Source organism: Tiliqua scincoides, chromosome 2 (assembly GCF_035046505.1).
Source record: "Tiliqua scincoides isolate rTilSci1 chromosome 2, rTilSci1.hap2, whole genome shotgun sequence".
In the NCBI taxonomy this organism is placed as follows: domain Eukaryota; kingdom Metazoa; phylum Chordata; class Lepidosauria; order Squamata; family Scincidae; genus Tiliqua; species Tiliqua scincoides.
The window spans coordinates 249915091-249966909 of NC_089822.1; the positions used below are offsets into that span (position 1 = coordinate 249915091).

The 51819-nt window shown below is 44.6% G+C and overlaps 3 protein-coding genes across 6 annotated transcripts; all 3 read left to right on the forward strand.

The window, feature by feature from the left end:
* Positions 1 to 363: 363 nt before the first annotated feature.
* LOC136641879 (zinc finger protein RFP-like) lies at positions 364 to 14758 on the forward strand. 3 transcript variants are annotated; one of them, XM_066617969.1, is made up of 8 exons: positions 364 to 788; positions 5539 to 5634; positions 6550 to 6768; positions 7890 to 7912; positions 8563 to 8675; positions 9305 to 9337; positions 10120 to 10198; positions 11004 to 14758. In XM_066617969.1, exons 1-8 carry the CDS (start codon positions 378 to 380, stop codon positions 11023 to 11025), a joined length of 996 nt encoding a protein of 331 aa, XP_066474066.1. In that variant the 5' UTR covers positions 364 to 377; the 3' UTR covers positions 11026 to 14758. The 3 variants fall into 3 exon arrangements, with proteins under 3 accessions (XP_066474066.1, XP_066474065.1, XP_066474067.1); XM_066617968.1 differs by having other exon boundaries at positions 10120 to 14758; XM_066617970.1 differs by lacking the exon at positions 11004 to 14758 and having other exon boundaries at positions 9305 to 9418; positions 10120 to 10195.
* A 5699-nt stretch (positions 14759 to 20457) lies between these two features.
* Positions 20458 to 31736, forward strand: LOC136641886 (zinc finger protein RFP-like). 2 transcript variants are annotated; one of them, XM_066617980.1, is made up of 9 exons: positions 20458 to 20494; positions 20615 to 21214; positions 22359 to 22454; positions 22868 to 23098; positions 25459 to 25481; positions 26012 to 26127; positions 28424 to 28498; positions 29191 to 29400; positions 29847 to 31736. In XM_066617980.1, exons 2-9 carry the CDS (start codon positions 20765 to 20767, stop codon positions 29900 to 29902), a joined length of 1257 nt encoding a protein of 418 aa, XP_066474077.1. In that variant the 5' UTR covers positions 20458 to 20494; positions 20615 to 20764; the 3' UTR covers positions 29903 to 31736. The 2 variants fall into 2 exon arrangements, with proteins under 2 accessions (XP_066474077.1, XP_066474078.1); XM_066617981.1 differs by having other exon boundaries at positions 29850 to 31736.
* Positions 31737 to 35120: 3384 nt separating this feature from the next.
* Positions 35121 to 49655, forward strand: LOC136641873 (zinc finger protein RFP-like). Its single transcript, XM_066617961.1, has 7 exons — positions 35121 to 35537; positions 39635 to 39730; positions 42221 to 42451; positions 43222 to 43244; positions 45080 to 45195; positions 46858 to 46974; positions 48705 to 49655. The coding sequence occupies exons 1-7, from the start codon at positions 35121 to 35123 to the stop codon at positions 49217 to 49219; spliced, it is 1515 nt and encodes a 504-aa protein (XP_066474058.1). The 3' UTR covers positions 49220 to 49655.
* The last annotated feature ends 2164 nt before the right edge of the window (positions 49656 to 51819 follow it).

The window sequence follows — 51819 nt, forward strand, 5'->3', positions numbered from 1 at the left end:
GGGACTTACTTATGAGCAGGCACAGTGCACTGTGCAGTATGCAAAACTGGCTTCAACATACAGAGTTGTCAAGCAAGAGACAGAAATGTTAAGCTGATGATTTCTGAAGGAAAATGCACTTCAGGACACTTTCTGAGTCAGCTTGGGAAAGTGAAAGGCCCCCTCTTCCCCCCCCCCAACAGACATGGATTGATTATCCCTGCAGACAAGAGTACTGAACTGCCTGGTTTTGGTGATGCTGTGTTGCTGTGATCTCAAAGCTGGCACTGGCAGACAGGGTAGCCAAGCCCCACCCTCCCAACAGCCACTTCCTGGTATATCAGAACAGCCTGAGCCAGGAAAACGAAACTTAGCTGTACAGCAGAGCAGACTCAGGGATGGCTGCAGCCAGCTCTGCAAGGAGTCTCCTGGAGGGACTTTCTTGTTCCCTCTGCCACAATTATTTCACTGAGCCGGTGTCCATAGACTGTGGCCACAGTTTCTGCCATGCCTGCATTGTTCAGCACTGGGAAAAATGGGAGACAGAGTTCTCTTGTCCTCAGTGTGGGGAAATATCCCTGAAAAGAAAGCTCACTCCCAACAGGGAACTGGGGAACGTGGCAGAAATAGCCAAGCGGATGAAGACAGAGAATGCAGGGCTGGAGAAAGTGTGTGGCCTGCACCAGGAGCCTCTGCAGCACTTCTGCCAAGATGAACAAAAGCTGCTGTGTGGCACCTGCGTGGAATCCAAGGACCACGACGCCACTCACGTCCTGGTAGCTGTTGAGCAAGCGGTCCAGGATTACAAGGTAAGAAGTGCACAAAGTCAAAACGCTTGGCAGCATCACTTGGGATGTCAACATTTGGAGAAACTTGTTCTAGGGCTGCTGTCGGCTTTAAACTGTACTTGGGTGCAATAATTTCTAGTCTGTATCTGAGTGCAGCTATTCACCTGTTTGTTTACACATTATACATGGCAGGTTCACGCGGTGTACGGTGCCCATGGATTGTTGATCTGTAAAGGTTAACTCAGGCACACACTGCTGAACAAAGGGCTAGTTCAGACAATACATTTTCCATCCTAGCCAGCCTGGTGCAGTTTCTGATGGGTATTCTCTCAGTAGTATTTGCATGCTCCCGACCCCATCCTTTGCTCTCAGAGGACCCCATCCTTTGCACATGTCCTGGGAGAAGCCAGGATACATGTGCACCATGAGCGTGTACAGCTGTAGGACAGGTTCACATAGAACAGTATTATCCCAGTGGGCCAAATATTGTGCATGAACCTGGGTACAGCATAATGTATGACTAGCTGTATGACTTCTCATGGAGAGTAAACAGGCAGCTTCCGTAGGGTTCGGTGGTGGCTGTAACACTCCACTAACAAACTCTGGATTCAAGGATTGAAGCCAAAGAAGTGGGTGGCGCTCCTTTTTGTGGATTCGAGGAACACCAGGTGTTGCCATTGAGAAGAAAATTAGTGGGGGCGGAGTTAACACTCAGTGCAGTAGCAGGGAACCTTGGAGGACTCTGGGGGGGGAACTGCTAAATAGAAGTGTTTTCCAGAGGACCTCAACAGACCTCTTTGTAGCCTAGGAAGGAAGGAAGGCTGAGAGCTTGAACTGGGGGAGTCTCTTGAGACGTCGGTTTCAGAGATAACCCCCAATATCGCTGTACGCTCGATCACATCGTATCCCCGCCACCATCTTTGGACAGGATTCAGACAGCAGGGGACTCCCCCCCCCCACGTCCTAGATAAAACATGAAAGGGAACACAGGCTTTAAACTGTGAGTAACCAGTTCATTAAAAGGCTGTATAAAGAACTGCAATCAAGAGGTTGGAAGGAGGGAAAGATAACTTTAAGATTATTTACGTTGGCTCATAGCCACCCAGAGGGGAAAAGAGCAAACTTGGAATTTAAAGAAGCCCCTGCTGGAATAGTTTTTTTTCTTTTTTGTAATAAGGGTGACTGGAAGAAAAGGCAAGAGACAAGACAAAATAAATAAGGGAAGATAAACTATCACCCTGCTGTAACGGTATACATGGAAAAGGAATAAACAACTAACCCTTAATGGCTGGAATAATTTTTACTTAATTGCTTAAACTTAATTGCAGCAAGACATTTGAATCAGGCTTGATTCAGGCCTGAGCATTTAAAGATATACTAACTTAATTTGACAATGTTATTGACTTGAATTGGATTACTGACCCACTCCTTTTGAATATTAAAACTTAAGGATTACCCTTGACAAGAAAGGACGCAAGATAATAAGACTTGGATGACTCTTTAACTGTTGGAACGACTTGACATTGGTATTGACTTGAAGTAGACTACTGACCTACCCCTTTTGGATATAAAACTTGGGAATTAGCCTTACAAGAAGGTGAAGCAAGATAATGAGACTTGGTTGATTCTTTAATTGCTGGACTATTTTATTTTTATTTTTTACAACCCGAGGTATATTGGCTTGATTTGATAATGATAAGAATGACATTTAAAAATTTAAAGGATGTTAGCCAGACTTAATTAATGGATATGTTGAGGGATTTCAGAAATGAAATGAAAGAAGAGGTCGGAAAATTATCTGAACAAATGAAGCAAATAAACTCCTCCCTGACAAGCATGCAAACAAAGAAAAGTATGGAGGGGATGGAAAAAAGAATGGATCAAATATCAGATGAAACTAAAGAATTTGAGATTTTTGGAAAGGAGATGGAAAAAGCAGCATTTATTATCAGAATTTTAAGGAAGAAAAAAAGGGAACTCTCAGAGAAAGAGAGAACGTCGTTTCAGGAAGAAGAAGAACCTTTGGATTAAAGCCAAAAAGAACAGAATGGAGAAAAAGAAAGAAGAAAAGAGAAAGATTAAGAAATACAAGAAAGTCAAGAAGAAAAAGAAGAAGTGGAAGGAGCAGTGGGAAGAGCAAGAAGGAAAATACCAATAAGACAGAGAACAAAGAAAGTACTAAGACAGAAAGTGAAAATGGCTGAACAACAAGTGGAAATTTTCTTTGATATTAATGGACTGAATTCTCCTTAGAAGTGAAGAAGTGAAGATTAATTATATCAAACCAAAGCAGATGTAAATGAAAACAAATTTGGAACACAAATATTAAGATAATTAAAGTGGTATTAAGATAACTAAAGCGTATCTTTTAAAGAGAATTTATATAACATGTTTTATAGATGGTATTTAATTTCAGAGAAAATAGCAAAAATGTACCCTGGGTCATCAAATAACTGCTGGATATGTAAAGAGACTGAGGGAACTTTTTATTATATGTGGTGGACATGTGAAAAAGCAAAGAATTATTGGAAAATGATATATAAACTATTACAAGAGATATTGAATTGTGTATTACCATTCAAACTGGAAATATTCCTCTTAAATGTGACATCAGAAATTAAAGACCAATATAAGAAATATTTTATTGTACATATGAGTATAGTGGCAAGAATACTGTGTGTGCAAAATTTGAAGCTTTTTTATGACTGGATAGATAATTTTAGTTAAACAATATTGTCTGTTTAGTTAAATCATTAATTAGTATAACAACAAATATGATAACTTTTGTATTGATGAGTATTTTTCTTTCAGTCGTTGTTGATTTCCTTTTTGGGTTAAGGCATGTTGTAATCTATGGCCAATACCCTCATGTGTAACCTGTGTAGTTCCAGCCCTAAGTCTAACCCATTTTCCTCACCTGTATCTGTAATAAATAAATAAACTTTGTACAGAAAAAAAGAGAAGAAAATTAGTGCACCTCTCATTGGCAGTTTCACTGTTGATTTTTGTAGCTTAGCTCATGATGTGATGCACCAGTCAAGCTCCTCAATGCACCATCATTTTGAGAATGTTGAAAGCAGGCGACTGTAATCTGTAGATCATCCTATCCCAAATTTCCGAAAGGTGGCAGTATTGTACCATACTAACATAGTGTAGCTTGCAGTGCAGAGGCAGCGGTTCCGAAAAGCAGGCAAGCCACACTGTGTGTCCGATCTCTCTGCACATCTGTGAATTGTTGCTGCTGAGCCAAATCAGACCATTTTTAGTCTTCATTTTCCTTTTGTTAAGTTCAGCTTTTGTATCCATGTGCTGAAGCAAGATAAAGTACAGCAGAAAGGCAGGTTCCCTGGGAAGGCATGGCCTCCCAACATATGCCCAATTAGGCCAGCCCTCTGATGCTGGCACTGTTTTTAAATTGGACCTCTGTTTTAAGTATACATGCAAGATGTACACATTACTTTGCTTTAAAGAGGGGTTGGCAACTTTTTTAGCAAAGGGGCCAGATGTCCAGTGCTGATGACATCACTTCATTGCTGAACTTCCAGGTTGCCAAGCTCCCGGAAGTGGCTGTGCAGAGCTCTGCTTGGGAGGCAAGCTTCCTGCCCAATTCGTTGTATGCCAGACACGGAATGGTAGAGCCGCCCGTCAAGGCTTGTGGCGCACAGCTGCTTCTGCAGACCTTGGATGGTGGGCTGTAGGTTGCTGACTTCTGCTTTAAAGTGTTTGTGTGTGAGACAGAGAGAGAGATTTGAACTCATGTTGATAACATTGCTGTTCTTAAGAACAAGTGTGCCTTCCAAACTCTGCTGAATCTTGTCCTCCTTTCCCATCAAAATCTCTTCTGCCTCCTCACAATTGGAATCTGATATGGCACCCACGGCCCTGCAAGCACCATCTGGAAGGTGAAATGTTGGGGCTGTTTACAAGATCACTCCCATCTGATAATAAATCCCATAAGACTATAATGGAAGTGAATCCACTGGCAAGATTTTAAAGTACAGGTTGTCCCTTGTTATCCGCTGGAGTTCTGTTCCGGAACGCCTAGTGGAAACAGTGGAAAAATAGATTTAAAGACAAACTTCCAGATTTCTTGCCCCTCCATTGTTCCTAATGGAATAAGGTCGAGCCTCGATACCCACAGGAGTTTGATTCTGGGACTCCCTGCTGATACCATAAAATATGTTAAATAAAAGCAGTGTAAAAAAATTAAAAAGTGCATCCCTTTTTAATTGCGGTTTAAGCTTTTCTTACTGTTGTAGAGAGGCAGTCAGCAATTAGAAACGCAAAGGACCCCCTGCCTTTTCCTGGCTCAGCTGAAGAATGGAATGATCGTTTGCATGACCTGCTCTCTACAACAGTAATAAAAGCAGTTTTTTAAACTGATTTTAAAGATATGCGTTTTTCCCCTTCTCCAGGGACCAGCACTTTCCTTCTCATTTGCAGTGGCCATTCTTGTTGAGTCAAATCTGTGTATAAAAAAATCCATGTATAACAAGGTTGGACCTGTATGTCAGTTTATCCAAACAGACTGCCATTTTTCTACAGTTCAGAATCCCCCTCCCTAATGAAAATGCTGGGTGTACAAGGACACATGCATCTTTGCACATGTTTACTTTCCTATTGGGAGCCTGTCCAGTTGTAGATTTGCAGGATCCTCAGGGGAGGTCATAAAATGGAGTATTGCCATGATATTTGTATTCGTAGTAGCAGGTCCTGTACTCAGGTGAGGTCATATAACCGGATCTCACTGCCATGTATATATTTTTCGCAGGAAGAACTAGAGACCCAGTTGCAAGCTTGGAGGGAAAAAAGAGCAACAGCTATCGCCTTTCATGCAAAAGAAAAGGATAAATGCCAAAACTTTTTGGTGAGTATAATGGATATTTAATATGAAACATTATATACAGGTAGCTCTTATACTGGGCAGTTGGAATTTTTATCTGGGGTACTGGACCTATTGGGTCATTGTGTGGAGGGGGCTATAGCTCAAGTTTTTGCATGCAGAAGGCCCCAATTTTAGTCTTTCCAGGTACAGCAGAGAAAATGTCCTGTATAAAACCTTGGAGAGGTGCCGACAGTAATGTTGCCAACTCTTCAGGATTGGCCTAGAGTCTACAGGAATCTGTAAGGTGATTCCTGAAAGCAATACTGGAAATTTTTCTCTAGAAATGTCCAACATCACATCAGATTTGGGGGGGGGGATCTCCAAGAGTAGCTGGAGTTAGATTTGACAACCTCAACTGCCAGTCAGCATTGATAAAGGTGATCTAGATGGACCATCAGCTTCACCCTTTGTTGTACCTTCCAGACTATTATGTTGATTCTAGGTAGAAGGAAGATGGAAACTTGTGCTTGATGTACTCTCTAATCAATGTACAGGGTGGGGTGTGTTTGCTGGTTGCTAGACAATGAGCCAGACCTATTAGCCAGATATGTTGTGCTATGGAGACCTGAAATTTTGACCTTCAAAAGATTTCAATGATTTTGAAACTGATTTTTAAAAAAAGAAAGAAATTGGCAATGTACTAAACATATATTTTAAAGATGCAAAAATGGGGCCGCTCATTGAAGCATAGGGGGAAGAGGTAAGACAATCAACTAGAATCGGCAATCAGTGTGCTTATTGGTATGACTGCCACTTGTATTCTAGATGTGGGTACGAGCTGGGCTACCCTACTGGGGAAAAAGCTCATGGTTTATTTGAGGGTGGAGGAGGGGCTGTTTCTGAATGCATGTATCTCTGAATGTATCTCTTACTTGCCTTTGGGTCTTCTCATTACAGAGTAAGGTGGTTGCTGAGAAGCAGAAGTTTATGGCCAAATTTGAGGAAGTGCAACAATTTCTGAAACAACAAGAGAAAATCATGTTGGATCAGTTGGAAGAGTTTGTGAAGGAGGAGGAGAAATGTATTGCCAGGCTCTCTGGTGAAATCTCTCTTACGGATACCATGATCTGTGAGTTGGAAGAGAAGAGCCGGCATCCAGAAAAGGCATTTCTGCAGGTGAGCCTTGTGAGTCTGAAAATGACAGCTGGAAAATACATATGGCTGCTATTTTGTACTAGCACACTGCTACCAAGAGGCCTGTGGTGGGATAAACACCTGCATTTTACTTGAGAGAAGAAATGCAGGAATGTGAAGGGCTGTCAGGACCAGATGGGATTGTGCCAGTAATGATGTCAGTGTATAAAATTTACTATCAGTGCTTCAAGGAATTATGTCTGTGTTTACTGTTTGTCTGTTGTGCAGTGCTTTGTGTGCTTCTTTTTGTGTATCAATACCCTGTTTCCCCGAAAATAAGACCTACCCCGAAAATAAGACCTAGTTGTGATCAGGGCCGCGACGGGGGGGGGCAGAAGGGGTCCTTGGGCGGACAACTTGACCAGGAACGCTGCACTCCCATGCGTGCCACCTAGAAAGTGCCTGCTGTGCTACCTTGAGGAGGAGCTGAGGTGGGAAGCAGCAAGCGAGGCAATCCTGCATACCGGGCTCTGAAGCTCTCCACCCTTTCCAGGGAGTAAGTCCCATTAACTATAAAGGGACTGACTTCTGAGTAGACAGGCAGGCAGGCATGATGCTCCTCCAGCATCCTCCTGGGTGCTGAGGGGACACCTTCTCCACACCTTCCAGGGAGTAAGTCCCATTAACTATAAAGGGACTGAAAAAATAAGACCTACCCTGAAAAGAAGGCCTAGTGTGTTTTTTTGAGCCAAAAAAAAAATAATAATAAGACAGTGTCTTATTTTCAGGGAAACACGGTATGTACTACTGGGAACTTGCTATGGAGGCTGGTGCATGCATGCTACCTTTATGGTTATCCTACATGGCTGAGGAGAGGATTGGCTGAGACGCTGGCTCTGGGCTGGCGTTTTGGTGGATCTCAGTGGGGAGTTACTTAGAACTTGTGCTATGTTAATTTTTGGTAACTTATAGGCAAATAACAGACCAAAAATTCAAAGCATGGAGTCATTTAAGAGGCCTAAATAGCTTCTGACCATCTTATGCATGGGGGATGATCAAGGATCACTCCCAAATGTCCCTGACCAAAACCGTAGTCATGGAAATAAAAATGCTGTTTCATCAGTGGAACTCATATGTAACTTCATTTTTTCTCTTCTTTCTAGGATCTTGAGAAAAGCTTCAGCAGGTAAGTAACTTCTTTTGCTACACCTTCATTCATCATTTGGAAAACTCTTAGCAGGACCAGGTGTCTCTTTTGCATCTATGTTTTTGTCTTTTCTCAGAGCTAGCCACACAAAGCAACAAACCCGTCTCCACAGAATGGAATGGGGGGGAGAGAGGCTGATGTGGTTTTAAAATATGTGTATAAGGTGTGGACTGAAATATTAGAGAGGGTGATCACCCAAAATGGATGACAGTATGGGTTGGGCATTTGAAATAGCATGGGAAGGACTTACAACATGCTTGATGCCATTGGCATGAGCGTATACATGGAAAGACCAGAAGTCTGAATTTTTTTTTTTAATGCAAAAGTGTATTAATCAGCAAAAACTGAGTAAGAACAATAAACCAACTTCAGACTTATCTGGCACCAACAGCTTTTTGATCACTAGAAAGATGTTTCAGAAATAGAGGATGAAGGTGCTCTGCCACCACCCTGAGATCTTTTTTTTGTTCAAAGGCACATAACTGCAGGGCCAAGACTTGCAAGATTTCTGTTGGAATTTATAAGACCTCACTTTCCACATGTATTGAATACAAAGTGAATGCCTTATGTCTTTTTATTAGCTAATACAATAGCTACAGGAAACTGAAAAATGCTATTTTTTTTTTTAGATGTGAAGTGTGGGAATCCCAGCAGCCTGATGTTTGCTCTGAACTAGAAGAGAAGCTTCATGCCTTCTCTAAAAAATACATTATCCTGAAGGAGGCTCTGCGTGTGTTCACAGGTACTGAGATGACATCAAAATATTAAATTATATTTGTACTTGTGAAAAGTAATGGGTCTTATGAGTCTAGAATTCCATCTCTAGCTTCTCAAAAGTCTGTGACCAGAAAACCAGTCATAGTGTTAGAGTATGAGAGATGGACAAACCTCGCCCTGATTCTCAAACCATTTGAGATTTTCTAAGCTGTTCCTGTGAGTCCTTGAAAAACTGGGCCAGGAGTAATCAGTAGAAAGGCCAATGGTCCTTACCACCAACTCCCTCTGGGTTGTGCACAAGCAGGAGAAAAAGGCATACATCTCTCCCAACATTGCTTGCTTGTATTCAGAGGCATAGTGCTGCTGAACCTGAAAGTCCTACATAGCCATCATGCCTGGTAACCATTGAGACTCAAATGAACAAACATACGATGTGAACTGAGTTGCCGCAGTTACAGCCAAGAGCTCCTTCCATGAAGATCCAGTGACATGTGACCATGAGAACAGCTATGTAAGGATGGATGGAACTACTTGCTTGTGCATGAAAGAATCTGCAGCTTTGTGACCTGCAGACACAGCAGGGTTTTGCTGAATATACACACACCTCTGTGTCGTCATCTCATCTCATATATTCTCCTCTTTTGTTTTCTCTAGAAAATTTTCCAGAACAATTGAAGGTGGAATGGGGTAAGTCTGCAGGAAAGGATGCAACGGGACTGTAGAGCCGTTAGTATGGCTCTTCTGGGTTTCTCTGCTGCTGCTGCACAAGTAAGTGTTTTTTTTTAACCCTTTTACATGTGTTCGGTGGTAGCGGTGGCAGCAAAAACTGGAAGTGTCATACTAACAGTTCTATGGGTCTCTGGTTGGGTTGCTACCCTCCTTAAGGGGAGGGTAGCGTCCCCAATGAAGATTGGAAACCACTATTCTAGAGATAGGCAGTTTATTACAAGTACAAAGTGTTTCCCTAAACTTACATAATGAAGCCATTCTGCTTGATTTTGCCCCCTCCCCTTTTAAAGCCAAACAGGCTAGGCAGTATCTTTAGCTTCATAACATGGCCATTCAGTTAATGTCAGTTTTTCTCATCAATGAACTGTAATATGCAGTAGCATAGCTAATCCGGGACTGGGGGGGTCAATTCCCTCCCACGGTGAAGTGGCTGTTTTCTGCTGTGTACTGAAGGGGAGGGGGTGAGAGCCCTTACCGGTGCTGCACCTGCCTTTATCCTTGTACGGCTCCAAATGGAGCCATTTACAGGGCCAGGGCCGTACATGTGTAGAGGAGGGGGTGACTGCACAGACACAGAGGGGTAACACAGTGGGGAGTCATTGCATCACCTGGTCCTGGATACCTGCCCCCCAGCTATGCTACTGGTAATATTCTGTTGATGGAGATGCTGTACATTTTTGAGTTGCAGAATAAAAATCACATGATAATTTATCTCCTCTCTCTCCTTCTTCCATCTGTAGTAAAAGTGTCTCTGGATCCAGACACTGCTCATTGCCAGCTCCAAGTATCTGATGATCAGAAATGTCTGAAGTGGACACGGTATAATTCTGTTGTGACTGACTATCCACAGAGATTTAGTTCTTCTTGCTGTGTTCTGGGCTGTGAGGCATTTACTTCAGGGAGACATTACTGGGAGTTGAATGCTGGGTATCAGGGAGACTGGGCTGTGGGGGTGGCCAGAGAGTCTGTGAAAAGAAAGGAAAGGAACTGCACAACACCAGAAGAGGGCATATGGGCTGTGAAAAAGACATTTAATCTCAGAATGGGGAACGTTGAATTAAAATGTGATGTCCCCAAGAAAGTTGGAGTTTATCTAGACTATGAAGGCAACAGGGTGACATATTTTGATGCAGAAAAGGAGATTGCGATAGGCTCTTGTCCAGCTTCTTTCGAGGCAGAGAAAATTCGTCCTTTTTTCTCATTAGAAGCCTTTAATAAATATAAGGATGAACCTTGGATTTCATTATGTTCCTGAAAACATGAAATGAAAATGCAAAGAAGATGATTAAAAAAAAGATTTGAGAAGGTATAATGTGTTCCTACAACTTTAGAAAGAAGTAGCAGGGTGCTACCAAAGTCTGACACAGGGCAAAACTACATATTACCATGAAAAAATTCATGTTCCCAGAACATAAGAGCCCTGCTTGATCAGGCCAGAGGCCCATCTAGTCCAGCTTTCTGTATCTCACAGTGGCCCACTAGATGCCTCAGGGAACATACAAGACAAAGAGATACCTGCACCCTGGTGCCACTCCCTTGTATCTGGCATTCTGAAGTAGTTCTAAAATCAGGAAGTTGCACATACATATCATGACTTGTAACCTGTGATGGACTTTTTCTCCAGAAATTTGTCAATCCCCTTTTAAAGGCATCTAGGCCAGACGTCAACAACACATCCTGTGGCAAGGAGTTCCACGGACTAATTACACACTGGGTAAATAAATGTTTTCTTTTGTTGGGTCTAATTCCCCCCTCAATTTTAGTGGATGTCTCCTAGTTCTGGTGTTGAGTGAGAGGGAAAAGAACATCCCTCTATCTTTCTTGAGATGTTGTAACCAGATCGGGACACAGTACGCCAGGTGCAGCCTTTCCATAGATTTGTATAATGACGTTATAATTTTGGCCATTTTATTCTCAATACTTTTTCTAATGATCCAAAGCATGGAATTGACCTTCTTCACTGCCACCGCACATTGGGTCGGCACATTCATTGAGCTGTCCACCAGTACCCCAAGATCTCTCTCCTGATCTGTCACGGACAGCTCAGAACCCATTAGCCAATGTATGAAGTTTGGATTTTTTTGCCCCAACGTACATTACTTTACACTTACTTGTATTGAAACGCACCTGCCATTTTTCTGCCCATTCTTCCAGTTTGGAGATCCTTCTGGAGCTTTTCACAATCCCTTCTGCTCTTCACTACTTGGAAAAGTTTGGTGTCATCCACAAACTTGGACACCTTGCTGGTGCTTAACACTGTCTCCAGGTCATTTATGAGCAAGTTGAAAAGCACTGGCCCCAGGATAGATCCTTGGGGCATACCGCTTTTCATCTCTCTCCATTGTGAAAATTGTCCACTGTCACCCATTCTCCATTTCCTGGTCCTCAAACAGTTCCAAATCTATGAGAGGACCTGCTCTCTAATTCCCTGACTGAAAATTTCTCAGCAGCCTTTGGTGAGGGACCATGTCAAACAACTTCTGAAAATTCAGATATATAATATCCAAAGGTTCTCCTGCATCCACATGCCTGTTGACCTTTTCAAAGAATTCTAAAAGGTCTGTGTTGCAAGACTTACCGTTACAGAAGTCATGCTGATTCTCCTTCAGCAAAGCTTATTTGTGTAATACTAACCACACTTTCCTAAGAGTAAGCCCCATTGAACAAAACAGGACTTACTTCTGAGTAGACCCGGTTTGGATTGTGCCCTATGTGTTTTAAGGTTTTATCTTTGTGGCATTTCACAATCTTACCTGGAAGAGATATTAGGCTGACTGACCTGTAGTCCTCTCTCCTTTTTTTAAAGATCAGTGTGACATTTACTGTCCTCCAATCTTCTGGCACCGTGGCCGTTTTGAGGGACAAGTTGCATATTTTATTCAAGAGATCAGCAACTTCATTCTTCAGTTCCTTAATAACTCTTCAGTGAATGCCATCTGAGCAGTGACTTATTGATCATTAATTTGACAATTAGATCTGAAATGTCTTCTCTTTTAACCTCTATTTGACTTGGGTTCCAGTCCTATCCAACTTTCCAGCACCGATGCAGCCATAATGCAGCCCTGAGGTAAGGGGAGAAATGTTCCATTACATTGAGGAGGCCTCCATGACTGTCCCCCCACCTCAGGATTTAGCACACACCCCATTGGCATGGCTGCATGAGCACTGGAAAGTTGGATAGGATTGGGCCCTTAGTCAGGAAGGGCCGTTCAGGCAGTGTGTTATCTGCTCAAGGTCTTCTGCCATGAAGACAAATGCAAGAACTCATTTAATTTCTCTGCCATCTCCAAGTCTCCTTTTATCTCCCTCACCATCCAGTGGACCAACTGCTTCTCTGGCAGGTTTCCTGCTTCTAACATATTTGATGCAAGCTTTTATTATTCTTGTTAATATTGCTGGCCATGCGTTCCTCAAAGTCTTTCTTGCCCTCGTGTATCATCTTCTGACACTTCTTTTGCCACTGTTTCCTTTTTATTCTCATTTTGGCAAGACTTGTAGAAGGAAGATTCCTTGCCCTTTATAGCCTCAATGCTTGTTAGCCATGCTGGTACCCTCCTGAACTTAGTCGAGCCCTTCTTCCTTTGCAGGATACACGTCTGCTGGGCCTCTATTACTATTGGTTTAAAAAGCCTCCATGCACACTGGAGAGACTGAACTCTTTCTAACTAGCCTCCTCATTTGAGGGAAGCCCATCCTTTGGAAGTCAATGGTTTTTGTGTCAGGTTTGCTTGGCAGTCTTCTCCCAACATGCATGGTGAAACAGATCACAGCATTGTCACTGTCCCCCAACGTGCCAGTATCCCCATTGGATGAGAGAATATGCATGTGGGAGCAGGGGGAGCACCTGCAGGGGAGAATGGGTCAGCAGGAAGGTGTTGAACACCACCCCATGGGGATTGCCCCTCCTCCCTCAATTTCCATACAATGGTATTTTTTTTCCTAGCCAACCATCTGGTTTAACTGGCATCAATTCTTTTTTATTTTTCTTCATTCAAACACCAGGTAAAAACCTTTTTTGAGCAAGGTTTTTAGAGGGCCATTGATGATGTCTGTTTCTAATGTTGTTTAATGTTGTTTTCCTGCTGTTGTCTGTTTTGGGGGAAAAATAGATTTTATGACTGCTGTACTGCTGCTTTGTTAATGGCATTCTTAGTGGGCAGTGTTTTCAGATGGTTGTTTTATTGCTAATACTATGAACTGCTTTGGATAGGCTAATATGAAAAACGTACAGAAATTTATTTAATATAAATAAATGTTCTCTTCCTTAAATGAAGTTTTGTTGTTTAACAGTTTTTCCTTTCTGAACTTTGCCTTGGATTCATTGGTATAAGTAGCAACTTTTGAAGTTCAGGATCTTGTCTTGATACCTCCCCCTAACCATTGATAACACACAGAAAAATCAAATGTTAAGTCATGGTGAGAGTGTTATTCCTTATTCCTACTTTGAAGCTTGCTGTGCTTCATTTCAAGAACTAGCTAATTTCTTCCTACCCTCTTGGAATGGTTCGTAATAGTTTTAAAACAAATGTATAAAAACTGAAAAAATTGGATTTAAAATATCCCAAATTATAACAGTTATAACACAGTCCTATGCACATCTACTCAGAAATAAGCCTCACTGAGTCCAGTGGGTTTTACTCCTGGTAAGTGTGTGTAGAATGTAGTGTAAGAGGGCAGCTTGTCTACTCAGAAGTAAATCTCATTTTAGTCAGTGGGACTTACTCCCACAGTGCTGCTACACTGTGCATGTTACCTCTACCATATTTCCCATTCTTCTGGAATAAAATTGTACTCATGGTCATAAAAAAAGTGAAGGATTTGTTATTTTGGCACAGAAAATGGCTTGATTAGTTAATGCATGGTTTTTAAAATTATTGTTATTGTAAACTGGGCAGGAGGTCTGGTCTAGAGGGTAGAGCCTCCATTTGCCTGAAGATTAACATCCACAAGGTCGCCAGTTCGAGGCCACCGGCACCGTGTGACCTTGAAGCAGCTGGCAAGCTGCAGCTGAGCTGTTCCATCTGCTCGGAGCGTGGGAGGATGGAGGCCAGAATGTTAAACCAGATCGGAGTGTAACACCTTGAATGTAGTGGTTCTTGAAAGAAAGAACCTTCTTTCAATTTGTAAAAATCCCTGCGTGGATTTAATAAGCCTGCCTATGTAAACCGCCTTGAATAAAGTCTTGAATAAAGACCAAGAAAGGCGGTATATAAATACTGTATATTATATTATTACTGTATATTAAACTGCAATGCTATACTATAAGTTATCTGTATTGGTGCACCTGCCATTTGAAGTGCAGTTCCTTCATTACTGTAGTAAGCACTAACCTCCTTAACAATTGTTTTAAATAAATAGTACTGCAACCACTCAGTGGTGAGCCCATACACCTGCCTGCTCTATGCTCTTTTCTCATGGAAGGTGAAGATATGTTCTTGATGCAGAGGATCTTTTGAGAGGGAAGTACCAGCAGCCTGGGTGGCTAATCTGGCACAATTGTGTATGTTCTGTGCCCACCAATAAGCTGTGAGCCATGTTAGCCAATCAGATGCAGGGAATGATAAACAATGGAATTTTCTACCTTTACAGAAGTATCCTGAGAAATACATGTTCCACTGTGCTCAAAACACATCACAGTGTGTGGGCTCAGGAATCTCAACTACAGTCCTGTAAGGTAGACCAGTATCATTATCCCCACACTACAGAATTAAAGGAAGGGCTAGGATCAAGAAAATAATGGATAATCTAAGGCCACAGAGTGAGTACAGGGCAGATTTGAGAACCGCTTATTCAGTGTAGCAATTGCTGTGTTTTGCTATTCAACCACTGAGTGCCCTCCATGCACTAGCGCAGCATTTCTGAAACTATGGGTGGGGATCCGATTTCTGATGGGTCCCATAGACCTTCCAGTGAAAACAAGAGTGATGGAAAGCTTAGATAAATAATTACCTCAAGCCCTGAGACCATTCAAAAATTGGGTAGCTGCTAACTGCCCTGCAAACAGATGAGCTTCTGCATTTTGCAAGCTTGTGTAAATATAGGCAGATAAATGTTTGAGTGTCTTTTTTTCTGGTATGATTTTTCCAAGTCCATCAATGACAGGTAGTGGGGGAAAGTGAAAGCTGGGTCACATAACTAAGCCCCTCAAACCTTCAGGCTATTCATTAGGGCTGCCTCATTATGAGAAATGGATAGTGTTTTTTGCAAATAAATAAATATTACTTGTAAATTAATAAATAAAAATTATTTCTTTCCAGATCACCTTTTTTTAAAAAAAGTCTTGTAAATCTAGGTGAGTCCTGATAGAGTGTCATTTTAAAAAATGGGTCCGGATGCTAAAAAGTTTGAGAACCACTGCACTAGGGATTAAGCAGGATATAAATTTGTAAATAAATCAATATAGCAGGACTATCGCAACTTAATTCTGAACCATGAGAAAGAGGATGCGGGTGCCTCTGAGAATGTGCAGAGTTCCATTCCATCACTACCAAGGAGCACAGCCACATAGCTGGAATTAGGTATAGTCCTTTGTGATAGTCGAAGGTGATCCAATACGCTGAGTGTAACTATTTTAAGAAAATTTCCAATACCCCCCCCCCCCGGCAGTCTTCTTAAAGCCCAAACTCACCAGGCTATAGACCTGAAATTCATTGACAAGGACCAAGAGTCAGCCCTGGAACCTGGGAAGTAGTAATGAAAGATGCCTCTGAGTTTGTGCATAGAGATTTCCCCTTGTGTTTGAAGATCCAGAACCAGACTTGTATGTCTGGGACTAGTGTTAGTGGTGGCTTCTGGGTGAGAGAGAACAGCTTTTCTGGCAGGCTTGAGCCGTCTCAGCTCTATTGTTAGACATGAATCATGGCTCCCAGCCCCGCTGGAATCTTCTATTTTCGATTCCCAACCCAAATGAGGCCCGGCACTGGGCTTTTCTTTCCCCCTTTAAACCCTAAAGGGCCCTAAACAGTTCAGATTCTGATTTGTTGCCAGTTTAAGAAATCAGAAACTCCTGAAATGATCTCACAACACAAGCTGGTTTCTGGCATGGGACCACCCACCTTGTGTTTAGTGCCAAGCATTCGGTCCCTGTATGCAGTTGTAGCGGGCGAAGAAGAAGGAGACACTCTCAAGTGCCAGGAAGGAGCCATGGCCGCTGTCTTCCTACCTGGGAACCTCCAAGGTGAAGCCACTTGCTCAGTCTGCCTCGAGTATTTCAAAGAGCCCGTCTCCATTGAGTGTGGCCACAACTTTTGCCAAGTTTGCATCACCAAGAGCTGGAAGAACCTGGAAGCAGATTTTCCCTGTCCTCAGTGCAGGGAAATTGTCCAGGACAAGAACTTCAGGCCCAACAGCAGCTGTAGGCTTGCAGCTGTGTCCCTGAGCTCCTACACACTCCTTCATGCTAAGCAGATACACAAACCAAAGAGCTATTGTAGCAAGCCAGTTTCCTCCCAGATTTGACACTGTGTTAAGGAGTGTCATGTATGCATTCCTTGGCCCAGCATATATGGCTTGCCAACAACTGCAGTAGCTGCCGCTGCAAGTTCATGGTAGTATCCCCAGCATTCCGTGCTTGCAACAAGTCTAAGTAGATAGGAAAATGTCAGATCCCAGGAAATTTCAGGGCCCCCTCCTTTAGCTTCTGGGCCCCCTTTTTGACCCTGGGCCTGGGTACAAATTACCCCCTTTACCCCCCTCTCCTAGGCCCTGATCCTGGGACTGGAAGTGTTCAGATTGTTGAACCAAAGACTCCTTGATATTGAGTTCCAAACCCTTCACTTTACTGCTTCCAAGGTCTGCTCCCCTTTATATTTCCTTATCCCATTGTCCTTTGGTCAGCTATCTCCCTATTTGTCCTTCCTAACAGGCCCAAGGGAGCACTGAGTGGTTCCTGCACCAGATTTAATGTCACCCCCTAGTTTCTTTGGGAAGATATTGCAAGACTCCATTCCCTGACCGATGGTGCCCTTTTAACTCCGGCGCTGTGGAGACCTTAACCCATATCTGCTTTTATTGTGTAATCCATGCAGATTCTTGGGCCACCTATTTGGATTCAGCCCTAGACAGCAAACCAGGGCTCTCAGACACAGAGAAACTGCTTTTTCTCCTCAGCGATGGCCCCCCAGAAGTCATTAAGTGAGTGGCAAAATTCCTTTTGATAGTGAACCAGAAGTTCCAGGCCAGACTTCAGTAAATTGTCTGTTTGTATGATTAATGCCTCCCTGGAGGGGGTAGCTTGTTACTGTGCCAATAAAGGTTTATTTGATTTGATCTGAAAAAAAATTCCTACCTGGCCCTCATGATGAGTGACCAGCTAATCTCAGGCTGTACGTACCCATCATGGTTTATAACCTGTGATGGACTACTCCAGAAATCTGTCCAACCCCCTTTTAAAGGCATCTAGGCCAGACACAGCCAGATTGGCAGGAGATTCAGGATAGAGGAAGGGAAAGAAGGAACTGGGGTTCCCTTTCCCCAAGGAGACCTTTGGCACCTTCCCTGGCCCCACAGGATACAGCAGTGGCCATTTTGGTGCTGCTGTACTGTTTTGCTCTGTGGAAGGACAGGATTGGACATGATCGCTCCACTTTCACTTCTGAAGCTGCGGGGAGCCCTGCAGAAGGTCACACGGCTCCCCGCACCCCCTGGAGGCTGCAGGAGGCTCAGGTAAGTGTACCCAAGCCCCTGCAGCCCCCCCTGAGCAGCGCGATCCTGGGGATCACACTGCTGCCTTCCCCCCGCCCCCACTACCTCCCCGTCCCCGCAAGAACTTAGAGCGGCTCCAACTCTCCCCAAGAGTTTGAAAACCACTGCCCAATAGGCTTGTCCGAAGCTCTGCATCCCTAATATGTGCTCTATAACATGCCCCAGAATCCTTTGCAATGTGCTGGCATTTCATGTAACAGGATGCGCAACAGGCAGGACTTGTCAGAAAAAGATGATTCCCTGAGGGTGGGAAGTTGAAAACATCAGGTCTTGTCTCGTAGAGGTCAGTGGAGTGGAGAAATGTTTTTATAGGTGAGATTAGAAAGGGGTTAGGCAAATTCAGGGAAGATGGCTGACTGCTATTCATGATGCCGACACAGAACTTCCATGTTCAGAAGCATCTTTCTTACTTCAGCAGTTCCTGGCAACTAAAGAAGTCTCAGGACTTTTGGAAAAACAGACAGTGCGGGCCTGACCATTGTCATTTGGTCAGACAGGAGAATGCGTTGCTTCCTAGGTGTCATGGCACACAAGATCCTGGACTTTGAGTTGAAGGCCCAATTGTTATTTTGTCAGTGATTTCTCAATCGCCACACTGGTGAGAACATCTTTAAGGTTTTTAAAGGCATATGTGCCTGTTTCAAGGTGAAGGAGATGGTTCGATACATCATGACCAACAACGCAGGCAACATGATCAAACCGTTCACCGCAGAATTCCCTTCTGCGCTGGAGTGGTGGGGAGGAGGATCACTTCATGACCAGCTGCAATGGGATTACTTCTGAGCAGAGCTGCTTTTTTGAGTCAAGTCGCAGGGAGCAGTGACTCTACTCAACTCGAGTAAAGCCAGGCTGGACTTGCCCATCCCTGGTCTCAGGTGAACAAATTGTATTTCCTTACAGATTAGTTGATTGTTGTGATTAGCAGTGGCGTCACTAGAGTTCGCGTCACCTGGTGCAGGATGCCAGCGCGTCACCCCCCATGCAGTGGGCGAGACAACACCCCAGGTGGTGGGCGTGGTGATGTACCATCACTCCACCTCCACTGGTTTTTTGGCTGTACCTTTTGATACAACAAAGATAGAACACATTCTGCATGAAATTACACATTGATTGATATATAACATGCTGGTATTATTCCTCCAAATTATGATTTTAGTGATTTTGGTCACTAATGGTGTCACACACACACCCGGGTGTCAACTTACTAACACCTTATTGCAGCAGTTCTCAAACTTTTAGCACTGGGACCCACTTTTTAGAATGACCATCTGTCCAAGACCCATCAGAAGTGATGTCATGGTGGAAGTGACATCATCAGGCAAATTAAAATAAATAAGTATAAATAATTAAAGTAAAACAAATAATTAAATAAGCAGAAGCCAGTCCTGTTCCACCAAGTGAATTTCCTCTGTACCCTGCCTGCAATAACACCCCCCTCCAAAATCAGTAAGGTTTTCAGCCTTACCCAGTGCCCAGTTCAATTTAAGATCTTCTCTTTAAACCAGATCACTGTCAGGACCCACCTGGCTTTGCAAGTCTCAAAAAAGTTCACCTTATCAGCTGAAGCCTCTGTTTTGATCCTTTTTAGTGGGGGGGGGGGGGGAAGGCTGCCTTCTGGAGCATTTGTTGAGCTCCAGTTCCATCAGATCAGAACCACTCTGGTGGCTTCACATTCCCCTTTGCCTGGCCTGACCACCAGCCAGGGTACGTTTGCTTACTCATGAGTAAATGCGACCATGAGGCTTAGTTTCGCTTTCCATAGGGCTCAATACATTCATCTGCTTGGAGGGAGGGACTTCTTCTCAGGTGTTTTTGGGAGCTGCATTCATTCGATCAGGACCATTCTGGTGTCGTTGGATTCCTCTCAGCCTACCCTTTCCGACAGACTAAGGCAAGTTCACCTACTCGCGAGCAGACGTGCGATACGGCTCGGTTTCACTTATACGGCTCCATGCATTTTTGGTTCTCCGGTTATTCGGCCATAACTTTTGATAGAAAGGAGATATTTCATTCTGGGTTTTTGCATTGCATTCCACTGGAAATTCCACATCCAACGGTATGTAACATGATGGTATTACTCCTAACCACTGCAATTTTAGTTTGTCACCTCCAGTGCGCGTCACCCCCGGTGCGCATCACCCAGTGTGGCCTGCACTCCCGCACCCCCCTAGCGACGCCACTGGTGATTAGCCTGAAATCCCTTGAATTCCAAGGGCAGTGACCCTATGGGCTTTGGCCAGTCAGATGGCTGTCACTGCTGCTGGTAAAGTATGACTCACTACTGTTTTGTTTTGTCAAAAAACAAAGCAATTTCCTTTTACTTTGTTGTCATAGCAAACAAAACACCCTCCCTCTTGCTTCTGTGGCAGATCTGAACTTGATCAACTTGTTGTGGAGCTAGCAGTTTGGAAAGTAAGTAACTTGGCGACCCAGACCAGACTGTGGATGACTACTGTTGACATTGATCATTTTATTGCTTATGCAGGTTGTATCTTTGTGCACAATTTTGATGCTCAAATCTTTGTTTCATAGATGAAAAGACGCTTGTTTCTTCTTTGTGGTTGCTGTTTGGGAAAAGCAACCGGATGGAACCACGCCCTTGGCCCAGGGCCTGTAATATGATGCTTGATCTGAGCATACTCAGTGAAGGAGATTCTGTTCGCTTTCCTGTAGGGATTCAGCATGTCCATAGAGGAGGCAGCTGCAAAACTTCAAGAAGAAGTTTCTTGCTCCATCTGCTTAGCATGTTTCAGTGACCCAGTGTCGATACACTGTGGGCACAATTTCTGCCGAGCATGCATCACCAGATACTGGAATTTAGGGACCAAAAAACGCTTCTGCTGTCCTCAATGCAGAGAAACGAGCCGAAAGAAAATTCTTAAACCGAACAGGGAGCTGAAGAACATTGCTGAAATAGCCACAAACCTGAATGTAGAGGTAACTGGAGGAGGAGGGGGAGGAGGAGGAGGAGGAGGAGGAGGAAGAGGAGAGCAAGTGTGCAAGAAGCATCAAGAGCCCCTGAAACTCTTCTGTCAAGATGATCTAATGCTCATCTGTGTCGTGTGTGATAAATCTATGGATCACCAGAACCACCGAGTGATTCCCACCGATGAAGCTGCTCAGCATTACAAGGTAGGAGGAAAAGTGTTACTGAATACTAGCAAATGGTGATGGGATCAACCAGAAGGAGCACTAACCGAGACTCAAACCAGTCAGACCACGTTTAAGCCAGTCAGAGGGCTGGGCCAACTCCTTAATCTTCAGTAATGGATGTACTGGCAGGGCCTAATGCAATGTTAGGGGGTGGGCAGGAGGTGATACAGATGGCCCAGTACAGAGTACTGGAGTACCAGAGTACCTGGTACCAGAGTACCAGGCTACCTTGCAATGAGGTGTGTTGCTTCTTGATGGTAGGAGTCACACTGATAGTATTTTGTACATTAGTTATTGGGTTTTTTCCTCCATAATTAAACACAGCTGAAGATGAGTTATTTACATGTGAGAGAGGGCCATAGATGCAACTGAAACAGTGTTTGTTGCCTTTAGAATCTATCAATTGTTATATTAAATGCTTCCAACCCAATCCACCACAGCTCCCCATGCGGTGATGCAGTGGCATTAGCACTGGCTCTGCTAAATCCCACAGGGGAGTTTCAGCCTTCGGAGGTCTCACTGGGGTAAGGGAACATTTGTCCTGTTGCCCCAGGGTAAACTCTGTGGGTCCACTGGGTCAGCTTGGACCTGCCCCAGCTTTAGAACTGGAGCAAGTTCACATTGACCAAGGATGGTAGATCAGGCCCTTGAAGGGGGTCAGGAATTGGCATGTGCCACCAAACCCACCCCTCTCCCAGGCCGCATCTGATTTCCTCCCTGCCTCTATCACTGCCCTGTTCTGCTCACCCCCTCCATAGGTTCCACCCTCCTCTCCCCCATTCCATCCCCTGCATGGCCTAATCTGCTCCAGTAGGTCTTCAGCTGGCTTCCAGTGCATGGCAGGCCGCTCCAGCCTCCCTACCAGCAGCCCAGCTGCACACCCCAGCAGACGCTGCTTTGCAACTGCCGTAAAGCATCCTCCACCAGCACAACACATGACACTCCACCACCCAGTCGGCATAGGATTGGGGCGTTAATGTATGTTTGTAAGTGGAGCAGGAGACAGAACAACTGGAGGCTGCATTGGGGTTCTGCATTGTGGAATGTCACTGGACATGTCAGTGTTCCTCCTGAAGGGGTCAGAGGGTTGAGTTATTATATAAAAACATTTTTCTCTGTTTAGGAACAAAAGCTTGCTCAACTGAAGAGCATGAAGCAAAGAAAAGAAATGCTCCTCGGATCTATGGACGTGGGTGCAGCAAAGAGCCAGAAGTTTCAGGTATGTTTTTGTCCTGTATTCATTTGTATATGTTAAAACTGTTTATCCTGTGTTTCTATATTTAAATGATTTGGGCACAATCCTAAGGTGCCCTTGGTCCGGCGCAAGTCCCTTCTGCCGGCCCAGGAGGGTTGCAAGCATGCCATAAGGCACATTTGCACCTCCTTGGGAGTAGCGCGGGGATGCATTTCGTCCTGCGGAGGCTGAATCCATCCTCTGCACAGGCTGAACAGAGGAGCCTTGCGTCGGGCGACACAAGGCTCTGGGGAGGGCAGGGAGGAGGTGGGAGGGGAGGCATTCCATGGTTGGGGGAGGGCGGGTGGAGGGCCTAATTGACTAACTGTGGGAAATGGGCACCCTCCTTCTTTATGATAGTAATCAAACATTTCCATACTGAAATCTGCTTGTTGCAGAAGGCAATTAACTCTGAGATGCAGAAAGCAAAGGCTACCTTTTATCAGGCCTGCCAGTTCCTTGAAGAACAGAAGCAATTGTTGCTGGCTCAGTGGCAGTCTCTACAAATGGCAGCTGTGAAGTGGCAGGAAGTAGAAACCGGCAAGCTTTCTGAGGCCATTGACCAGCTGGACAGCCTCATCACAGAGGAGGAGGGAAGATGGCAGCAGCCATCAACTGAATTTTTGCAGGTTAGAACTCTGAGATTCTTTTTCTTCATGCTGGACAAAAATGGGCACATTAATAAGCAGACTCTGAAAGCCCAAAACAAAAGATTAACAGCCCAATCCTAAATAAATTCCTGCATGATCTAGTGGTGCTGGCAGTGGCTGTACTGCATTGTGTGGGGGAATTTCAGCTGCTGGAGGTCCTCTTGCCCTGGGTTATGCCCCAACAGCAAGCAATGGGTCAACCAACCTGTGCCAGCAATATCACTGGTGCAAGTCTGTGATGATCTGTGCAGACGGATCACACCCAGGAATGGGGATAGGATATGTCTCACACCAGCACTGCCAAGCCGGCCCCCCCAGGGTCCCATCTGCCCTCCCCCTGCTGCACCACTGACCTCCCTGCCTCTTTCAACCCCTCCTTTCCCTCTCCCTACTTTTGTGCTAGACTTTCGTGGCCCAGCAAGTGTTCTTCTGACCACCCACGCCAGCAGGAATGCTCTGGCCTTCCCACAAGTATACTTGCTAAGAACGCTGTCACCAAGCACTTTACAACACTTGTGCAGCATTGCTTTCTGGCAGAGCAGGCATTCTGCCAGCACAGCCCAAGCCTAGAATTGGGCTGTATGGTTAGAGATTGACAAAGGTTTTGATAAGAATGGCTTCAAAAAGGCATTGCTTCTTATGCACACACGATGGAAGTTAATCGGATGGTATCTGGTGTCGAGACAGTGGACAGCAAGACATTTTGCCCCCTCTTCCATAATACAAGAATCCAGGTTCACCCTATGAAACAGATTGACAGGAGGTTCAGAATTGAGGAAAGGAAGGACCTTCACACACCACATCACTGATCCCATCACTATAATGTACCATGATAACCAAATGGAACTTCCACCTTCAGAGCCAGTCTCCACCGAATATAAGCTTTTGGACAAGCAGCAGTAAAGGCAGGTCATCTGTGCCCTGCTTGTGGACTTGTAATAAGAACAAGCATTATGAGGAACAGGATGTTTCAGTAAGTGAACCTTTGGATCCAGCAGAGCTTTTCCTTCCTTCCTTCCTTCCTTCCTTCCTTCCTTCCTTCCTTCCTTCCTTCCTTCCTTCCTTCCTTCCTTCCAATTGCTGCATCTTGTCAGACAGACTTTGCAGTTTTCTGAAGCAAACAAAATTTTTTATTAGAAGCAAAATTGGCCAAGAACACTACAGGCAAGCCCCCATATCCAGGGGGGTTCTGTCCTGTCATCGTCGTCCACCCACAGATACAGAAACTGCATGATGCCTGTAGCGGCCCCCCACACCCATTTCTTTGTGTTATGTAGAAGCACTTACAGGGTGAGTGTTTCTTGTTAACAATCTTCCTTAACTGAAGAGCTGAATATACAGGCAACCAGCCTGCGTGCTACAGAGGGACTATTAGTTGCCCTCTAGTGCACAGGCTGGTTGCCTGCACATTCGGTCAGATAAGGAAGATTGTTAAACAAGAAACACTCGTGCTGCAAGTATTTCTACATAACGCAAAGGTTCAGTAAAGGGCATGGGGGGCGTCCCCTCCAGATCTGTGGATAACTGAATCCATGGATAATGGATCCACAGATATGAGAGCCTGCCGGAATTTAGGAAAAAACCACAGACCATAACACTTTCCCGTCACCCTGAAGTAAAACAAGGCAAATTGGAGTTATTTTCCCCAATGTACAAAACCCCACCAGTATTCAGAAGACGTTTTCATTATAACATTACATAAGAACATAAGAAAAGTCTTGCTGGATCAGACCAAGGTTCCATCTAGTCCAGTGGCCCATCAACTGATTTGTGTGGTTTGTCGGTGGAACTCATTGCCACAGGATGTGGTGATGGCATCTGGCCCAGATGCCTTTAAAAGGGCATTGGACAAATTTCTGGAGGAAAAATCCATTATGGGTTACAAGCCATGATGGGCTATTTCAGAATGCCAGATGCAAGGAAGGGCACCAGGATGCAGGTCTCTTGTTGTCTGGTGTGCTCCCTGGGGCATTTGGTGGGCCGCTGTGAGATACAGGAAGCTGGACTAGATGGGCCTATGTTCTGATCCAGTGGGGCTGTTCTTATGACTTCTGGGAAGACCAGTAGTAGGAGAGAATGGCACACCTCTCTCTCTCTCTCTCTCTCTCTCATGCCCTTGTAATTAGTGATTGTTCTTTTAAAATTCATTTTGGTAATCATTTCTGTATTGCTTTTAATATGCAAAGTGCTTTGCACTCTATATCTGATGTATCCTTGCAACAGTCTTGTAAGGCAGAATCATTAGGGTCCAACTTTGTAACTGGTGACCTGAGGCTGCAAGGTAAGCTGAATATATGACATGTAACTGAACTGTATTTTTTTCTCCCTCTCTTTTCCAGGATATTGAAAGCTCTTTGTACAGGTATTTCCTTTCTCTTCCTCTTGTTTATGCTGTATGTGGTTAGGAGGGTTTATATCTCAGTGGACAGAGCACCTGCTTTGCATGCCAAAGATTCCAGGTTCAATTCCTAACATCACTATGCAGTTTAATTTTTTATATGGGTATGTGGAACCTCCTGGTTTTAGAAGTAGGCTTCCTCAGAATGCCAGGTTCAAGGGAGTGGCAACAGGATGCAGGTAGCTTGTTGTCTTGTGTGCTACCTCAGACATCTGGTGGGCCACTGGGAGATACAGGACTAGATGGGCCTTTGGCCTGATCCAGCAGGGCTCTTCTTATGTTCTTAGAAGCAATTCCATGTGGGGAACTTTTAAACCAAATGGGATAATGGGAGGAACTGAGCAATTAGAACAGATCTCTCTTCTCAAACAGATTTTGTTGGATTTTGGCTCCATTCTATGCTTCCACAGTGAGCCATGTGGGCAGGGCCAATTGCACAGGTCCTTCCCACTTGTGGGCAACAGTGGTTAGCTGATGGTTTCCCCTTGTTTTAGGCTCAAGAAGAGGAAGTTTCAGGAGTCAATGGAGATGTCTCCTGATCTGGAAGAAAGGATGAATTCTTTGATGAGAAAAAATGCTATAGCAGCAGTAACTCTTCAAAAACTTGAAGGTATGAACATGCTTCGCAGGTGACATCTGACTATGCATCTAGTGTCTGTTGTATAAGCAAGGATGGCTTGAGGCTTCAGCATGTCTGGAAGACTTTCCATGTCTAGAAGCAGTGAGCCATGGTTGCCTCTGGAAGCAGACACCTTACACATGTATGGCCACAACAACTGTAGCCTTATTTTTCACATATTCCAACTTTGCTTTACATTGTAAAGTTACAACATTTTTATTTAAATATAGTTCTTCCACTGATCCATTGTAAGAGCCCCCAAGATGGCATGTGTCTCTCAACCAAAACAATAACATTAGCAACACTCAATAAAATGAGCAGATTGAAAACCAGCAATTAAATAATGCAGATAAAACAGTAGCAGTTTTTACCAATAAAAGTGGTTCCCATCAGTTAATATTAATTAGTATCTAAAGCTAAGGCAACTTGATGGTCTTAACCTGGCATCTCAGAGATGATGGTGATGGTGGCAGGGGCATGACTAGGATGCCACTACAGAAAAGCCTCTGTCCCTGCAGCATCTGGGGAAGCCCTATGCTTTCAGTCGATGGGCTCATGCTGTTGAATCTGATCTTTTAATCAGTTTTGTGCCACTTGGATCAGAAAAGCCTGGAAATGAGTGACTCCATGGTGAAACTGACATGAAACTGACAATCACCTACACCCATTCTCCAATAACAGTACTGTTCCTCTATATCAGGGGTGCCCAAACCCTGGCCCTGGGGCCACTTGCGGCCCTCGAGGCCTCTCAATGCGGCCCTCAGGGAGACCCCCGTCTCCAATGAGCCTCTGGCTCTCCAGAGATTTGTTGCAGCCCACAATGGCCAGACACAACTGCTCTCAGCAAAGAGGCAACCTCTTTGCATGAGCTGTGGGATGAGGGCTTCCTCCACTGCTTGCTGTTTCATGTCTGTGATGCAGCAGCGGCAGCAAAGGAAAAGCCAGCCTTGCTTTGTGCAAGGCCTTTTGTAGGCCTTGAGCTATTGCAAGACCTTCATTTATTCATATAAGTTCATCTTTAATATATTCATTTATGTAAACTTATGTAAATTTATTCAAATTTTAAATGTAAATTAATTCTTTCTTTCCCCGGCCCCTGACGCAGTGTCAGACAGATGATGTGGCCCTCCTGCCAAAAACTTTGGACACCCCTGCTCTATATCTGTGATTTTCAACCTTTTTCATCTCACCGCACACTGTCAAGGCACTAAAATTGTCAAGGCACACCATCAGTCTGTTGACAGTTGTCAAGGCACACTGTACTGTGGGCAGAGGGTTCACATCCCCCAATGGCTCTATTAATAAATGACTCTCCCCCAAACTCCCGCAGTATACCTGCAGATCATTCACGGCACACCAGTGTGCCACGGCAGAGTGGTTGAAAATGGCTGCTCTATATTGTCTGGAAAGAAATTCAGGGCCCAATCCTATCTAACTTTTTAATGCCTATGCAGCCACAATGCAGCCCCAAGGTAAGGGAACAAACATTTCCTTCCCTTGAGGAGGCCTTCATGACTGAACGCTCACTGCAGGATGTAGGGCATGCCCTGTTGGCATGGCTGTATCAGTGCTGGAATGTTGGATAAGATTGGGCCCTCAGTATCAGAGTCATGTGTATACAGTGAAATGTTGGAAGAAGCCCTCAAAGGCCAAGAAAAGCAACCTCATCCCATATCTGCCTGGCCCACCGATATACAGATTTGGTCCCTGCTGTGTATTTGCAGCGTTGGGCAGAAATGGCTTAATTTACCTGTTATCCAATGTTGGCAGGTATGGTTTAAATCACAGAAAGTCAGAGCAAAAAATTGTGTGATACTGAGTGTTCCAAAAGCAGAAAAGGGACTGAAAGAGAGTGAATATTTTAAATACAATGGCTGTCGGTAGAATGGCCACCTACTTGACCCTACAGAGCCGCAGTGCCTGTCTACAGAAACTGCATAACTATCATAACCTCAACAAGTACAGCAACCCGCACCATTCATCTTCGTGCTGGAAAAAGTTGGATATATTGAAAATCTGCTTGTTGTGCAGCTGTTAAAGGCACTGTGGCAAGTGTAGTAGAGTGTGTTTGTTTTTTTAAACCGAAGCCATGAGGGTTTTTTGAAGCAGTGACTGACAGGATTCCTACAGAATCTAGAAGATTCTGCGCTGCAAAAGTAGATTGTATATTTTTCATGTGGCTGTGACCATACAAGCTTGCTTGATTTTTAATGCAGCTTGTTCGAATAGTACAAGAATTTAATGCTTCTGTTTTTCTGTAAAATTGTGACACAGTCTCTCTTTCTAGGCTCTCTGTCTTCTGAAATGGAGGAACATCAATGGGAATCTCCAACAGGTGGTGATACAAAAACAGATAGCACAAGTAAGTCTACAGGAACGTTTCTGTAATGTAGATTATTATAGTGTCTGAATAGAAAACACACACACACACACACAACATATGCATTCCAATCAGCAAGAATGATGTGCATTGGGCTTTGCACATGTATCCCTTACTGGATCCAGATCATGGGGGATACAATTAGATGGACCAGGAGAAGGACCTTGGGATGGTAGTGGACAGCTTGATGAAGGTTCTGCCCAGTGTGTGGTGGCTATGAAGAAGATCAGTTCCATGCTTGGGATCATTAAAAAAGGGACTGAGAACTGCCAACATTATTATACCATTGTATATATGGTAAGGTCATGTCTGGAGTGTCACATCCAATTCTGGTCATCCTTAGCCTGATCCAGCAAGACTCTCCTTGTGTAGCCAGATGTGCACCTGCTTCCATATACATGAAGCACACTGCAAAATAATCACATTTGCAAGGTGAGGGGTATGGGACTACATTACCTTACAAGGAAAAGAATAGGGAAGGAGCAGTTAATTTTCATACTGCAATTTTTCCCTGCTCCATCCTGTCAATAAATTCGAGAAGCGTTTATATTAAGATTCATTTCTCTGAAACATCTTCTTTTCCCCCTGCACAAATCATGAATTCACTAACAATACTAGACAGTCAGTTCTTGTAGCGATGCCTCTGTGTAAGTCCATATCTCATGCTCTCTTAGATGCTCTGCCATTTGAAGTGAAGAAAGAAGAATCCAGTTCTCCAGCTGTGAAAAGAAAAATGGTCAAGCACATTACTGTCCCAGCTAGAAATATAGTTTCACAAGGATACCAGGGAGCAGCAGAATGCTCTGTTAAATCACCTCACAGTGAAAGTAGGACATCTTCCCCATCTGCCTCACTGCTTAAGAACAGGTTTTCGGTGGGCAAGGGTAAGTCCATGAAGTAGGACTTTGTCAGAGCTGTGTGATATGAGACCAGGAGGGGTGGGCTGGAAGGGATTGGCGTACTCAGGTCTATTCTAGTCCCCTTTCTTGAATGTCCAGGCTGGTTAGTCTGTTGCAGCCAACACAAAAGAGCCAAGTTACATCTGAAAAACTAACCAATATATTTCAGCATACACTTTTGTGGAGTGTCACTCCTTAAATATTTACCTCTTTGATCCCAGGCTAAGGAATGTGTTTCTTTGCTTCGAAAACAACAGTCTTTTAGCACCTTAAAGACCAAGCGAACATGTAGTCCACAAAAGTTCATATTGCATAACCGCTAAGAACTAGAGACTTCAGTGCTATGCTCAATCTCTAATGCAAGTTTCTCTCTCTCTCTCTCTCTCTCTCTCTCTCTCTCTCTCTCTCTCTCTCTCTCTCTCTTTTCATAGCAGATGTGACCAAACATCATCAAGCAAAATATTCTAACCAGTGCCCACTATCCTAAGGGGGTTTGTGTTTTGCAAAAATGAGGAGCACCAGCTCCCTGAATTTCCATTGATCACTGGTGATTCTGTGCCAAATTTCTAAGCTAAGGTCTCATACTGTTAGTACTGTACAGCAAAAGTATCATTAATTCACCCATTCCATAGATCTGATGACCCATAGTCCAGACCTATGACCTCAAGGAGCTCAACCTTGCCTGGAGTGGACATTGCCTTCTGTTTGACTGTTTTTTGCTGACCCTTCATGTTCTAGTTTCCTCTGTGTTGTTCTGTTTAGGATTTTAAATTGATTTGTATTTACTTGAGACAGATTGTTTTAAGAACATAAGAACAGCCCCACTGGATCAGCTTGGCCTACCAGATGCCTCAGGGAGCATAGCAGATAAGACACCTGCATCCTGTTACAACTTACTTGCATCCGTAACCTAACTTGTTGGGTTTTTTTTTGTAATGAAAAGACAGGCTATAAGTTCTACTAAATGAAGTCCATGTCAGAAACAACATACAAGTCATGCCTTGTTATCCACTGTGGTTCCGTTCTGGAACCCCTAGTGGATTAAAAAAAATCAGTGAATACAAAATCAATGGAAAATAGCTTTAAAGATTCACTTCCAAGTTTTTTACTCCTATATTGTCACCCCAGAATGCATTGCTATAGACCAGGGGTGCTCACACTTTTTTGGCTCGAGAGCTACTTTGAAACCCAGCAAGGCCCGGAGATCTACCAGAGTTTTTTTTACAGTGTTCGCACCATCATAACATATAACATTTATGTGTACAATGTATGTTGGTGTACCTTGAGCCCCACTGAGTATAACAGGACTTACTCCTGAGTAGACATGCCTAGGATTAGGCTGTGAGGCTGCAATCCTAGCCACACTTACCTGGGAGTAAGCCCCATTGAGTACAATGGGCCTTACTCCTGGCGTTTCCTCCCAGAGGCACCTGAAGGGGGGGGGTCGGCACTCCGTGATCTACTCATTTTGCCTTGTGATCTACCGGTAGATCGCGATCCACCTATTCAGCACCCCTGGTATAGATGCTATACTACATTCGGCCCCTATATGGAATCTAGTGGAATGAAATAATTATTTAACAGTGCAAAGGTAGGAAATTGGATTTTGGTGCTTTTATTTTTCCTTGTTACAAGATATTTAAAGGTGGACCTCAGTATCAGTGGTGAGTCAAATCAGTGAATACCAAATTAGTGGATACAGAGGTCCCACCTGGGTTAAGGATACAATACAGTATTTATATCATGCTACACAATATTTAGGGAGTCCTACACATTTCGGAGTTATAGAGCACATTTCTTTTCTTGTACTACATTAAAGCATACTAGAGAACCTCAAAGTAACATTTCCAGCCTAAATAGTAATCTGGTCATTGTGTATTTAAATTGAACTGAAATAATCTCTCAACATGAAATGATATCTGACACTGACAGAATAACCTTGTATATCTTGCGCAATAATTGCATCAATATTTGGGCAGGAGGTCTGGTCTAGAGGGTAGAGCCTCCATCTGCCTGAAGATAACATCCACAAGGTCGCCAGTTCGAGGCCACCGGCACCGTGCGACCTTGGAGCAGCTGACAAGCTGAAGCCAAGCTATTCCATCTGCTCTGAGCGTGGGAGGATGGAGGCCAGAATGTGAAGCCAGATCGGAATGAAGCACCTGAATGTAGTGGTTCTTGAAAGAAAGAACCTTCTTTCAAATTGTAAAAATCCCTATTTAATAAGGGATTTAAATAAAAAGCCTGCCTATGTAAACCGCCTTGAATAAAGTCTTGAATAAAGACCAAGAAAGGCGGTATATAAATACCTGTTATTATTATTTTTATTATTATTATATTTCTTTTTATCCTGCAGCTAGTCTTAGAATGCCTTTTATTTCATTTCTATCTCACTTTTCTTCCATGAAACTCACAGTGGCATACAAAGGGGTCTTACCCAAGCACTGACCAGAGCCAAATATTCTTGATTTTATCATACAGCATGCTAGTTTTAGTAGCTATGACAAGCAACTTCACACCATGCCCTACAAAACCTAATAGTATGCAGTAGGCAAATTACAGCCCAATCCTAGATTAGTGTTCCAGCAGTGGAACATGCTTTCCAGGTACTGTGAAAGCTGCCCCAAAAGTGCACAGAGATGTGCTCTTCTAGACAGCTGCCGAGAAGGCTATGAAGGCCTTGCAAAGAGTGGAGGCCCAACAACAGGGGGTGGGAGTTGCAGGATGTGAGTTACTGGGATGGACAGGATGGTGGGAGGGCTAGGCACATGTTGGAGATGGGAAGGTGTAGCACCTGGCGTGGGCGACTCACACCGGATGCTATCCCCTACAGTGCCAGCTGACATACCTGCTTTATCTCCTTCGATTTGCACAAGCTAAAGAGCTTGTACAGGTCTGAGACCCAATGCCAGCTGCGGGACTTACTGGTGAAAGGGAAATATTTTCCCTTTCCCCTTCTGAGCCTCCCAGTTGACCTCAATCCACCATAGCATAGAATAGCAATAGCATAGCAATAGCATAGCATAGCACCATAGCATAGCAATCCACCTCAATCCACCATAGCATACAGCACAACCCATTTTGGCATGACTGCATGCTATGTGGGGAAAACCCTAGGACTAGGCTGTTACTGTCCTAAAAGTACTAATCAATACAATGCCAAGTTTTTTGTAGTCTAGTGAGAGCCATTCACAATCCTTATCAAGAAGTCCTGAGAAATGCAATCAAACCTGTTAACGAGTACCAATTTTCAGTCTTTTCTTTAAGTACAGTGCCCTCAGGATCCAGACAGATATCCTTGATAGTCCTTCCCTAGCTCTTAGGAGCACAACATATTAAACTCTATATGCTTTCAAAAGGCAACATGATATGGAATTTGTGCCCACAAGTCACTTAAAAAAAAAGTTGTTCTTTATTCTTTGCATTCACACCTGGCATTCCCCTTCTGGATGGGTTATAGTTCCATAGTTCAAAGTTCAGAGTTTAAATCACTGGCACTCCAGCCCGCTCACGAGACTGGGTGAAGCGGCCACTTCAAGCAGCAAGCTGAGGAGTTGGTGAACTAGCAGGGTGTATTCAACCCATGCACACCACCTCCACCAGCCTGCCCCCCAGCTGGTCACCTTTCCATTGCTGCCATCTTCACTTTTGAGGAGATCAAGTGAGAAGACAATAGGGGTGGTCTCTTCCTCTTCCAACGCTGCTGCTGAGAACTCCCCCCCTCCCCCCAAAAAAGTCTGAAGCAACTGGGCTGGAGGAGGAAGGCTGCAATCCCTTTCCTAGCTCTCTAATCTCAAAACTGGCTGGGTGGGAAGAGCCTGGAAGTGAGTTTAATGCTCACTTCTCATGCTCTCCTGCCCAGACTGTTTGAAGGAGGAAGTTATGAAAAAGTGCTGGGCTCAGGAGGAAGCAGCAGCAGTGGTGGCAGTGATTTCTGCACAAGCCAAAAAAAGGGGGGGGGGGAATTCTGACACTGTTTTAGGTATGATTTGATCTCAGGCTAAAAAGAGGAGTTAACTGGAGATTAACTTCAGGGGGGCTTCAGGGCATCTATGAACTCAAACAACCTTTTGTGTGTACATTTTTATGTGCATTTTTCTGGATGGGCTCCATAGGTTTCGTCAGATTCTCAAAGAGAATCATCAGATTCTCAAAGAGGTCTGTGACCCCCCAAAATGTTAAAAACCACCAAGCTGTCAACTTTATTTATTTACAATATTCTCTCTAAGGAGAGCCAAGGTGACTTATAAACAATTCAGAAGGTACGAAGAACATCAGAAACAAAATGGCACAATAAGCTAAAACCCATAAAACATTAAACCAAACATTAAAACACGATTGCAATAAAACAAAGTGGCGGCGACCACCTTATAGAAGAGGATTGAAGCCTGTAAAAGTTTTAGAGTGTGGAAAGATAATGGGAGTGCTCTTCCAACAGCCCTGCTGTGACATGGGAATGATGGGAGAGGCCCTGAGGGAGGAAAGTTAACTATTTCTGCCTAATGTTGCATATACACAACAGGGATCAAAGGTGTACACCAGTGGGCTGGGCAGAAATAGATTTAAAAAGGAAGAATCTGAAGGAAAGAAGAAGAGACAGAGTGTTTGGCCTAGGAGTTAGTCTGTGGAGGGTTGGTGAAGGAACACTACAGCTCTCCCTCTTTTACACCACATGTTCCCACAAAGGGGAAGGGACACAGCTGGCTGCAGGTTTTGCACGTCTAAGGCCTCAAGGTTCCTGCAGCAGTAGCCCCTGCCCCAGACTCATCACCCCAAAAAATTCAGATGGCAGGGCTTGGTGAGGCCTTCCTGCTCAGAGTAGACCAGTGTTTCTCAAACTGTGGGTCAGGATGCACTAAGTGGGTCATGAGCCAGTTCCAGGTGGGTCCCCATTCATTTCAATATTTTACTTTTAATAGACTTGATGCTACCATGGTATGTGACTGCATTTGGGGAAATGTGACACATCTGTACTTTAAACAGGCTACTGTGTATATCAACAATGATAGTAAATGGGACTTACTCCTGCCTAAGTGTGGGTAGGATTGCAGCCTAGGATTGTTAAAAATTTTCCTGTTTGAGGATGTCATTTCTGGTCATGACATCACTTCCAGTGGGTCCTGACAGATTCTCATTCTAAGCAGTGGGTCCCGGTGCTAAAACCTTGAGAACCCCTGGAGTATTATTTATTTATTTGTTTGTTTTTCACATTTTTATACCGCCCTTTCTCCAAAGAGCTCAGGGCGATTTACACAGCTGCTCCTCCCCTCTTTCTTGTCCTCACAACAACCCTGTGAGGTAGGTGAGGCTGAGAGAAAGTGACTGGCCCAAGGTCAACCAGGAAGCTTTGTGGCTAAGGGGGAATTTGAACCTGGATCCTCCAGGTCTAAGTCCATCTTCCAAACCACTACACCACCCTGGCTAGAGTAAACAGTACAAGAGACCAGTGTATTCTGTGTAAGGTTGCTCCTTCCTGAGCCATTAAAAACAGCTACTGAGCCAGGCCTCACTATTAAACCCCATGCTGTTCTCAGTGTGGAATAGGTAAACATCAGTCCAACTTCCTCATTGCAGCCTGCAGGAAAATGCTGTCTCCTACACAGCCTGTCATCTCAGCCAATCAGGGAGAGAATGGGTCAATCAGTGGCAGTTTGGGCGGAGAGAGGAAAGTGAAACCTTCTTTTGGGCTCCTGGCAGAGAAAGTCATGGATGCCAACTCTCTCGTAGGAAAACTGAAAAAGGAAGCTTCATGTCCCATCTGCCTGGAGTATTTCCAAGATCCTGTGTTCGTACACTGTGGACACAGTTTCTGCCAAGCCTGCATCACTGAGCACTGGGGAGAACTGGACAAAAACATATCCTGCCCCCAGTGTGGGGAAAGCAGCCAGCTAAGAACCTCCACAGAGAATCAGCACCTGGCAAGAATCGTGGAGATAGCCAAATGCCTGAATCTGGAGGCCACCAAAATGCTGGCAGAAGAACGTGTATGCAGGAGACACTTGGAACTCCAGAAAGTCTTCTGTAAGGATGATAAAATCCCCATCTGTCTGGTGTGCCAGATCTCCAAGGAGCATCGGCACCACCGGGTGATTCCTGTGGAGGAGGCAGCTCAGGATTACAAGGTAGAGTGTCCTCCCCTGGCAATACGTCTTTGCGGTTTCTCAGCTTAGGGAGAACAGCAAGACCCAAGAGGCTCAGTCTGAGCTCTGCCTCCATAACAGGTCCTCTAGGCCAGCGTTTCTCAGCATTGTCCCCTGCTGTACCACTTCACATCGTCCACCTATTGGAAGCACCACCTGAAGTAACTGGTGATGTCATCACCAGTTATCTTCTGGACTGGGAGGCCAGATGCAACACAAGAAACACAGGTAAGAGGCTCAGGGCTGACAGGAGGGCTTTTCTGAGCATTCTGGAGCTGTGCCTGCCAAGTTGAGCCTCCTACCACTGCTTGTTTCATTGCATTGTTGGTTTCACTGCAAGGTGGAGAGGGTCTGGGGGTCCCGCATGTAACAGCAGACACTACCTGACGTACCACCGGCGGTACAAGGACCACTGGTTGAGAAACGCTGCTCTAGAACATGCCCCAGAATCCTCTGCAATGTGCTGGCATTCCATGGTGGGTGTGTAACAGGCAGGACTTGTGAGCAAACAAGTTGGTTCCCAGAAGCTGAAAACCTCAGGTTTTGTCCTACACAGGCCAGTGGAATGAGGAAATGATCTTATGTTTTTATAGATGAATTTAGAAAGGGATTAGGCAAATTCATGGAGGATAAGTCTGTTGGCTGGCTCTTATTTGCAACTCCTGCACAGAATCTCCATATTCAGAGGCATCTTCAACAGTTACTGGGAAGTGATGGCAGGAGAGAGTTTTGCCTTCATGTCTTGCTCGTGGCTTCCTGGTGGTATCAGGTTAGATGGATCCATCAGTTTGGTCTTCGGGTAGCTCTGATGCCAACCAATTTCTGATAACTTCACTCCCAAGAGAAAGTTCAAAAGAAATACAGCACGCTCAGAATTTTGCAAATTTCAAAATATGGACTTTTTTTGAGCCCAAACATGACTTTTTTAAAACTTTTTTGCCCAAAGAAAATCACAAACTGTGTTTCATGCATAAACCTTTTTTCATGCACAAAATTATTAAAATTTTGTATAAAATTACCTTCAGGCTATGTATATAAGGGGTATATAAAACATAAATGAATTTTGTTAAGACTTGAGCCCTAACCCCAAGCTCCCTCATTGTGTGCATGTAAGGATTCCAAAATACAGAAAAATCCAAAACACTTCTGGTCCCAAACAGTATGGATAAAGCAGCAATTTTCAATCTTTTTTATCTCATGGCACACTGACAAGGCACACCATCAGTTTTTGGACCTTTGACAAGGCACACTGCACTGACTGTGAGGGCTCACATCCCCCAGTGGCCCTACTACAAATGATCCTCCCCAAACTCCCACGGCACACCTGCAGATCATCCACGGCGCACCAGTGTGCCACGGTACAGTGGCTGAAAATTGCTGGGATAAAGGATGCCCAACCTATATTTTTGAATGATGGGCATTGCTGAGAGGAAGAGAGCCATCCACTGTCCTTTTTCTCTCTCTTCTAAATGGCTACATGTGCTCTTACATGGTTATGCAGTCTTCCTTTCACACATTCAGAACAAGAACTCTTTATGATCTTGTTCCAAAACTAGCCTGTATATTTAACATTGATACCCTGCCTTTACAAAAGCCGAAGGCAGCTTATAATACTGTACTACTCGATAACATCGATCCAATGTTTAAAAGCATACAATTCAAAAAATAAATTACAAATTTAAGCATGTTTTGTGACTTAACAAATCCAGAGCAACAAATAGGGTTTACCATGAACAGCAACATTTTAATAAAAACCTTTAAGTGCATCTGTTGGATTGCTCTCCTCTTAGAAAATCTACAGTTAGCATTAATTTTCTCTAAAACCAAGTGTAAGAGATGCAAGTCTCTGGATTTGAGAGCACCTGTCCTCTTCCTCCCTCTCCCCACAAAATGGTCTCATGAGGATACAGTGGCCAGTGCTGAGTTTGGATGTAGTAGGCTGTCTCCTCTCTCCTCTGTCAACTAAAATGCCCATTCAGCAATGAAGCTCACTCCATATATGGTTGGCAACCTTCAGTCTCGAAAGACTATGGTATAAGCCTGGGGTCTGCAACCTGTGTTTTTAGAGCCACATGCGGCTCTTTCAGCGGTCTGCTGCGGCTCCCAAGTGGGGGCTGGAAGTGGGGCGCCTTCCCCGTGGCCGCCGCCTAGCCAGCCCAGCCCCGAGGGCGCCTCTCTCTGGCGCGATGTGTTGCGGGCGCTGGCTGCTGGTGAGTGCAGGGTTGGGGCGCCGCCCTCGCCCACAGCAGCTTCTTCGGTAGGCAGGGGCAACGGCGCTGGACAGGGCCGCTGGTGGCGGGCGCGGGGGGCGCTTTGCAGGGACCCCTGTGGCCGGGCAGGGAGAGCTGGCAGCGCTGGCGCGGCCGCGCATAGGCTCTGCGAGCAGGCGCAGGGGGCAGCCGGGCACCTCTTCCCTGAGCCCTTCCTTCCTTCTCCCTGCAGCGGGTAGGGGGCTGAACCATGGGACAGGGCCGTTGGTGGCAGGTGCGGGGGGCGCTTTGCAGGGACCCCTGTGGCCGGGCAGGGAGAGCTGGTGGCGCATGGGCTCAGCAGGGAAGGGTGGGTGAAAGTGGCAAAGGGGGTGACAGAGTGCCTCTCTGTCACCCCCTTTGCTAAACTAATTACTATGTAAAAATACAAAGGCATTTCCGAGGCAGATAAGCTGCGCTCCGAAGCCTCCTCCGACCCCTCCCGCAACTTGGAGTGCTCAGTCCGAGGTGCGCGTGCACCTCCCCTGCGCCCAGGCTGGGCTCTTCTCACCCTGGCACCGTTCCCCCCCTGGCACAGAGCAGGCAGGGGGAACCTTCAGCTCCATCCCTCTGAGTCTGGCAGGCTTCGTGACACCCTTTGCCTTAATGTTGCCCCCCCCCACTGCAGAAGAGATGGGGTGACCGACCCTGGAGCTCCCTGGAGTGCGCCTGCAGGGAGTGCACACTTTCCTGGGAGTAAACCCCATTGAACTGAATGGGACTTACTTCTGAGTAGGCATGCTTAGGATTGGGAGCCAACTCTGGAATCAGCCCCTCTGGCCTTTGTGCGATTTCTCTCCTGGTCAGTGCGCCTGAGCATGGAAGTCAGTCTCTCTGAAACTGACAAGGCAGATTTCCCAAAAGAAGTCTGAGGGTGGAGGATGCGATCCTAATACTACACACACTGACTAAGGAGGAAGCCCCATGGAAATCAGAGAGGCGCTTACTTCTGAGTAAGCCTGCATAAGTCTTCCCATTGCTTCGATTCAGCGCAAAGCAGCATCTGTCAGTTTTTTTTCCCTCCCCTGACTCCACTTTGGAGTCAAATGAAATCCCATTGATTTTAACACACTATAGTTTTTTTATACATAGCATAAAGGTAAAAAAACTATATAAGCAGTGTTATCTTCATTTTAGATGTCAAGAGGCTTTTGTGGCTCCCAAGGTTTTCTTTTCTCCGGAAAACGGGTCTAAATGGCTCTTTGAATGTTTAAGGTTGCCGACCCCTGGTATAAGCCTACAGCACCTGGTATTCCCTGGCGGTCTCCCATCCAAGTATTAACCAGGCCTGACCGTGCTTAGCTTCTGAGATCAGATGAGATCAGGCATACTCCAGAGCCTGGCAAGTGATGTTCTCTTCACCTAAGGCTTAGTGGTTTGTGGCTCTGTGAGAAAAGAAACACTGAATACTTGCAGGGCTGGCCTTAGGACAATTAGGTTGGATCGGGCCCCATGCTGGAGGGGTGTTGTGTTGCTGCAGCCCCAGCATGAAATTGTCCAATCTGAGGCATGGCGAGCGGAGTGCTGTGTGTGCCTACCCACCCACCCCTGTGTCTAAAATGGGCCTCCTGGAAGCAGTTGATGACATCACATCAGTGCCAACTATTTCCAGGTGCTGCGCTTCATCCGTGGCACCATTAGTGCAGGGGTCACTGTGGCTGGTTGGTGAGTAGGAGAGACCCCTGTGCAACTGCATTGCATTGGGCCCCACCGCTCCTGCGGCCAGTCCTGAACACTGGAAAATGGTATTGAAACGACATAGTGGCAATATTCTTTTCTCTCCTTGCAAATCCCCTAAATCCCTTTTCAGTAAATTATTTGTTTAAAAAGGAACAATTTCAGAGGCAACTGCAGATTTGGAAGCAAGAGAGAGAAGACCTCCAGGCGCTGAAAGTGGGTGAAGAGAAGAGACACAGGCAATGTCTGGTAAGATACCAGCTTCCAGAAGGGAGATTGGCTAGGGCTGTCTACTGCTGTATGTTTTTTCCGTGACAAACTTCTGGTGTCCTTAACAACTTTGCAACAGGCAGTTGACTAACTGGTTGAGTACCTACTTAAACAAGCAACAGATCCCAGTCTAGGTGGAACATCTGTGTTTTAATAGGAGTACTAGGAAGAAATTGGGGAAGCGGTTTGCTGTTTATTTGTGAGCAGATATACCTTGATACAGTGTTTCTCAAACTGTGGGTCAGGACCCACTAGGTGGGTTGCAAGCCAATTTCAGGTGGGTCCCCATTCATTTCAATATTTTATTTGTAATGTATCAGACTTGATGCTACCATGTTATATGACTGCATTTGGGGAAATGTTACAGATCTGTACTTTTAAACAGGCGATTATGTATATTCTTTGAACAATGATAGCCAATGGGACTTACTCCTAGGTAAGTGTGGGTAGGATTGCAGCCAAGGACTGTTAAAAATTTTCCTGCTTGATGATGTCACTTCCAATCCTGACATCACTTCTTTCGAGTCCTGACAGATTCTCATTCTAAAAAGTGGGTCTCGGTGCTAAAAGTTTGAGAACCACTGCCTTGGAAGATATGAAAAGGGTTCTGCAAGTTGGAAGTAGAAGCCAGTTGTGTGTGATACTGATTGGCTCCTCCTTCAAGATGTCACCAAATACTCCCCCCCCCCTGCAAAATCCCTTCAGCAGTTTTACACCTTAGAAAAGTTTTCTTAAAGAAAAAAAAATAAGGCAGTAAGTTAGGAGATAAATATGCATGCAGGATGTATATATATATATATCCTGCAGAGCTGAACATCATACCCTCACCTGGTGGAGACTTAGAACTTATGTCCAATACTGGCAGATTTCTTTTTTAAAACTTTCTTGTTTAAAACAAAACACATAGACGAACAGGCCTTGCTGAGGGAGAGTCAGCATGGCTTCTGTAAGGGTAAGTCTTGCCTCACAAACCTTATAGAATTCTTTGAAAAGGTCAACAGGCATGTGGATGTGGGAGAACCCATGGACATTATATATCTGGACTTTCAGAAGGCGTTTGACACGGTCCCTCACCAAAGGCTACTGAAAAAACTCCACAGTCAGGGAATTAGAGGACAGGTCCTCTCGTGGATTGAGAACTGGTTGGAGGCCAGGAAGCAGAGAGTGGGTGTCAATGGGCAATTTTCACAATGGCGAGAGGTGAAAAGCGGTGTGCCCCAAGGATCTGTCCTGGGACCGGTGCTTTTCAACCTCTTCATAAATGACCTGGAGACAGGGTTGAGCAGTGAAGTGGCTAAGTTTGCAGACGACACCAAACTTTTCCGAGTGGTAAAGACCAGAAGTGATTGTGAGGAGCTCCAGAAGGATCTCTCCAGACTGGCAGAATGGGCAGCAAAATGGCAGATGCGCTTCAATGTCAGTAAGTGTAAAGTCATGCACATTGGGGCAAAAAATCAAAACTTTAGATATAGGCTGATGGGTTCTGAGCTGTCTGTGACAGATCAGGAGAGAGATCTTGGGGTGGTGGTGGACAGGTCGATGAAAGTGTCGACCCAATGTGCGGTGGCAGTGAAGAAGGCCAATTCTATGCTTGGGATCATTAGGAAGGGTATTGAGAACAAAACGGTTAGTATTATAATGCCGTTGTACAAATCGATGGTAAGGCCACACCTGGAGTATTGTGTCCAGTTCTGGTCGCCGCATCTCAAAAAAGACATAGTGGAAATGGAAAAGGTGCAAAAGAGAGCGACTAAGATGATTACGGGGCTGGGGCACCTTCCTTATGAGGAAAGGCTACGGCGTTTGGGCCTCTTCAGCCTAGAAAAGAGACGCTTGAGGGGGGACATGATTGAGACATACAAAATTATGCAGGGGATGGACAGAGTGGATAGGGAGATGCTCTTTACACTCTCACATAATACCAGAACCAGGGGACATCCACTAAAATTGAGTGTTGGGCGGGTTAGGACAGACAAAAGAAAATATTTCTTTACTCAGCGCGTGGTCGGTCTGTGGAACTCCTTGCCACAGGATGTGGTGCTGGCGTCTAGCCTAGACGCCTTTAAAAGGGGATTGGACGAGTTTCTGGAGGAAAAATCCATTATGGGGTACAAGCCATGATGTGTATGCGCAACCTCCTGATTTTAGGAATGGGTTAAGTCAGAATGCCAGATGTAGGGGAGAGCACCAGAATGAGGTCTCTTGTTATCTGGTGTGCTCCCTGGGGCATTTGGTGGGCCGCTGTGAGATACAGGAAGCTGGACTAGATGGGCCTATGGCCTGATCCAGTGGGGCTGTTCTTATGTTCTTATGTTCTTAACTTTTGATCATAAATACATATCTACAAAATCAGGGAACCATTTCTTGCACTGATAATGCGATTCTTTGTGGGTCCCAGAAGAGCCTAGTGACAATGCTATGAAACTCTCTGCCCTCCTACCCATTCCCTATTTTATCTGCTTGTTACAGGAAAGGTTAGACAATGAAAGCAAGAGGATTATGTCTGAATTTGAGCAGCTCCGTCAATTTCTAGAGGATCAAGAACAACTTCTCTTGGCCAGGCTGGAGCAGCTGCAGAAGGAGGTGATGAAAGAGGAGAAGATAATCATTTTTAGACTCTCTGAGGAAATTTCCAACCTCAGCGACCTCATTGCTGAAATAGAAGAGAAGCAGAAGCAGCCAATGAGCGAATTCTTACAGGTGAAGTTCTTTAATAAGACTGCAGTCCTATGCACACTTACCTGCGAATAAGGCCACAATCCTAACCCATTTTCCAGCACTGACATAAGGGCAATGCAGCTCTGAGGTAAGGGAACAAACATTCCCTTACTTTGAGGAGGCCTCCATGAGTGACACCCAACTGCAGGATGCAGCATACATCCCACTGGCACAGCTATGCCAGTGCTGGAAAGTGGGTTAGGATTGCGCCCTAAGTGTCATTGAACCCAATAGGACTTCTGAGTAGACATGCAATGCTGTAAGTTGGGTATTCTAGTACTTAAATTTCTCTGAGCAGCAAGGAATGAAAATGCATTCCATTTTGGTGGGATGCAGGGGTTGGACTAAATGACCTTTTAGGTCCCTTCCAATTCTGATTCTATGAGGCGGGTGTCTTGAGCCATTGTTTTCCATTTTTGAGCATTTCTGTTGGTTTTATCAAGTGAGAAGTATTGTCCCTATTTGGAGATGAATATGACATAATGAAAATCCTTTTTTAATTAGAAAAAGCTGGGAGAAATAGCAGGTAAGACTCACACAACTGATAATCATGAACAAATGCTTTAAGTGCATGCAAATCCTGTTTTCAGCTGGAAGTAAGTGCTAGGAGGTTAAACCTGAAGATTTCTGGAAAATGGTAATGCTTCATTCTTCTACAAATGAAATATCTGAAAAAGCGATGATCGAGAGAATTGTGGCAAAAATGGTTTTGATTAATTGATCTCACTTTCTGTTTTCTTTCCCATTTTTAGAACCTCAAACACACCTTAAGCAGGTATGGGATTCCTCTTTGCTCCTCTTAATTTGCCCTGCACAGCCAACCTAAAGGGGACAATTCCTTGCTTGAGAACCAAAGCTAGAGTGGGCGGCTGGTTCATTTAAGTATCTAGAGATAGACTTGCTAGCATTTATATTTTTAAAGGGAAACCAGCCATGGCTTTTTCCCAGGAACCTTTGGTGCAGCCTGAGATTTGTTTGGTATCTAGCATAGTCTAACCAAATAATGTCCGCATTATATCTCCTCCAGCTTGGGGGCTTTTCCACCACATTTTTCCTCCCCACCCCATTTCTTGTTTTCTTCACATGAAGAACAGTTGATGTGCACTGAAGCTTGTAACTTCTTTGTGACTTTCCAACTGGCCCAAATGTTCTTTCTGGATATTTTCTAATGGATCAATACTTTTGTTCAGCACCGAGCAAGGGGGAGAATTAAGAACAGCTCCCTCATTGCTAATATTTCGGCGTGGACTGAAGACCTTTTTATTTCAAAAAGCTTTTAAATGTTGACTGGATGGCTGGCTTTTCTTTCACCTTTTATTAGAATCCACGGGGTTTGTTTTTTTAGCTTTTAATTATTTGAAAATTGTTTTTTATTATTGTTTTTAATTGTTAACTGCGTATTTTTAATTGTTGTAAGCCGCCTTGTGTGCCCATGGGGCAGAAAGGTGGGATATAAATTAATAAAATAATAATAAATAATAATTGCTCAGTAGTCGGGCACCCAGCTTTCCATGGAGAAGGTTTCAAGTTCAGCGCTACACATCTCCAGGCAGGGTTGAAAAAAACCCTGCCTGAAACCCTGGAGAGCCACTGCCAGCCAATGTAGACAGCAGTGACCTAGACTAATAGATGACTCGGTATAAGGGAGCTTCATGTACTGAAAACATTTCATGAGCGAAACAGCTGTACATAGATTGTCTGTTCGATCTAAGTGGCTTAGGAACAAATTACACTGAGAAGAGTCAGCCAGCAGATTGAATAGGTTGTTGAAACATTTCCTCTGTGACACCATCTCATAGCTCTTAATTTCTGTCTTCTTGGTCTGGTATCCCAAAGTCCCCTTTGGGATATGCTGTACTGGAGGCTGTCATGGGGTCTTCCACAACAGCTGAGACTGCAGGGTTCACAGTGGGGTGCAGAAATCCCATTGAGTCTACCTTCCTCTCTGAACATGTCCCTACTGGGCAGGATCTGGTTGGTGGGACATGATACAGTGAGAAGGTCAGAGGAAGGGAAGGAGAAAGAGACTCCTCACTGCCTGTGTTTGGCGAGCAGTGGTGTCGCTAGCAAAGTGGTACATCACCACACCACCAGCCGGGGCATTGCCCCACCCACTGCATGGGAGGAGGTCCATCATAGGGGTGACACACTGGCCTCCTGCACCAGGGGATGCCAACCCTAGTGATGTTACTGTTGGGGGAAGTTGTGGTAGGAGGGGTCAGGCCCTCCTTGGGGAGGGAGTCTCCACTTGCTTCCTCACTGCATTGTTTCCTAGGTTGCCATTTATTTGTCAACATCTGCATAATGTATCATTTGCATAAGCACAGTGAGCTACCAAAGAACCACTGATGACCTTAGGTTATCACTGGCTCATTATCATATTAAATATATGGTCTGGAACAATCATATCCAACTTTCCAGCACTGATGCAACTATGACAAAGTAGAGCACACTGCATTCTGCGGTGGGGGGTTGAGTCACAAAGGGAACATCTGTTACCTTAACTCAGGGCTGCATTGCAGCTGCATCAGTGTTGGAACACTGGACAGGATTGGGCCCTAAGTCCCATGCTAGGAAAGCCTATGATTTCAGCCTTTTCTCCACTTCCAGATGCAAGAGTCTGAATACCCAGAAGCCAGTGGAATCTTTGCCTGACTTAGAGGAGAGACTAAATACATTTTCTGAGAGGAACAAGCATCTAGAAGATACTCTAAAGACGCTGAAAGGTATTCGGGTAGCAGAAATAGAGGAGTCTTGTTCCTGGGAAATTGAGAGAAGCTGGGCCACTAGTTGTTCCCAGTAGGTAGGATGGAACTCTTTTGGGAATCAAGGGGCCACAGCAAATAAAGCCGAACACATCTGGTTTCAAAGGGAATGCTGCAGTCACGGTAGATTCTGTAGGACTGAATGACCTCATGGTCCAACAATATAAGGCAGCTTCCTATGTCCACTTGTGAGTACATCATAGGGATGATAGCAGTGTGTGTTGGGTACAATGCAGCATTACAGGCTTTTGCTGGGAACTGGTGCAGTGTACAGGCTTAGCCATACTGTCCTGGTTGGCAACCTTCAGTCTCGAAAGACTATGGTATAAGCCTGCAGCACCCGGTAATCCCAGGCGGTCTCCCATCCAAGTACTAACCAGGCCTGACCCTGCTTAGCTTCCGAGATCAGACGAGATACGCAGAAGTAAATCGCAGTGACTCTGTTTAGAGACTACATGGAACCATGGTTTAATCCTGGTTACACACAACATTCCCATTAGGTACATGTGCTCCTTCTCATGCATTACAAGAAGAAGTGTTAAACTTCCTGGATCTGGCCTAGAACAAACCAAGATCTTCTGGGCTCCGACGTCACACCACATCCTGGTTTGTTTTAAAGTAGAACTGGAAGTTAAACATTTCTTCCCTTGTTTGCAAGCCAATGCTCAGAAGCATCGTTCAGACCCACAATTAAACTACGATTCAGTATGATGCTTGCACAGTACCACACTACTAGGTAAGTATGCATAGGATTGTGGTTTAAGGTGATGAGCTACAAATAAGAAAAGTTCCTGCCTTGAATTAAACAGGGGAGCTCTCAAGGCATGAGGCAACAATGATCCCAATGGCCACTGTGCCACATGAACTGAGCACATGTCCTAGAAGAGTTGATTCAGGGCCGCTGTATTTTTAATTGTTGCCCAGTAGATGAACTTGTGTTAGGCAAAAAAGCTGCATCTGCTGAAATTCCCCCCTCTCCCATACTACTATAGGTACAGGTGACCTGCCTATTTTTACATCTGGTCATTGTCTTTGCATCTTTCTCTTAAACCTGAAAGAAATAGGATGGTGATGCTGCTGCTGTGACTCAGCTTAGGTCAAGACACAACAACTTGCAGGTCCAAGCTTTGAGTTGAAAACCAAGCCTGTAGAACAGTGGTGCTCCAAGTCACAACTGCTAAATGTGTGCCTGGAATGCGATCCCCCATCCGGACTGCATCCGAGCTTTTTGCCCAGGCATCGCACAAAGTCCTCCTCGTTCAAAGTCCTCCTCGTTCCTCCTCCGGCCTCCCAGAAGGCCGCACAACAGGACGTCTGGGCAGATGCGACTGCCCAGAGTGTCCCTGCCCTCCGAATGAGGAGGACTTTGAAAGTTGCCTGGGCAGAACTGCTCACCAGGCAGACAGATTTGTCGAACCCTGGATTTTGCTCCTGGGCTGGAGTTTGAGCAGCCCTGCCATAGAACATTCTCCAGCTGTTCTATAACATGCAAAGGTTCTGGGCAGGTGCACAGCAGTTCCTCAGCAGATAACAATGTAAATAGTATGCAGGAATGTATACATTTGAAACCAATGGCCTGAGCACATTAGCTTGTGAAATCTAATTTTTTATGCCCTTTCCTAGCTGTGCTGTCACGTGAACAGGAAGGCACACTTTTGTCAGAAGATAAACCGGAAGTCCGGAAAGGCAGAAGATTGTTTGAATTGCCCTATACTGAGCTGAAAAAGATAGGCAACAGAGGTCAGTCGGTGCATGCATTCTGGCCATGGCAGTGGTGGCTTGGCAAGGGAAAGCCATTTTTGGTGGCATCCCCATAAAAAGTTTTACTTTGACTTTTAACCTTTCTGCATAGCTTTATAGGTAAAAGATTTTCCTTGCAATGACCAGCAGTGCCTACAACATATACCGTAGATACTCACCTATAGTACCTGAAATTTTTGCCAAGTAATCAAGCTCCAATTCTCACTTGGCCTGATCTCCGGGTCAATCAGAGGGCAGAGCCTTTCCACTCTGAACAGTTTCCTTTCTCAAGCGGCAGACAGGCAGATGCCAAGTTTCTCAAGCAGCAGGCAGGCACCAGGCAGGCAGGGCAGAGATCCTTTCTACGGCAACTGGGAAATTCCAGCCAAAGTTAACCTTTTAATCTCCTTCCTTCTGCTGCAGCCTGGTTCTACTTGGCAAATGCTTGCAAAGCAGGTCTGTTTTTTGAAACACCAGGATGGGACCCTCCTTCCCAGGCTACAATTCAGTGCACCATTACTTAAGAATAACACCCATGGAAAACAGTGGGTCTACTTCAGAGTAAAAAGGCTTGCAAATATATGCAGCTGCATCTCTCTACTGTGAATTGAATTACACACTCCCAGTTATGTGTTATGGGTTGTATGTTGTACGTAGAGCTTCTGGCTTAACACACCAGACACCTTAAAGGTGGATTTGATTCATGGTTCAATCTTTTTCACTTGCATATCCCCTGGCAGCCTATTTCCATAAATTGTACCCTTCCTATTAGCAAAATGTTTGTAATTAATAATACAAGCCCTCATCTCCCCCATATGAAAACCCCCCCCATATGAAACTTCATAGGAAACTCCCCCATATGAAAACTTCATGTATTCATCACAGTGTTTTCTCTTTTAATCTGTGTGAAGAACAGAAGACTCTGCCTTTGCAGTGTTTTGCACCAGAAGTGTGCTGAGAAATTCTGGCTGATTTTTTGTTATTTGATTATTTGATTTTTCTCTGTAAACCGCTTTGTGAACTTTTAGTTGAAAAGCGGTATATAAATACTGTTGATTGATTGATTGATTGATTGATTGATTGATTGATTGATTGATTGATCACTTTCCATATTATGTTTCAGCTTTTTTACTGAGCTGGTTTTGAATCACTGGTGCATACATGAATTGATGACCAAAAACTAGCTATTGGTGGGCCTTTCAGCATCAACTAGCTACCTTCCTTCCTGCCTTGCTGGCCCTGCAAAGCATTCTGGAGCAAGACCTGCCTTTTTCTGCCATTATTCCATTCTTTTTCAAGTACCCCTACAGGTCCTGTTGAGTGTCCCTGGGAGTACATGAATACCAGGTTGGGAACCACTGTTTACAGTGGTTTACACTGTTTACAGTGGTTTGTTTACAGTGCACTTACTCTGAAAGTGTTTACAAAAAAGTGGTGAAGACCAGAATTTAAAAAAGAATAAAAATGTATCTTATGAACTTTTATTATGTTTTTAATAAATTAGAGACTATAGTTCTTAGGTAACAATTAGTGGTAGGTTATTTTTCAGGATCTGGCCTCCGGTAAAATCTATAGTCAGACACGCCCCTAAGTTTGACCCCCAACTTATCCAAGGGTCATAGAAAATTCCATGATTGTTGGCTCAAAACCTGCCCTTGACTTATCTGTGGGGTGGACTTATAGGCGAGTGTCCGCGGTGCTTTTATCCTTTCCATACTCTTCCCTTCCAGTGAACGTGACTTTGGATCCTGAGACAGCAAACCCCTTCCTCATCCTATCAGCAGATCACAAGAGTGTGAGACTAGGAGACCTATGGCAAGATGTACCTGACAATCCTGAGAGATTTGACACTTATCCCTGTGTGCTGGGCTACCAGGCATTCACATCAGGGAGACATTACTGGGAGATTGAAGTAGGAAGTGGGAGTTACTGGGCTGTGGGTTTTGCCAAGGAATCTGTCAGAAGGAAAGGAGAGATCACCCCTAGCCCAGAGGAACAAATCTGGGCTCTACAGCAATATGGAGACCACTATGAAGCTCTTACCTATCCTGTTACCAACCTGTCCTTGAGCAGCTGTCCCAAGAGGGTTCGAGTATTTCTGGACTATGAAGAGAACCAAGTGGCATTTTTTGATGCCGATACAGCAGCTTTGATCTACCTCTTTTCACCCACTACTTTCTGTCAGGAGAAAGTTCTGCCTTGGCTCTGGGTCTGGCCAGGAACTGAGCTGAGACTTTACCAGTGAGATTTTGTCCTGGTATGTCAGTCTAATGAGCTTGAATAGCATACGTACAAAAATGACATTTCTAGTTTTTGTCAGCTACTGTCTCTGACTCTGGAGCTATAGCTTTGTGTAAACACAAAGCTTGTGCCAAGATTCTTGTAAAGCATACTGTGTAGTCAATTCTGAATTGATTCTAAATTAAAATCTGTAGGCCGATTTAAAGTATGAACATTTTGGACAATATTTAGTGCCTTTAAAACAGCCAAAATTAAGAGAAACATATGTTGTCTAATACTAAAGGAAAACATCTGTTTCATACGAACACTATTCAGGTTCATGTACTCGAATACTATGTACACTTGAACACTAGTTTACTTGTATTCTATGTACAAGTTTATGTATTAAGTTTGTTATGTTTTTGTGCAACACTGATCTTGATCGGAATTATAGAAATCAACATGCGCAAAGATGAATATTTGCATTTACATTCTGTGTCTATATTTTTAAATCAAGCTCAGATTTTCTTTTTTTGGCGAAAGAGTCATGTAACAGCACCAGGCCAGGAGTGCAGTGGCTTTACTGTGGGTGCGGGCCACACCAAGTGACATGCACGGGGGGGGGGGCGTGTATGACACCACTACTGGCCAAAAAATTTTAAATCTTGGTATTTTTGAATAATGCCATCATGTTATGTGTCAGTTGATGTGTAATTTCATGCAGAATGCAATGAAACAAACCACATTTAAATATCTGTATTCTATCAAATGTTATAGCAAAAAAAAAAAAAAAAACAACCCCAGCAGGGCAGGACAATGACACATCACCAAGCCCACTGCTTGAGCATTGCTCTGCCCACTATATAGGAGGAGGTCCATCATAGGGAGAAGGTGGTGGTCTCCCGCACTAGGTGACACAAACGTTACCCTGCACATGCCCAATCTTGTCTGATCTTGGAAGCTAAGCAGGGTCAGGCCTGGTTAGTACTTGGATGGGAGACCACATTGCCAACCAAACCCTAATGACACTACTGCTGAAGCAGCATGGATAATGAGACTGGACGTTCCAAGGCTGGTGCTTGAGAATTGTGCATGGAACACAAAAGGCCTCATTTTGTGTGCTTTCTGTTTTCCTCAGCTGTTAACAGCAGTTTTCATTTAACAGGTGCTAGAGGAAGGTCTACCTACTACATTTCTGGCTGCTTTTAAAAACAGAGAAGTGGGATCAATAGCAGTGGGTAGAACACACATGTAAATTTGGACCTTTTTTCACTCCCTGGAAAACAGTACCACAAATGTTTTCTTAGCTACCTTTTCCTAAAAGGAGGCAAAACTGAGATCATCATCACCTACCTACTTTCCTCATCTCACATGAGTTACAGGGTCTGTTTGTGCTGCTCTTATCTGATTAGAACCCTCCACACCTGTGCTGCCCTAATCTACATTAACACATTGAATGAGCACTCAGACTGGTAAGAACACAAGAGGAGCCCTGCTGCATCAGCCGAAAGGTCCCTCTAGTTCAGACATGCCTCTGAAAAAATTCCCATCTGGAGCAGGAAGGCAACAGTTATACATGTGTTTGTTTACACCCCCACTGGATCTCAGTACTTCAGTACAGCAACCACTGGTTTGCCTTTTTTGTTTTTTAAATAGTGCTCTTATGCTGTTCAGAGCAGCCCAGGACAGACATTTACCCAGTGAAGCTATTCCTCCTACTAAGCCTCAGGCAAAATATGGTTAGAAAAAAAGGGGCTGTGTGCATTGCCATCTGGTTTAAACAGGCAACCTTATTCTTATTTAAATGGGATGTACACATGGGATCAAAAGGGAAACTTAGGGCCCTGATCCTATTCAACTTTTCAGCACTGATGCAGCCATGCCAATGGGGTGTGTGCTGCATCCTGAGGTGGGGGAGCAGTAACAGAAGCATCCTCAAGGTAAGGGAATATATATGTGTTCCTTTTGGGCTGCATTGCAGCTGCATTGGTGTTGGAAAGTTGGACAGGATTGGGTCCTTAGGCAGCAATTTTGTGCACACTTTCCTGAGAGTAAGCCCCTTTGAAGAAAGTGGGACTTATTTCTGAGTAGACAAACATAGGTTTCTACCCTAAATAAGTTTACAAAAGACTGAATTGGAAAGCAGACCCAGCATGGAATGGAAAATATTTCTTTGGTACAGTTGTCCGAAGTTCCCCTCAATATGAAGCAGACTTTGTGGAACAGTGGACTGTTGTACATTGATCTGTAAAGCTGTGGGTCTCATCAAACACTTCCCATTAATCATTTTATATGCAACTGGGGCAGAGCCGGCTTTAACAGATCCGGCCTGTTATATGTTGTTGCATAGGGGTGGGGTCTTCTCTCCAGAATCTTCTCTCCTGTAATTGCTCCTAAGTATGTCCTAGTGATGTTCAGTCAGACTTTACAGCAAAGCAAGCACCCAGCCCTAACCATTTTTACTCCACTCCACTGGGTTCAATGGGGTTTGATTTTTGATAAGCATGCATGCTTAATACTGTAGCCATACAGCTTTTATCCTAATGTAAGGATAATAAGGGCCCAATCCTATCCAACCTTCCAGCATCAATGCAGCCCTGAGGTAAGGGAATAAGCATTCCCTTA

What these genes read in the sequence shown, in the direction of transcription:
- LOC136641879 (XM_066617968.1), top strand. Translation starts at nt 378, where the DNA reads ATGGCTGCAGCCAGCTCTGCAAGGAGTCTCCTGGAGGGACTTTCTTGT. An exon ending in ATAAATGCCAAAACTTTTTG is followed by an intron (nt 5,635 to 6,549) that starts GTGAGTATAATG and finishes TTCTCATTACAG; the next exon opens with AGTAAGGTGGTTGCTGAGAA. An exon ending in GGCTCTGCGTGTGTTCACAG is followed by an intron (nt 8,676 to 9,304) that starts GTACTGAGATGA and finishes TGTTTTCTCTAG; the next exon opens with AAAATTTTCCAGAACAATTG.
- LOC136641886 (XM_066617980.1), top strand. Translation starts at nt 20,765, where the DNA reads ATGTCCATAGAGGAGGCAGCTGCAAAACTTCAAGAAGAAGTTTCTTGC. An exon ending in CAAAGAGCCAGAAGTTTCAG is followed by an intron (nt 22,455 to 22,867) that starts GTATGTTTTTGT and finishes TGCTTGTTGCAG; the next exon opens with AAGGCAATTAACTCTGAGAT. An exon ending in CATCAACTGAATTTTTGCAG is followed by an intron (nt 23,099 to 25,458) that starts GTTAGAACTCTG and finishes TCTCTTTTCCAG; the next exon opens with GATATTGAAAGCTCTTTGTA.
- LOC136641873 (XM_066617961.1), top strand. Translation starts at nt 35,121, where the DNA reads ATGGATGCCAACTCTCTCGTAGGAAAACTGAAAAAGGAAGCTTCATGT. An exon ending in AGGCAGCTCAGGATTACAAG is followed by an intron (nt 35,538 to 39,634) that starts GTAGAGTGTCCT and finishes TTGTTTAAAAAG; the next exon opens with GAACAATTTCAGAGGCAACT. An exon ending in CAATGAGCGAATTCTTACAG is followed by an intron (nt 42,452 to 43,221) that starts GTGAAGTTCTTT and finishes TCCCATTTTTAG; the next exon opens with AACCTCAAACACACCTTAAG.